The following is a 60,948-nucleotide window of genomic DNA, read 5'->3' on the forward strand; positions in this document are numbered from 1 at the left end:
GACTGGAAGGAATTCAAGAATAAAAAGCAAGTTAAGGTCCAGTCATTCTTGGAACTTGGGAAAATGGAAATCTTGGAAAATACTGCAGGCATTTGAACCTGGGAGTTATGAACTTTCCACAGGTTTTGAATGCTTGTCTTAAGAATCTCTTTTGAGGGAGGTGTTGAAGTTTCCGGATTCCATCATAGCCCCATTTATTAACATTTATTACTTCCCAGCTGGGGCGAATTGGAGAATTTTCAAGTGATAGTTTAGATATAATGGGGCTATTAGAGATGTCTAGTGATTCAAGAAGGTGGTATTATTGATATCTTTTATATTCATCCACACATTCATCCGGGACATGAACTTAGTAATGCACTTCTATTTCTGGCATCAACAAAGGTCTTTATTACCAGGGGCAGCTCAAGGCAATCTGCTGCTCAGGTGAGGTATGGCTTTCAAAATGGAGGACCCCTTTAGAGATCTGGTCAGGGAGAAAGTGAACATGTCTGTGATGGGGAGAGAGAGGAAGATGGGGGTCTTACTGAGAACACTGGTCAGGTCGTTGCCTCAAGATCAAAGAATACAACATATTCCCAGGCTTCTTAATAGAAAGAAAGGAAATCTCTGCAGTCCCTGTGTATACTTTGCAAATATTGTAGTAGGTAAATTATGTAACCTAGGACCTTAATCTTAAAAATACTTACCCATAGTGGGTAAAGTGGACTTTTACAGTGTTAAGTATAAGCATATATTCTGCACCCAAAGACGCTCCTCTTCATCCATCAAAGAGTACACAGCAGAACTAGGACATTTCCCCACAGAACTCTTTGTCTCAGCAAGTTAAGAGTTTGGGTGTGATCTTGGATTATTACCTTACTCTGCGCCCACAAATGAATAAGGTAGTTCAGGCAGTTTTTTATGACCTACCTTAGCTCAGTAAGCTGAGGCCATTATTGAAAATCAATGATTTTGGGTCTGTTTTGCAAGCTCTTGATTTATCTCTTTTAGACGATTGCAATGTTCTTTATTTGGGCTGCTCACAAACTCATTGTTGAACATGGCAGCCAGCTCAGATTGCCACTGCTCAACTTAGTGTTGGCCTTCCTAGGTTTTCTCTTATATCTGCAACTTGATTGATCAGCATTGGCTACCAGTTTTCTTTTTATATTAGATTTAAGACATTATTTCTGATATTTTAAAGGTAATGCAAGATTTGGCACCTCATTATTTTTTGGAAACTATTAAGATTACGCTCTTAGGGTAGACTGTGTTTACAGATTCCTTCTGTGCACCAGGATTGGTTGGTGAAGACCAGGAAGAAAGCTTATTTTCTTGCTGGACCTCTAGAATGCAATTAATTACCACCTGTGCTTAGAATGATTCCTACTGGTGAGTCCTCACTAGTACTAGGCATATTGAGAAGTAATTCAAAACTCTACAAAGATCACTCAAATTTTATACAGAACTCTACCACACTATAACAGCATTCTGCCAAATCCCAGTTAAGGTTCAAAGCAGATTACAGAAAAATAAAACTAGTAAGAAATAAGAAATACTATAATAAATACTTTCTAAACAAATAAAACCTTTTTGAAAAACCTAATAAGAAGACACAGTTCTCAGCTCAATCGGTAAGGAACACCAGATTTGGATGGCTTCATAAGGTAAAGATAGCTGTAGTATTTTTTTATATGTTTCGCTGGGAAAAGAGGGAAAATGCATGAGGTGTGATTCTCTAGCTCCAGATAAGTTAGGAAAAGATGAAACGGAAAATAGGCCAATCAAATATTCTGAGCTTAAAACTTTGAATATTTTAAAACCCAAACTGCAAAGGTCTAAAATACAAATTAATGCATGCGTTGAACGTTACCTACTTGAGTACACAGTTATGGAACACACTGCCGCGCAATGTAAAAATGATTAACGAACTAACCAACTTCCAAAAACTACTGAAGACCCATCTCTTTAATAAAGCATACCACAAAGATCAGCAAACGTGAACACACACCACTCCTTCACATATATTCAGAACTGTCTTATAATATCTGCTTGTTGTATTACTATCATGTTCTATCATTAACATGTTACCCATGATTCTTCTGTAACACTAAATGTCTATTTTCTAATATATCTTCACCATTCATGATGTATTATAAGCCACATTGAGCCTGCAAAAAGGTGGGAAAATGTGGGATACAAATGCAATAAATAAATAAAAATAATCCCCTGGATTCTATATTTCACACCAAGATTTCTGTGCGGAAATTGAAGCACATTCCATAACAATGCACATAACCTGATTGGTTAACAAGCCAATCAGCACTGATAATTGCTAATTAACAAGCAATTATTGACACCAATTGATATTAATTAGAAATTACACACAGAACTGTCTAAGTATATTCTATAATGTGCAGTGCATAAATTCTAAATTGCATAGTTGAAAAGGGGCATGGCCATGGGTGTGGTGGAATGGGCAGATCGTTGACGTTTCTAGAATCTATACACATTTAGAATACTCCCAGTCCGCCCCTAATTTAGGCATTAACATTTACGCCAGGTTTTACTTGGCGTAACTACCTGCAACTAAATTTAGTCATGTGGACTGGCACTTGGCGTATTCTATAAACCACGTGGAAATTTAGGCTTATTCTATAAACTATGTCTAAATTTTTAGGTGTGATATATAGAATCTAATCCAATGTGGGCATAAATCAGAAACCAAAGTAAGGGATAGCCCTATCAAATTTCTTTATTTTGGCTGCCATATTTTGCAAAATGTGTAATCTTGAAAGTCATTGAGCAGAGAAAGAACAATATAAACCATTACAGAAATCTAAATATGATAGAATAGTGGCTTGAACTAAAATAGAAAAATGTTTTTCCACAAATAAAGATATTACAAAGTTGGCAAAGTTTAAGAAAGAATGTTCATACAATAGCATTCACTTGAAATTTCAATAACAATGTCGTATCTAAATACACACTAAGGGCCCTGTTTCTTAAGTAGTGCTAAGGGCACGTTAAAGTTTTTAGATTAGCACGCACTAAACACTAAGTTCCCCTAGGAACATATGGGTGATTCTAGCATTTAGTGCATGCTAATTTTAGCACACACTAAAAATGCTAGTGTGGCTTAGTAAACAGGGCCCTGAGGATCTTAGAGACTCGTTCGACCTTTAAAGTTAAACCATCAAAAAGAGATAACTCTTTGGCAACTGAATCTTTATCATGATTTAGCCAGAATTATTTAGCATTATCCTTATTAAGCTTGAAACCATATACAACACTTTGCTTTCGATCAATCTAATACAATTAATAATCCTTGGCAAAGCAAGTTGTAAATTATCATTGATTTCCATTAAATGAAACATCATCTACGTAAGAATAAAATTTATCACCAAATGTAGAAAAACCAGAGCAAAATGAAGTCAAACATATACATTAAATAATGTAGGAGAGAGTGGGGAACCTTGAGGAACACCACATGGGGATTTCCAATCCGCAGATAGGTCATCTTGCATTTTAATCTTATAATTCCTATTAATCAAACATTCTCTTAACCAAAATTAATAGATTACCTGTGATACCTAAAGAATTTAATTTATACAAAAGAATGTTGTCATTCACTGTATCAAATGTTGCCATAAGATCAAACTATAAAAGTTTCAACCCTGCCTCTGGAGAGAATAGATCTGGTCTCCGTAACCAGTGCCAATAAAACTGACTCGGTCGAATGAAGTATTCTAAATCCAAATTGCAGTGGACTAAGACAATTATAGCTTTCCAAAAAATTGAACAACAATTCCACTACCATAGTTTCAGTCAGTTTAGAAAGTATTGGAATGCTAGTTACAAGTCTGTATCAAGCTGGTTGACTTACATTCAGAGTAGTATTCTTGAGAACAGGTGTCAACACACACAATTCCTCCTAACACACAGTCGGAAAATGTCCGGTCTTTAACTCTTTGAAAGGAAGCAAGCCATTCAACAATTTAATTAGGAAGATGAGCTATTACATACATTGGGAAGCTAGTTAAAAGACAAGAAGAAGAGAATAACCTTTTAAATAAAGATTTAACTTTTAATGAAGTAATATTAGGAAAGGAAGACCATAATCTATCCGTTGAATAAACAGAACTGTTCACATCACTTTGGATAGACAGATCAATTACAGCAGCAAAATCTGGCAATATTAAGATTGTAATTTTACTTATTTTATCAGAAAATTAGCAAGCCAAACTGTCCTGCTTATTTGTGTGAGGTGAACTAGATGGTATCAAGTTCCTAAAAAGTCTGAAAAGTTTCTTGAAAGTGGTGTTCTCTATTTGAGGAACATAAAAAGAACACTTAGCAGACAAAATTGCTAGCTTATAGATGCTAAAGAATCAATACTTGAGGAGAGCACCTTGTGCCACTTCTTCAAAGAATCTAATAGATCTACATAACCAGACTCTAATTGGGGAGTATCAGTCTTCCAAAAAATGGTAGGTTCAATCTTCCCACGCATTAATCTAGTAGTAGAGGAAGACTGTATAGGCAGCATAGAAAGTGAGAGTATAAATTCTGATAGAAAATGGTCAGACCAAGAGATTTGTTTCCAGACAATATTTCTGGCACTTAATTGTGGAAAGGAACCAGAGAAAGTTGTCAGGAAGTCAAGGGTGTGCCCTTTCTCATGAGTTGGTTGCAGTGTGCAAAGGATAAGGACACTGAGTTTAAAATTGACAAAAAGTCTGTAACATCAGGCTCATTTCTCTAAATGAAGATTAATATCCTTTAATATCATCAAAGAATCAAAGCACACAGATTTATGAGATTAAAAAACATATATCAATGAACGCTTGTTGTACATTTTTCCAGTAGCCGGAAGACGATATACTAAAATAAACCCAACTGAACCTTAAAACCTTCCCCCTCCGCTGCCACTATCCCTCATCCTTTTCTTGTTCCCCCATTTTGTTTCATTGTAACCACATTGAAGCATTATTTTTGGCCACATTTCCACAGATTCTATATAGTGCACCTGATCTGTGCCGAAATCCAAGTGTACTCCGTAACAACGTGTGCAATTTAATTGGCTTAACAAGCCAATCAGCATTGTTAATAACATTTAACAAGCAATAATGAGCACTAATTGGCAATAATTAGAGTTTACGTGCACAACTACTAAGGTGCGCTGAAAATGGCTTGCAGTAGTGTAGGCATGGGTTTTGGGCGCATGCAGAATCATTTTTCAGGGCACCTGTAAAAAATGCCTTTTTGAAATTTTTACCAAAAATGGACGTGCGGTAAAATCAAAATTGCCGCTCATCCATTTTGGGTCTGCGACCTTACCATCAGCCATTGCCCTAGCAGTAAAGTCTCACACGATAACTGGGTGGTAATGGCCTATGTGCACCAAATGTCACTTGGTGCGTGTCCAATATCTGCGGCCTTTTTTGGCCATGTGTATCGGCCGCATGGCAAAAATGAAATTACCGCAAGAGCCACGCAGTAGCCATGCGGTATTTCCATTTTGGTGTGTGTTGGGCGCACGTAGATGCTTACACAGCTTAGCAAAAGGGCCCCAGAGTGTATTCTGTAATGCGGTGCACCTAAGCTCTAACATGTGAAAGCAAAAAGGGGCATGGTTATGTCTGGGGAAATGGGCATTCCATGGGCATTCCAAAATTTACACACATACTTATAGAATATGGTCCAGTGCACGTAAATCTGCATGCCGGGATTTACACCATGATTTCATTGGTGTAAATGGACGTGCATAGTTTTAGGCCCTGGGATATCAACTAAGCTTATTTTAACTAAAGCGCCTAAATCTAGGCACCGATTAGAACGCGCTTAGGAGGAAATGTTTTCCATGCGGATTTTTTAAGCGTCATAAATAGAATCCCTCCATTGTGGTATATCAAGAATCTGTAATAAATAAGATAAATACATGCATATATATACAGATCCTTACACAGAAACAGAGGCAGTATAGAAACAGCAATGCATTTCCCCCCTGCATTCTGCTCATAGGTGTAGTCTGAGTAAGTGGATTTGGGGTGGGGGTGGGGGGCAATGTCCTCTCAAACACTACATACCAAATTAGAAAGGGGAAGGCCACATGAGTCCTGGCCTGGCCACATTTTAAATCCCCTCCTGATGTTGGTGCTGCTGCTGCCTCTGCAGCTTCTTGCCCTTCTCTGTTCCCTACTCTCCTGGCCCTCCAGACCAATAGTGGAGTGGAGGAGTGGCCTAGTGGTTAGAGCACCAGCCTTGCAATCCAGAGGTGGCCAGTTCAAATCCCACTGCTGCGCCTTGTGATCTTGGGCAAGTCACTTAACCCTCTATTGCCTCATGTACAAACTTAAATTGTGAGCCCTCCTGGGACAAAGAAATATCCAATGTACCTGAATGTAACTCTCCTTGAGCTACTATTGAAAAAGGTGTGAGCAAAATCTAAATAAACTTCCACTCCTGATGAGGTACCTTTTCTTCTATAGTCCCAAACCCTCTGACCTACACCTCTGTTGCCATATGAGAGTTGGGAGGGGGGAAGGGGAGAGAATAAAGCTTATATCTGGATATTTCCCTGCTCCTCTCCTGGACCACACTAGCGCTATCTGGATAGTGTGGGAGTAGTCTAAATTGATTTTCAGTGGCATTTTCCATTCAATGCCACTGAAAATCAGAGATTGGCCATGATCAGCAACATTTACCTTTGCAGCAGGTGCTGCTACACAGATAAATGCTTTTAAATATTGGACCCATAGTGTCTGCCTTTTATTTTATTGGACACTCATAACATATAGTCTGGATGTAATGCTGATCTGATTGGTTTGGTCCATTTTTAAATGTTTGATTTTATAACTTAACATATAACATACACAGTTCTTCCTGCTGTAAGCTGAAGAGACCACATTGTAGTTTATACACATATTAGCAGATCTTCATATTAAGAATCACTGGGTGTGGCACCCCAATTTACTAAATATTGGTTTACATTTTTATAATCATTGGTTCATTATGTTTACTCTTTATTTTTTGTGCAAAAAACGAATAAAGTGCTTGGATGCTATGGCAGGCTGGTTAACATCTAACAGCTTTAAGCTCAGTCTCAAGATAGGGACTATCTCCCGGAGTCTATATATGAGGCTAGATTCTATATATGGTGCCTAAAAATCAGTACCAATAAACCCCACGTAAATGGTATTCTATAAGCTGCACCTAAAATTTGGTGCAGTTTATAGAATTAATGCTTAAGCGAAGAGGTCACACATAAAATTAGATGCAGCCTTTTGCACCAACGAAAATGTGGTAGAAAAGCCCACACCTAAATTTACACATGGAGCACCATCATTCTATAATTACATGTGTAACTCAGAACCATGCCCCCCAATCCACCCTGAAATACCCATGCCCCTTTTTTGGACCGCATGTAAATTTTAGGCGCAGGTCTGACACCTGACTTTATAGGGGTAAATCCCAATTAAATCTCATTAGTGACAATAATTGCTTGTTTAAAAGCCAGTTATTGATACTAATTGGTTCACTATTCTATTAAATTGTGCGTGCAAATCGGAAATGCACCTAAATTTGCATGCATAATTTTTGGTAACCTTTATAGTATCAAGGGGATGTTGCTCAAAATTGTGCATGCAAATTTGGGTGCATGCCCAATTTACACACACAATTTAATTGAGTAACGAACCCATTAGCGCCAATAATTGAGCACTAATAATGATTAGCATTAATTGGCAACAATTTGGCTTTACATGTGCATCTTTCTAAGTGCTGTTCTATAAAGATGCGTGATTAAATCTTTTAGTGCGCAACTAAAAAGGGGGCATGGCCATAGGAGGAGCATGGGCGGGTAGGGTGCGTTCACTACAGATACATGCACTATTATAGAATTTGGGGGATCTATGCCTCATTTATGCATAAGGATTTACACCAGAGTTCAGTTGGTGTAAATCCTTGCAGTCAAAGTTGTGCGCAGATCCCGACGCTACACGTTATTCTATAAATGGCGCCCAAGTCAGCGTGCAGTTTATAGAATAGCGCTCAGTGTTCATTTATTTCAGCATACAAATTTGGCCATCATTTACAGAATCTAGTCCTATGTGGATATCTAGCATCTCTTCTGCTCCCCAGTCATCATCTTGGATTCAGACATTTCACTTCCATTATGTGACTAGCCTGCTTATTTTCGAAGGAGAAGGGCGGCCATCTTCAGAAACAAACCAGGAGATGGCCGGCCTTCTCCTAAGGCCGGCCAAATCGGTATAATCGAAAGCCGATTTTGGCCGGCTTCAACTGCTTTCCGTCGCAGGGCTGGCCAAAATTCAAGGGGATGTGTCGGCAGTGTACCGAAGGCAGGACGGGAGCATGGTTAAGAGATGGCTGGTTTCGGCCGATAATGGAAAAAAAGAAGGCTGGCTCTGAGGAGCATTTCACTGGCTTCACTTGGTCCATTTATTTTTAGGACCAAGTCTCAAAAAAGTGCCCCAACTGAGCAGATGACCACCGGAGGGAATCGGGGATGACCTCCCCTTACTCCCCAGTGGTCACCAACCCCCTCCCACCCCCCCCCCCCCCAAAAAAAAAAATTAAAAATCATTTTTTTGCCAGCCTGTATGCCAGCCAGCAATGTCATACCCAGCTCCATGACAGCAGTATGCAGGTCCCTGGAGCAGATTTTAGTGGGTGCAGTGCACTTCAGGCAGGTGAACCCAGGTCCATCCCCCCCTACCTGTTACACTTGTGGTGGTAAGTGTTGAGCCCTCCAAACCCCCCAAAACCCACTGTACCCACATGTAGGTGCCCCCCTTCATCCCTAAGGGCTATGGTAGTAGTGTACAGTTGTGGGGAGTGGGTTTTGGGGGGGATTTGGGGGGCTCAGCACCCAAGGTAAGGGAGGTATGCACCTGGGAGCAATTTTTGAAGTCCACTGCAGTGCCCCCTAGGGTGCCCGGTTGGTGTCCTGGCACATCAGGGGGACCAGTGCCCTACAAATGCTGGCCCCTCCCACGACCAAATGCCTTGGATTTGGCCAGGTTTGAGATGGGCGTCCTCGTTTTCCATTATCGGCAAAAACCGATGCCGGCCATCTCAAACTCGGCCATCTCTGACATTTGGCCGGCCCGAACCATATTATCAAAACAAAAGACGGCCGGCCATCATTTTCGATAAAACGATTCGGGACCGCTGTTTGCAGCACCTGCCATATAGATGGCTGGCGCCATTCGATTATGCCCCTCCACATTACAGTCTTTGGGGTGCTAATAGATTATCCATTAACTTTTGAAGAACGGATTGCAGCTTTAACTAAGCTGTCAAATTTTCTTTAAATTAAATATGCTCATTGAGGCCCTTTTTAGCCCTTCCGGACCTTCACATTCTTCTTTTTGCCCTTTGTTTTGAATCATATTGATTATTGTAATGTTTTGTACTGCAAAATAACTGTCCCAAATTACCCAGATACTTATCCAGGTACCAGCATTGAATATTGACCTTATCTGGATAATTTTCAGTGGTCTGCTGGTACTTTGATATCTAGCGTTGGTATCCGGGTACAAGTTGGTGTATTGTACTGACATCAAATTTCCAAGTTTACCTGATTTATTGTATTTATGTTTATATTTGGTCATTTTACTATTGTTACAATGTTAACAGAGTTGTAAGCTTTATGTTAAACTGGATCTGCTCCACACAGCCTTGGGTGAGCCTGTTCATAAAGGCGGTTAATAAATCCAAATAAATAAAAGTACGTGTATAGGTAAGCTTAATTCATGTTACTATTAAATCTGTTTACAATGTCAAACTGTTCAGTTTCTACTGTTATTGTTACGCTGTAAGCCGCCTTGAAGCAAACATGGTTTGGAAAATGCGGGATACAAAAAAACCCAAATAAATAAATGAATAAATAAATAAATAATGTTAAACACCTTGGTTGGTATTTTAAAGCAAAGCCAATAATGGAGTTTCAATATCAAGAGAGATGGTTCATTTTTAAGAGTCAACCTCTTTTACAGCAAAAGGATGGTGGTCCTCACTCTAGTCTGCTTGCCTTTTGGTGTCACATGATTCTTTGTATCACATGTGATACCTCTTTATGGTACCTTCCATCATGTTCAACAAAACACATCCAAAAACATTTGCCCATTGTACTCAAGATAGGTACTCTGGAGACCCCACAATTGCATAGTGTATGACCTTAGGTGGGTCATTGACCTCCTTTGTGCTCATGCTATTTGAAGCACGCGTGAGTGTACCTATTATATTTACAACAATAAATATTATTTTGTTGAGAGAAAGACTAGAATAACAACCTTATCAACACTCTAGTCCTGAAGCCTATATGGATGATCCTCTATGAATAAATCCAACAGTTAATCTAGTAAGATCTTAAAATGGCAGCACTTTATTCCTGTTTATTTCTGTGATGTTGCAGGTGTTATGCATTCAGGTTAATGTCTGAGTCATACATCTGCTATTGTTAAGCAAAGCTCAATACATATTCCAATGTCATTTTTGTTTTCCATTTCTGTTGTTGGAAACTTTCTATCCCCTACACTAACTTCACTGGTTTTGGTTGTGAATCACCCACATCCTAAAGTGCAGAGGCTCAAAGGGATTGGCCCAGATCTCATAAACTGTGGCAATGATTGTGGAGGTAATTCCATAACTGGGCACCAACGTTAGATGCCAAAATTAAGCAGGTAGTGCGCCAAATCTATAAAGGCAGTTAGGACCAGATTCAGTATATGGTGCCCAAATTTGGATGCCAAAATAAATGGGTGCCCAGCACTATTCTATAATAGACGTCCAGGTTGAGTGCTCTTTATAGAATAGCACATGGCGGGAAATCTGTATATGGTGCCTAAGAAATCCACGTAGCACAAGTTTCCACCTAAACGTATTCTATAAGTGGCACCAAGATTTAGGTGTGGTACATAGAATATGGTTAGTTGATATCCCAGTGCCTAAAACACTGCACATCCATTTACACCAAGGAAAATGTGGTGTAAATCCCGGCATGTAGATTTAGGCGCAGAGGGGCATATTCTGTAACAGAATGCATAAATTTTGGAATGCCCATGAAATGCCCATTTCCCTGCCTATAACCACACCCCTTTTTGGCTGTGCACATTAGAATTTAGGTGCTCTGCGTTACAGAATATGCTTTAGCGAGTTGGGCGTGTAAATTCTAATTATTGCCAATTAGTGCTCATTATTGCTTGTTAAGTGCTGTTAAAAACACTGATTGTCTTGCTAAGCCAATTAAGATAATTTATAGAATACGCTTGGATTTTGGCGCAGAACACTAGGCGTGGTTTATAGAATCTGGCGGATAGTGCTGATTTCCGTGCCCAAATTTGGGTGCCAGGACTTACGCCTGCTGAAACCACGTGTAATTCCTGATGCCCAATTTGGATGTACATTTGTGGTATTCTAAAACACTGTATGCAAATTTTTGGAATGCTCCTGTCCACCCCTGCCCCTCCCATGGCCATGCCCCCTTTGAGCTGCATGCTAGGGGATTTGGGCATGCAGTTTTATAGAATAACACATAGCAAAATGCGCAAACAAATCCATTTTTGTCCCAATTAACATCAATAATTGATTACTAGCGCTCAATTACTGACTTTAATTGACTGTTTATTCAATTTGGTTGCAAGCGCTTCTCAGGATCGTGTGCAAATTTGGACAGGTAACTTTGAGCGCCCTTTATAGAATCCAGGGGTTGGTGTGTAATTTCTGTTATAGAATACTAGGGTACATCAACAACAACATGCCTACATTTAGGTGCACCCACTTATACACTTTAGCATATGTGTAAATGTTGGCCACGCCTATGCCCCACCCATGTTCCTTCCTGCTAAGGCAGTTGCACACACATATTACAGAATATCACTGAACATACAGCTTGTACTTATGCACATAAGTGAACACATATATAGGGTCACCTTTAAACTTTGTGCACTTATCTACCAAATATTGTATGGTATGGCCCCTAGCTATATGTTATCTCACGTAGGAACGTGCAGGACGTCAGGACTCACTCAGAACAGAATTCTTCCAGATCAGCTGCAGCAACGCTCCGGCTCGGAGACCGGCGCTGAAGAGGGCTTTGGCTGGCGGGGGTTGGGGACCCCTGCCAGAACAGGTACCTGACGGCGGTGGCAGCAGGGGAGGATTGTCGGCGGGGGGGGGGGGGGTCAAAAGGGGAGGGTCAGCGGCGCCGGGGGAGGGTCAAAAGTGGTGGCGGCGAGGAGGGGGTTAAAATGTACCCCCTCACCTCAGGCTCTGGACCCCGCTCCCACTGAAGTCTGGCTACGTCCCTGGTACGTGGTGAATCAGCCCTACCACCGGGCTCGCTCAGGAGCCTGGGGTAGTTCCTGGTCTGCACACCATCTCTGGACTAGAAAATACCTTTTCATTTTTTAGCACCAGGCATGCCCGGTGGTAATCAGGCAATGCTGTGCACTGCCCGATTACCGCTGGGTTACCACTGGAGCCTCGCTGCCTCGGTAAGGGCTCCAGCAGTAAATGGCCAATCGGCAATTTTTTAATTACCACACAGCCATTTAGTGACCCTTTAAAAAAAGGCCTTTTTACTAGTGGTGGTAACAGGTGGCCTCGGCACGCGGCAATCCCATGTGCCAACGCCACCTTTTACCGTCATTTGGTACAAGGGCCCCTAAATGATGGCAGATAAAGACCAGCATGGTCCATCCATTTTGCCCTGTAAAGTAATCATGGTTGTAGCTTCAGGTTCCACCCCAAGGCCTTTTTCAGGTTTGTAACTAGGGGTGTGTATTGGTGAACACCTGTTCGTTTGGACACTTAAAAATGCATAGTGTGTGCAAACCATGTATATGTATATATACTTACAAATTAGCATTTGTACAATTGATTGTGTGCTTAAAATGTTTTTGCATACCTACAAGATGCGCATAAAAAAAACAGAAAATGCCTGAAAATTGGGCAAAATTCAATTTTATATGAACACAAACCATTTTTATTTTTCATGCACACTCCTAGTTGTAACTACCACTCTGTTCAGGTTTCCCCCTCCCCTTGCCTTTTTTTACGGTTTTAATCACCTTCTGAGCAGGCTATCCCCCTCCCCCCATGCTTTCTTTAGTGTTGTAACCATGCAGGTGACCTACACACAGAGGAGTTTTCTTGCGACATTTCCATTGTGGGGGAGAAAGCATGAAATACTTATTTTCTAAAAATACATTTCTTTCATTGTGTTTCCTCTTTGTCCAGGCTGTCAGATGAAATGCCATAGTGCTATCAGGAAACAGAAAAGGCAAAAAGAGAAGAAGCAAAGGGGGAAAATACTGTGCTGTGTTCCACATCACTGTGGAATGTGTAGGGGACACACATTTTGCACTAGAATCACATTCAGGGGTATACCATTTTTTCTAGGGCAGATTTATGCTAAACTATTGGAGGGACCTTAGTCAGGGTTGGCGTTAGGGAAGCCTTAGGGTTACCATATTTGCAGAGACAAAAAAGAGGACAGAAAAAAGAAAAATGGTTGCTACTTTTGGTAAAGAAATATTTAATCATAACCTTTAGTTAATGAATATACACCAAACAGTGACTTACTTACAAAACTTCAGGATTTGAGGGGCCCTTTTACTAAGCCGTGTAAGCATCTACACGTGCCCAACGCGCACCAAAATGGCATTACCGCCCGGGTAGGCACTCCACAAAAGTGGATGAACACAAAATCCCACGGGGTAAAGATAAAGATTTAAAAAAAGTGGGAAGTGGACCAATGACTCCAGGACGCTGAGACTGTGATGGTATATAAATGAGCAAACTTTATTGTAGACTCGACACAGTACTGTGTTTCGGCCACAGGCCTGCCTCAGGAGTCTTGAGCGATGAGGAAAAATGTTTCCAATACTGGTTGGTCATATCAAAGACCTCCGCGATTGTCAAACCAAAGTGTAGCAGAACGAAACTGCTTAAACCGACTGCCGGTCCAAAGCCACAGCCATAACTGCAATGAAAAAAAAACCCCAAGGAAAAAGACATCTGCGCTAATCAGCTAGCATGCAGCAGTGCTGATGCACTAACTGATATGCACAGACATACCCACTCTTCGCTCCCAGACATGGCTCCTGTGCCAGAAAATAAATGTTATTTTTTAGCGTGTGGGTGGCACACGAATGTGGTAAAATTACTGCAGGATGCCTCAGCTTAGTAAAATGGCCCCTAAGTATAAACATTTACATCAGTTCTATGGCTGGTCTAAGTGGTCATGCCTAAAATATAGGCATGTATTTGCCCTGTTATGCAAATATCCTATACAGGAAAGTAGACACCTACTTTCCTTTATAGAATAGGGTCCACATAAGTGCCTTCTTAGTCCCTAAAAATTGATGCCCATGTATAGAATTATCCTCCGTGTGATTGGATGTGGGACTCATTCAAATCCCACTGCTGCGCCTTGGCCCCGATGCTCAAAAGCAAATGTGGGCGCTAGAGGCCATTAGTGCCGTACTAGTGCCTGCATTTAAATGCTTAGAGTCGACGAGCACGTCAATCAATGAGCTCACTGGTTTTGAGCACAATGAGCATGCAAAAAAGGTCATCCCCTATTCCTTCCCAATGCTCAGCGGGTAGCGCGCCAAGCAAGGGCACTCTTCCTGCAGCAAACCCTATGGCAGCTCAGAGCTGGCATTAGTGTTGTGCTGAGCCACGGGGAAGGGATGACCTCCTGTCAAATTAAAGTCCTGGAGGTCCGGTGGACCCCAAACCCCTGCCCCCAAAAATAAATAAAACCCTGGTAGTCCAGTGGGACCCCTGGTCAGGTCCCCCTCCTCCAAAGACTTGCCTAACCCCGGTGGCCCAGCAGTGGCCCCCCAACCCCCCTACCTTGAAGAAGGAGGAAGGAAGGAGTCCTAGTCCTTACTCCTGCCAGGCGTCATCATCAAAATGGCAGCGCCCTGCCCTGCCCTGCCCTGCCCAGCCCAGTACAGTGCCCTGCCCAGTACAGTGATGTCTTCAAAACCAGACTGGCTTGGTGTGTCCCAAGGACTGGGCTGAGAATTCTCAAACTAGACTAAAGTGAATTGGCCGAGGGGAGATATGATAAAGGTCTATAAAATACTGGGTGGAGTGGAATGGGTAGACATTAATTGCTTGTTTAGTCTTTCCAAAAATACTAGGACTAGGGGGCACACAATGAAGCTACCAAGTAGTAACTTTATAACAAACTGGAGAAAATATTTCTATATTCAATGTGTAATTAAACTCTGGAATTTGTGCCAGTGAATGTGGTAAAAGCATTTAGCTTAGCAGGGTTTATAAAAGGTTTGGCTGTTTCCTAAAAGTCCAAAGCCATTATTACGATGGACTTGGGAAAATCCACAGCTTATTTCTAGAATAAGCAGCATAAAATCTGTTTTGCTGTTCTGGGATCTTGCCAGGTACTTGTGACCTCGATTGGCCACTGTTGAAAACCGGATACTGGGCTTGATGGACGTTCAGCCTGTCCCAGTATGGCAATGCATATATTCTTATGTTCTTAAATGGAAGGGCAAAAATCCTCAGTTAGTTGTTACAAGACTCATGGAAATATACCCCTGTCCTGATTCCCAATGAGACAGAAGCCCCCATATGCAGGAATCTGCTTGTTTCAGGAAAAAATAGGAATCACATTCAGAATATCACCCCACATGCAGGAAGAAATTAAATGTTGTTTTTCCCCAGATGAGTGAAATAATTCAAGAGGATGCTAATTTAGGAAAAATGTGTCTTCCACGTCACCCAAATAGACCTCTGCAACCCCATCCCTAATGGCTTACTATTGTGTAGCATTCTTTCACTGGAGGTAGTAGAAAAGCATGTGGTGTTTTCATAATATGTTGACAGTGAAAGAACTGAACTGTAATCTGAGCTTTCTCTCTGTGGTTTTCTCAGTGGTCTCAACCCTGAAAGCAAAAATCCTCTCTCCAGAAAGGGTTAGAGCTGCTTCAGAGTCACTAGAGAAAGGAAGGGAGAGAGAGTGAAGAGACTTGAGAATGTGGTTAGTCATGCCTCTACTGAGGAAAACAAAACTCCCAAACCATTTCAATAACACTTAATCTCCACTCAGAATAGCCTAATCTCTGTTTTTCTCTTCTTGACCAATGTGTGATGTTTTCTTCTTGTAACAGTCATTTGGTCATTTCAAAGTGAAATCCTCTGAAAATCCTTTCCTTAAGAAACAAAAATGGGATTCTTGAAATGACCACTGAAAATCTTTCCCTCGTCCATTTCTCATCTAAATATCCCCAACGTGTGTCTGAGCCTTGTAGCTAAACATAATCTGCAATACAGAATCAAAAATAACTTATCTGGTGTTATTTGCACAGTATTCTGAGATTCTTATGTTTTGAAGTCATACTGCCCTGGAAATTCATCTGTAGCATTTGTAAGGTATAATTATTTCATGTGATAAATTTGCTGTGTACAAATATTTTTAAATGAGTTTTGTAATAATGATGCAAGATCATAAAATGGTTTGCTGTAAATCCAGGAGTGCCTGGATTTCTGGCCGGCAGGACTGTAATTCTAGGCGCTGAATGTATTTGTACATCAGGGTGAAGTTTGAAAAGACAGCCCGACTAAAAATAACTGGTCAAGTCCCACGTTAGGAGAATGCTTCAGTTGCCCTGATGGCATCCTTTCCCCCTTTACATCTCTTAGTAAATCCAGTACCAAATTGAGTCTACTCCCCATGTTAACCCCTGATTTTAGGGTTCCTTTTACTAAGGTATGCTAACAGATTTAGTGTGCCTTAAACGTTAAGGCACCCATAGGAATATAATGGGTGCCTTATCATATAGTGCATGCTAATCACTAGTGCACGCTAAATCTGTTAGCCCGCCTTAGTAAATGGACCCCTTAGTTAATAAGCTCTTTTTTTTTTAACTTTTATTTATCAATTATCACAAATACATTACAAGTATCCACTTGTGACAAGAAACCCAGAGTAAGAAACAAAATTGGAAATTAGGAAATACAATACTAAAATAAATTTAACTCTTTCTTAGACCACCACATCAGAGGAAGCAGCAGAAAAATGAAGAAAAAGGCACATAACCCACTAATTACTATAAATACCAACAATTAGGGTCCTGTTTACTAAGGTGCGCTAGCATTTCTAGCATGCACTAACACTAGAGACACCCATAGGAATATATAGGTATCTCTAGCATTAGCATGCGCTAAAACCTCTAGCACGCCTATAGCACGGCTTAGTAAACAGGCCTCTTAGGTTGTTACAACATCTCTAGAAAAACTCTTCAGCTTACCAAAGGCCTTAAGTTGTTCTGGCATTAAAAAAAAAAACCATAGTTGACTCCTAAATAGCATACAATACATTTACACGGATAAGCCAGAAGAAATGACGCACCCAGGGCTTTAACTCTCTCAATAAGCTCTTATATGCAAATGTCAGGTGCCTCAAATACAAGATTAGAGCATTAGAGTGTATGATACTAACGACCTCATTCTATAACATGGTGCCTAAATTTACATACCAATTGCACGGGTAAACTTATAGAATGTTAGCACTTATGCAGATAAGTATACATTAAGGGGTAGATTCCACATATGGCACCTAAAAAATCAGCACTGAAAAAAACTCATTCAAGTGAACCTGCTCCGGAGTAGTCCCCACACTCTGGAATGCACTCCCTGAAAGCCTCCGCTTAACACAAGACTATCTCTACTTCAGGAAGCAGGTTAAAGCTTGGCTGTTTTACCAGGCCTTTAATGGAATAATTGCAGAAGGACATGTTTATCCACTCCTACCCTAGCTGAGATAATATTTAACCATCTCTCTGACCTGTGTCGGGCAATATATGTTATATGTAACTTATATTAATAAAGATTATGTATTTCCACCACTGATCTGCTTTGTTGTCTTCCACTTTGGAGTTGGCAGATCATTTGTCTTGCTGTTTTTTTTAGTAGCGATATTAAGTCCATTAATCAAGTAACTACTCAGATAAAGTTAAAAAAGCAAAAAGGCTGTCCTAACTTTAACTTGTTATTTATTCGGGTACCAGTTTGAATATCAGGGATAACCAGATAACTACCCGCAGCCAGGTTATACTCGGATATTCAACACTGATCGGTATCCAAATACCAGTGTTGAATGCCCAAGTATAAAAAACTGTGCAATTTGTGCTTGATGGAGAAAAGTATAGCAATGAGGGTATACAACTGTCTACCTAACCAGGATGGTGAAACATTTCATTAAAAAGTGGTACTAGGTCTAGGGGAAGATAAGTCATGAATGGGAGCAGATTTAAAACAAATTTAAGAAATTGCTTCTTCAGTCAGTGAACAGCTAAGCTGTGGAGTTTGTTGGTGGGGGAGCTAGATTTGAAAGTGGTTTGAACAAGATTCTGCAGGACAGTTCAGTTGTTCTGGCCATCTGTCTTGCATGTTAGAAGGAAAGTCCATCAACTGATTATCTATGGACACCAGATACAGCTCGTCCGTCATGTGTTCCACAGACAGAATGTATGCTGGGAAGAGAGAATGATATTCTTATGACATATTTTGATGTTTAAAATTGCAATTGAAAATCACTTTTCCAAAATGCCCTTTTTTTTGTCAGTTTTGAGCTATGCAATTAACTTCATTCATCAAGGCAAGATGTATTTACTGTAGCTTATTCCTGTGCCAAAACTCACCAAGTCCATGAGTTCTGAAACAGGAATAAGCTACAGTAAATGAATCTTGCCTTGATTAACAAAATTAATCACATAGCTCAAAACTGTCAAAACTGTTTCAAAAGGCTTATCTTACCGACCCAACTTAAATGCCTGAACTCTGCAACACTGCAAAACTAAAGTACGCAATGGACATACCACAACTCTTACGCTTTATAATTCCTTAATGTGACCGCTCCACATGAATCTTATTTTACCACATCATCGCTTTGTATTTGTTCACACCGGAGTCAGCAAACGCCTCTCCGGTATTATGTAAGCCACATTGAGCCTGCAAATAGGTGGGAAAATGTGGCATACAAATGTAACAAAATAACTAAATAAAACATGGGCTAAGTGAGTTTTGGAAAAATGCTCTTCAATTGTATTTTGTAATTTATTATTTGTGATTCTTGTTCTATGCCTATATGCTTATATTGTATAATGCATCAACTTTTGAATTGCATTTGTTTGATGTGTTTATAAGCCACTTTGGACAATCATTTTCAGACTGAAAAGATGGGATATAAACTGAAAATAGAAATAGAAAATTATAGCTCCTTGGCGGCCTTGCCACAAAGGAGAGAGTATGGGAAAAACTGGCTTTTATTATTTAATCCACATAACCCTGATATAAAAGTGCATACCATTACATTTAAGTATGACAAAGAAAAGATGTCCAATGTAGTTGAGGACATTCTTCTGAAGGCACCTGGGCCCCGATGCTCAAAGCTTACTGTGCTTGCAGCATTTGATTTAGACTGGTTGTAGCCAGTCTAGAGTTGACATTATTCAGCGTCTAATGCACAAAGGGGTTCTACATCACTTTTGCCCAGTGGCGATCCTTGGTCGGCTACCACCCGGGGTGGATCGCCACTGCGCATCCCCCCCCACCGGGTACAGCATGACACCCCCCCCCCCCCCCGGCACGTCAACACCCCCCTCCCGAGTGCATTCTTACCTGCTGGGAGCAGCCGCGCAGCTGTCGGTTCCGCTGGTTCCCTGCTCCCTCTGTTCTGGGGCAGAGGGAGCAGGGAACCAGTGGAGCCAACAGCCGCGGGGCTGCTTTCTGCACCCCTCCAGCAGCATGCACCCGGGGTGGACCGCCGCCACCACCCCGCCCTCGGTACGCCACTGCTTTTGCCATTTACGGTAGCAGCTACCGAGAATCCTATGCAAATGTATTACAATGAGCTCATCAGTATTAAAATAAGCATTCCGTGCGATACACAGAAAGGACAGCCTATCTTTAACATTCTGAATGTTCCAGCAGGTCTGGAGCTGTTGTTGCATGAGGGTGACTTCTCAGCGGAGTTGTCTGCTGGCATTTTATAATAATATCTGCACATTTGTGAAATGTGAGTGTATTATATGCATGTATGTCCCACACATAGCAGTAGAGTTAAACAGTAGTTGTGGAACATTTTTTAATAGTATCTGCATGTGTGTCTGAAATGTGCATGTATGATATTTGAGTGTGTCCCACATGTAACAGTAGTGTTAAAAGGTTATTGTGACGTTGCTGGATGAATGCCTATGGCGTGGTTGTCACCTTTTTTTTCCTGGGCATGCGTAGAACATTGACACTTTCTGCAAAACTGCTCTGCCCATCTGCTAGGTACTTTCCCTCCCGAGCTGCTTGCAGAATTTCCATGCGTCTCAATTGTATGTGATTTCCTTTGAGCATCGCTCGCTGTTTCAAAATTGGTCATTTCTACTGTGGATATAGACACACTCAGTATTTAATGATGACTTTTTAGCATCGGGGCCCTAATGTATTCTAAAAGGTTTTAAACAAATCTATCTATCTATCTATCTATCTATCTATCTATCTATCTATCTATCTATCTATCTATCTATCTATCTATCTATCTATCTATCATTGTCTGTAATGCACAATCCACTAACCCAGGCAAAGAGCAGGTATTTCTGTTTGTATCAACATGCAAATAGTGAGCAACAGTGAAGACTTATGTACTTATTTGATCAAAATCATTCCCTTTACAGTTCTTACATAAGCAGCTAATTCTGAGACTCAGAGCAATGAATGAGAGGGAATCTCAGTGACATGTTTCGCCTCAAGGTTGTGCCAAACCAGCAGTATTGCCCTATTTTCTATAGAACATGGAACCAAGGTAAATTTTTTTTCTGGGAATGTAGACAGTCCTTTAAAATAATCTTTCTGCAAAATATTATCTGTTTTTGACACTGACTTTTGTAGTTTTAATTCCAACAACACAGATATTCTTGCAAGAGATTTTGTTCTCCCATATTTCTTCCTCTTTGTGCACATATTTGACAAATTTTAAAACTTGTCAGCCACATGTTAATACCTTTTTCCCCGTTGATCTGCGGTTTCTGTTTTTTTCCACTCTTTAATTTCTACCAAGACAAAGAACGTCAATGCTGAAAGGTGGTCTAAACCTGTAATACTGAAATAACTGTTTACGATAAAATATAAGTAAATGAGGGCATGAATCCTGGAAGTCTTCTGAAATGGTCTGATAGTCTTTTTTAACTCTCCAGATTTTGTATCAGTTTACCATGTTTTTGGAAGCTTTGGTGTGTGGGTGGAGAGAGAGAATTTCATAACAGGGTGTCTATGTGAAACGTAAAAAAAATGCATAGTAGGCAGCTCAGAGGGAAACAACAACACAAAAGTTGTGAAGTGCAGAAAAAAAGTGTAATCGGCCACAGATGGAATCACAATGCGGAAACAAGTTTTAGAGGAAGCAGTGTTTTCTTGAAGACCCTAGTAATAAAAGTACATAGTGAACTTTAAATTGGGGTCTTTGGTGTTCAAACAATCATGAAATTCCTTGAGTCTAATGATGCTGCCTTTTCATAAAATGAAAATATCCGGCCCCGATATTCAGACCGCGGGAGATAGCTGCGCTGTCTCCTGCGGTTAACGTTCAGCCCTGATATTCAATGCCGAACTGGTTCCTGTGACCAGCATTTAATATTCAGGGTTTTTTGGGGGCCAGAATTAAGATAGTTGGCTATGTTGATATTCAGATATAGCCGGTTATCTTTAAACTGGACAAAGATATACCAGGGTTTGACACTGCTGAATACGACCACCAAACCCAGTTTAAAAATGTATCCGCCAGCCATTAACCACGGATATTTAGCAGAAGATAGCCGGTTATCCCCCACTGAATATCTGCAGATAGCCGGTCAAATAGCGCTAATTATCAGGAGGATCATTTATATATCTCTGCCACACCCTCACAGCATCCTGGTAAGTATCTGTCCTGAGGTGCATGTCTTCAAAATGTGCCACATACAAATTGGCAATGTTGGGGGCCATAATGGCCCCCATGGCGGTCCCTTTGATTTGCTGATAAAATTTGACTTGGAAACAAAAAAAGTTCTTCTTGGGGGCAAACCCTGTCTTCAATAAACACTGCTTCCTCTACAACTTGGCTCTGCCTTGTGATTCCATTTGTGGCCAATTACACTTCTTTTCTGGCTATTTTATAAAGGCATCAAATCATATAATGTAGTCAAAATCCCAGTAACATTATAGAACATACAATCACAAAGAACTAGGGGCCTCTTCTACCTAACCACACTAGCGATTCCTGTGCTCTAATGCTGATGAAGCCCGCCCAAAGAGAATGGGCTTTGTCGACATTGCCATGCCGGGGATCACTAATGCAATTTAGTAAAAGAGGCCCTAGAACTCCAGTAGTTTTGCCTTGATTTAGTGTAACATCATATAGGAGAGTACCTTTAACTTTTCAGAAATGGAGATCCCTATTATAATCATCAATCTGAAGTCAGTATTTAGCTGGATAATTTCCAGGTTCTTCCAAAATTATTCAGTGATGTACAAACTTCTACTATACTAACAGGCTTATTTTTGAAAGAGAAGGGCACCCATCTTCTGACACAAATCAGGAGATGGGCGTCCTTCTCTCAGGGTCGCCCAAATCGGCATAATCGAAAGCCGATTTTGGGCGCCCTCAACTGCTTTCCATCATGGGGACGACCAAAGTTCACGGGGGCGTGTCGGCAGTGTAGCGAAGGCGGGACCAGGGCGTGCTTAAGAGATGGGCATCCTCGGCCAATAATGGAAAAAAGAAGGGCGTCCCTGATGAGCACTTGGGCGACTTTACTTGGTCCATTTTTTCTTGCGACCAAGCCTCAAAAAGGTGCCCGAACTGACCAGATGACCACCGGAGGGAATTGGGGATGACATCCCTTTACACCCCCACCATCAAAAAAAACTTTAAAAACATTTTTTTGTCAGCCTCTATGCCTGCCTCAAATGTCATACCCAGCTCCATGACAGCAGTATGCAGGTACCTGGAGCAGTTTTAGTGGGTGCAGTGCACTTCAGGCAGGCGGACCCAGGCCCATCCCCCCCTACCTGTTACACTTGTGGTGGTAAATGTGAGCCCTCCAAAACCCCCCAAAACCCACTGTACCCACATGTAGGTGCCCCCCTTCACCCCTTAGGGCTATGGTAGTGGTGTACAGTTGTGGGGAGTGGGGTTTTTTTTTGGGGGGGGTTGGGGGGCTCAGCACCGAAGGTAAGGGAGCTATGCACCTGGGAGCAATTTCTGAAGTCTACTGCAGTGCCCCCTAGGGTGCCCGGCTGGTGTCCTGGCATGTGAGAGGGGCCAGTGCACTACGAATGCTGGCTCCTCCCTCGACCAAATAGCTTGGATTTGGTCGTTTCTGAGATGGGCGTCCTCGGTTTCCATTATCTCCGAAAACTGGGGACAACCATCTCTAAGGATGACCATCTCTAAGGTCGGCCTAAATGTTGAGATTTGGGCGTCCCCGACCGTATTATCAAAACGAAAGATGGACGCCCATCTTGTTTTGATAATACGGGTTTGCCCGGCCCTTCAATGAGCCATCCTGCGAGGATGGCCCCAGGAAAACTTGAGCGCCCCGTTCGATTATGCCCCGAGAGCTTGATTTTATAATAGGACACCTATGATAAAGTCTAAAAGGCACCTAATTTAAGCCTATTTTATAGCCACATGTGCCTTTATAAAATAGGCTCTCAGATTCAGCCCCAACAGTACACTGTCAATCCACAAATTTACACCTGCACTGTGCACACATATTTTACAAAATAAAACATATGCATCTTAACTCCATCTCCACTCCACCCAAACTCTGCTTTTGGGAACGCCTATGTGTAAAAAGAGGCACACACTTTCCATATATGCAGAGCTGGCGCAACCCAGTATATGTAGTGGAAGTGCCAACCTGGGGGGGGGGGGGGGGGGGGGGGGGGGTACCGAAAACCAGCCCAAGCTGTGCTTACCAGGTTGACCCAGGATACTCTCCTCTCCTCTCCCTCCAACCCATCCCCTTGCAGTCGGATAATCTTTCCCTCCTTGTCCCCCACATCCAGCGTCTCTTTCTTTCTCTATGCCCCCCTCCCCAGCCTTCCCTCAGCTGTGCCCTGCCCTCTTTGAACTTGTTGTTTCCTCAAGGATGGGACACGGCTATAGGAAGGCCTCTGGGGCTGCAGAACAAGCATGCCTACATTGCTGTTGGTGCCCTTGCTGCGACACAGAGGAAGCTTTGATCACCAGCAGCAGAGAAGAGAAGGGAGAGACAAAGAAAGGTTCTGGGGAGAGGGGCAAGGAGAGAGAAAGAGATGCTGGACACGGGGGGGGGGGGGGGACGGGACGGACAAGGAGAGAGGAGTAGGTGCTGGCATCGAGGGGGGTCAAAGAGAGAGGAGTATGTGCTAGTATTGGGGGGGCAAGGAGGGAGGGGTAGGTGCTGGCATGAAGGGGGGAGTTGCTGCACTGGTGGTGGTGGGGGACTGACTTATAGGTTGCAGGGAGGTACCAGAAACCCTAGTACCAGCCCTGCATAGATGTACTTTCAGATGTATATGTGGTTGTGCAATTTTATAAAAGACCTTTTCCATGTGTAAGAGAGGCTTTACCTGAAAAAAGTCTTATAAAATTACTTCCCAGAAGATGTAATTTACTAACAGTGAACATATCAATGATATTAACACCTGCCAGCTTTTAGTAATTGATCCCCAAAGAGCAAAGTAACAGCGGAGACAAAAAAGATGATACCAAAGAAACTTCTACTGGACTCAAAAATGTTCACAACAAAAGTTTATTGAATAACATTAGCATAAAGACCAGTAGACATCGCAAATAATAGGATCCTGCAGTAATAATGTAAATATGATCCTGCATTCTTACAGGAATGCAAATAGTAAAATAAACTCAAAATATAAACAAGATGTTTATTCTTGTACAATTTGAGTTGGATTATTGGAGAAAACTTTTCTTCACCCAACGTATAATTAAACTCTGGAATTCGTTGCCGGAGAAAGTGGTGAAGGCGGTTAGCTTAGCAGAGTTTAAAAAGGGGTTGGACGGTTTCCTAAAGGACAAGTCCATAAACCGCTACTAAATGGACTTGGGAAAAATCCACAATTCCAGGAATGGCATGTGTGGAGTTTTTGTACATTTGGGGGGCTTGCCAGGTGCCCTTGACCTGGATTGGCCGCTGTCGTGGACAGGATGCTGGGTTCGATGGACCCTTGGTCTTTCCCAGTGTGGCATTACTTATATGTACATTTTTTAAACTTTTTTTATTTTTCACTTATTGGTTTCTAAGACACACTAGGTTGTTTATGTGCATATATGACTTATTTACTAGTTAAAGTTTGCTGTAAACTTTTTTGAGTCCAGTAGAAGTTTCTTTGGCATCATCTTTTTTGTCTCCTTCGCTGTTACTTTGCTCTTTGTGTTTCCAAGTGCGGAGGCTAGTTTTCTTCTGTGTTTGTCGCAAGTAATTGACCCCCTACATAAATGCCCCTCTCAGCATCACATTGGACCCTGTGACATGTACAGATAATTTGGTGGAGGGCACACAGGCACATACAACATCTTCCCTGCAGAAAGCAGGCTAAAAACTGACTAAAATATGGTGAATCTTATAAAAGCTTTTATTAAAATATTAACATATAATCAAGTTGGCAAATGCCTACTTATTACTTCAAAGGTACCAGTACAGTTAATATTGTATGGCGAACTATAATTCCTTCAAAAAGGTGAATCTTTAAGATGTAACTTGTTTTAACTGCAAACTGAATTACCTAAAAGTAATCTTTTTAATATTGTTGCCCATTGGGTAAACTGTCTTTTAATAAATATACCGCCCTCAGCTAAGCAGCATAGGAAACAGAAAGACTAAAAGCATTGGCCCGTATAGCAAAAATAACAACAATAATCACGATACATTCATAACAATTATGGTATGATATATTTGTAACAATGCTTGTAATAATGCTTCTGTGAGGTTGGTGCTCGACGTATTCAAACAGGAAAGCGACAATAAAATAAAAGCATTTTGTTATTTTTTGTTCTTCTTATTTTCTTTCCTCACATCAGCTGCTCTTACTTTGTGTTCAGTGGCTGTGTCCAGTTTGGTCAGTCGCCATGGTAAAAAAGCTGAGTAAGCACCATAAGGGGACAGGAAGGCTAATACCCGACGGACTTCGGTATTATAATAGATGAAAAAGAAATATTCCTTGTGAATGATGCATAATGGTGCTTGCATTTAACTTGCACAATATTGTGACCACTAAAGTGGCTCTCGGCAAACCCCGTTCACCTTTCACCTACAAAGGATCCTGCAGTCAAATGTACATTTTGCCAAGTACGACAATACTGCAGTGCAAACATATATAGCTTGTGTCTCCAATCTTAATATATTCTGGAACTGGGCTTCAAAATAAAAAAGATATGATAGACAGTATTAACAATGAAATACAGAATTGCAAGTCACGCTGCAAAGCTCACCGAGGACCCCCAGCCCCTGACATCACAACAATAGAAACCCGGAGAAAGGGGCGGGATATGCAAATCGCTCACAGGGGATTGGTTGATCCCTTTATCCTGCGCAGGGCCAGTGCGCAAAACCTTTGGCTTGTGCTGGGAATTGAGGTATAAATGTAGGGGAGACGAAGGATTGAGAGCACGGTGCTCTGACAGCAGCTCTCGGGCCGTACATTGGGGAGGGGGACTGATTTCCCTGAAAACCCATCGCAGCCGCATATTTTGCATAAGGCTATTGCTTTCCAACTTCAGCTACAGTGCTAGCTAAGTTTGGAAAGGAGGGGAAAAAAATAGAAGACGCGTTCTTTCGTGTTTGCTGCAAGGTTGTTTACTAAAGTTTGGAGTGCACCAAATTTAACGATAAACAGCCGCTCGGTGAAGAATAAACGGAGGAGCAAATGGCGAGAACGGCAGATCAAAAGAATAAGGAAGGATGCTGGGGTATGTACTCTTTAATCATTTGTATCAAATATCACGTAAACAATAGTGGAGCTATCTAGTGTGTTCCATGTATATTGTGGTGCAGTACGTAAGGCACGTAATATATATGTTGACCATTTCTGAGAAAAGGTGACTAAAGTCTCCTTCCCCCCAAAAAAAAAAAATTTTTTATGAATTCTATTAGACCAATTTGCCAATTTGTAATACAACAGACTAAACCCCTTTTATGTAAAAAAAGTTACAAAAGTTCAAACATGTAACATTTGCAGACTGCTTGTGGACCCATGACATGGAAAAATTGGTCATTCTCAACATTTTGCTTCTGCTCACCTTTTCCCAGAGATGGTTACATATGGTTACAGTATATCCTTCACATATTAAGGTACGTTTTCACTTGCACAGCATATAATTGAGATTGCGTCCAACCAAATCTTGGTTTCCATGTTTCTTGAGCTCTCCTACAGAGTTTTATTTGGACAAATTATGTGTAGGTGAACATTTTCCTGTGCCCTCTTTACAACTGCCTTGAGACTTTATACATAGAGATAAGATGGAAAAAGCCTTTAGTATATCAGGCCTTAAGTGTCTCTTCCACTTCCCTTGCAGGATCTTGTACCAGTTACCTCAAGTCTGCTAAGTTTCTTCTCTACCTCGGCCATTCTCTGTCCACCTGGGTGAGTGAAAACACACTGTATTCTGGAAATTGTAATGTGACACATATCAGAGAGTGGAAGATCAGTGTTTGATTTGTGGGGGGGGGGGGGGGGGGGGGGTGTTCTGATTAATAGAGCATTGCCTTACATTCTTCCAAATTGAATATCTACATAATACATCATGGTACTTTGATTATACTGAGAGCTGACTGCCATGGTTCCAGCTTGTTAGAGAAGATTTATACAAACCATGGGTAAATCAGTTCCAATATAGTTATAACATACCATACATGCTATATATTACCACAACTATGCATTATTGCAAAATTGTTTATTATGTATTGCAAAATATATTAAAAACTGTCAAATCTGACATCACATTGTTACAATGCTGTACATGAACACCCAAATTACCAAAACAAATAGCACTCATGTAAATTACACATTTTAAACATTATGGCACCCACACCATACTGGTCCCAGGGATTAGTAAAAGTCTAATCAAACAATGATGTGCTTATCCTAATCATGTTCCAACAGTCTGTCTTGAAAAATCCAGATTAGAGAAGATTTGAGACATTTCCAGTTTTGTGACCTCTGTCTCTAAAGATTCTGAGATTCTGGTAAGACTACAAATCCCAGAAATCTTAGGGAGAGTCGTTAAAAAACAGGAAAGAACTAGCTCTAAACTGTTCCTGACAGTTCAGAGTTATCAGCGGCACTGTTAAAATATATAAAAAGAAGGTGAATATTTTTATAATGAGTTATGAGTGAAAGGCAATAAGGAGATATATAGCTGAAACTGTAAAGATTTTACAAGACTGCATTCGGTTCCTATCTGGGTTAGTGAGTATTTGTACATTTGTCTAAGGATCTCAATAAAAAGTAGTACATAGGAGCCAATTTTTCAAAATAATTGGGAGTTCTAAATCCAATAGAAATGACCCCTCTCTGGATACAGTCAAAGTGTTTGCTCAATATTGGGGGTGCTCAAGCACTCACAGCACCCACAGAGCTGGCTCCTATGCAAACAGGGACAGATTTAAGATTATGACATCCTTAGGGCCCTTTGTACAAAGGTGCGCTAATGTGTTTCGTGCATGCTAACTATGTAGAAGCCCATAGGAATATTATAGGCATCTACACAGTGTGTGCTAATTTTTAGTGCATGCTAAAAACTCTAGTGCTCCTTTGTAAAAGACCCCCTTAGTTAGGATGGGGTTGGAGGATCCCAGGAATGCCCTTTGAGATTGGAGTGTGAGACCAGGGAGTTAGTTTTTGGGTGCCTTTAAAATTTGATACCCTGGTATGTACCGAAGTTGCCTGTTCCTAAATCCAGCCCTGAGCACAGGTGATGAAAAACAAAACAAAATCTTAAGAAGTTTGATTTCATTCACTGTGAAAGGTCTGCCAGCATCACCATATTTGCAGAGTGAGCACATAGTAACGATAATAACATAGTAGATGACGACAGAGAAAGACCTGTATGGTCCATCCAGTCTGCCCAAAAGGATAAACTCATATGTGCTACTTTATGTGTATACCTGACTTTGATTTGTATCTGCATTTTCAGGGCATAGACTGTAGAAGTCTGCCCAGCACTAGCCCCGCCTCCCCACCGGCTCTGCCACCCAATCTCCGATAAGCTTCTGAGGATCCATTCCTTCTGAACAGGATTCCTTTATGTTTATCCCATGCATTTTTGAATTCCATTACCGTTTTCATCTCCACTACCTCCCATGGGAGGGCATTCCAAGCATCCACCACTCTCTCCATGAAAAAATACTTCCTGACATTTTTCTGCCCCCCTTCAATCTCGTTTCATGTCCTCTAGTTCTACCGCCTTCCCATAAATCCACGTTGGAAAGTGGAAGTGTGAAGTTGGTGGGAGCTGACCTAGGACTCACTCTTCTTGCATATTTGTAAAGGTTCTTTTGATCTTCCGAATAGTGTTTTAGGACAATTTGATACAGTTCAGGTTTTACCCCATTGTATGCACTGATTTATATTTCCAGTTTCTGTTAGATAAATCAATAGGCAAATGAGAACTAGCAGACAATTTATGCACTGGAGTAAAAACAGGACTGGATCAGTTTATCCTAAAAAAATGGACACATTTGACAGCCTTACTCTATACAGAACAGCGGCTGAATGAGAAAGAGACTTTTGCCTTTGCTTATTTGTAAACAGAAGGCTAAGTCTATTAATGTGTGCTAACATCTTTATGTGTACCAGTGTGCATTAATTTTATTTAATGTTATTTAATGCAAGCCTCATTATTGCTAATAGGATCTGTTTACTAACAAGTGCATAACTGGTATTAACATATTGATACCCTGGCCCTTAACTTCTTAGCATGTCAGCAATGAATTAAACAGAAGCATTCTAAGAATCTGCTAACATGCTGAACTTAATAAATAAAAGCTATTTGATATAGCTTATCACATGCATCTAGAGACTATGTTCAGCTGAGCTTTTGTTCAGTCCTTGTTTTAACACTTACATCCAAGCACATTATGGGGTATGCAGACTCTGGCCTAAAATCTTCCTCCTGGCACCAGGTTACATGTACTTATGTAGCCACTTTATGTGGATATATTTTGCAGTACTTCATTGGACAGGTTTCAACACTTTCTGTACAGACCAGCATTAAAAGGTTTGCATGATGATGCATTGAGGACCAGAGCAACAGTTCCCAAACTTGCCCTGGTGACCTCTACGGGTTGTCATTTCAAGGATATTCACAATGGATATGCATGAAATTAAATGTGGATATACAGAACTCCCAGTATGTGCTGATGAGGTAAGCCATGCACATTCATTTTGGTTATCCTGAAAAACCAATTGGAATCTCTGAACAAGGGTCGTACAAACTAACTCCCTGCAAGCATTACAATAATGTTGCCTGACAACTGTGCCAAAGGGACAAGTATAACCTAGCGTGGTTTTGCTTTTTTACATATTTGGAGTCTTAGAGAGATTGGAATTCCAAGTCCGTAGCTGCATTAGGGGTAAAACCAAGAGCGGCCAATCTGTTTTTTTTTTTAAATGAGAAAGAGCTTATTAGCAACCCAACAGCCATTAAGTGGGTTTCTGCTATTCATAAATTTCTGCAGTTAAAACAGCAAGTGATACTATGAAAGGTTTGAAATAATACTGTTTTGAATATTTATAGTGAGCATTTTCAAGGCAAATTTGATTTAAAAATCAAATTCAAATTGATATAATCACTAGTTAGGAAGCAGATAGAGTGAATTTCATGTAAATCAAATTTATTTACATCATGATTTAAATCACTCATCATGAATTCTGCACTGAGAAAAACTGTTACTGTGTGCTAAAAATGAATGATATGTACCTGCAGAGCCTCTCTGTATTAACTGTTGAGGGCATATCCACTGTCTTTCTATGCAATTAATACAGAGACAAATACACTTACCTCATAATTCTATCAATTTGTATACACATTTTGGCTTTTAGCATGCAAAATTGCATGCACGGGTTATACAATACTGGCATTTATACACATTAGGTAATTGGTGCTAACAACCAGTAGTTGGCATTGATTTACAGTTACAAGTGTAACTTTACTTCTGGAAGCCGACAGGCCGATGCTGAGAAGTACACGCGGGCACTGGAGGCCATTAGCACCAGACTAGTTCCTACGTTTACTGGCACACAATGCTCATAAGACCCTACCACAGGAAACAATGATCTCACTGGACAATGCAAATCGCATGCAAATGTAGGCAGACGAGGCCATTTCCTATCCCCCTCCCCTGAAGCTCAGATAACAGCACAGTCAACAAGTACACCCTTACTGCCAAAAACCTAAGACCAGCTCTGAGCTGGCATTAGGGTTTTTGAAGAAACGATTCAAAGCGAGGAGAGAGTGCTGGGAGTGGGCTAAAAGCTGCTGTGACTTCTTCCCACATCGAAGAAGGTTGGGATTCAAAAAGACCACACTTTGTTCTGGGTCTAAAAAAGTACAACTGTCTATCAGAGGAAGGTTCAATAAAAATTGCCCGCATAAGGCAAGTACCTCGGGCTGGAATTCTGTATGTTTTTTCTTTATTGTGTCTGGCAATGCCAGGGAGTACCTGAGCCTTAAAACCCCCAAAAAGGGCATCCTTACTTTTTAAGAATTTCAGAAAAGCGTTAGCGGATTTAAAAAGAAATGTTACTTCCTCCTTCTCTCTTTGACGTTTCTGCTCCCCTAACTGGGCATGAATACAAGAGCTTTGTTACACGCAGCTCTTGTGCGCGTGCACCAGGCACCATCCTCCCCTTAACTTCCAAACAACTTCCTAATGTTCAGCGCTAACGGCGTGCCTATATTTTTATCTCATTAGCATTGAGCATTAGGGAGTTATTCTGGCGCTATTTCTCTGGTGCTGTTCAGTACAGCGCTGGAGTTTTGAGCATTGTGGCATTAGAGAGCAAAGCTATAGTGCATATCTGCAAGGGGGCGTGCATGTGGGAGGGGCATGGGCAGGTCAGGGGCATTTCAAACGCATGCTAAGATTCTAGAATACTGTCATTTATTTGCATAACTGTAACATTTAGCAGTGATCGTTTACACCAGCCATTGACATGGCATAATCCGCTGCTCCCAATCATTGGCGTATAAATACCAACTTTAATATTCTGTAACGGCAGTTACACGTATCGCTGATATAGAATTTGCGTTTAGCATGCAGCATCCTAGCACAAATTTCAGTGACCTTTTCTAAATTATCCCTTTACTGTGCAACATCAGCACTTAGGAGCCCTGTTAATAAGCGGCAGTAAGCCTAACGCTGGCTTACCGCTCGGCAATCCGGAACTACTGCCGGCCCAGCACAGGTGCCAGCGGTAGTTCCACCTCCAGCGTGCGGCATTTCCGATTCTAGCTGAAATATTTGAGAAATATTTCTGCAAGGGGTTGTCGCTAGGTTAGCATGGGAGCCTGTATTGCCACCTCAGTGGGTGGTACTATGAAAGATGTGAAATTATACTGTTTTGTATATTTATAATGTGCATTTTCAAGGCAAATTTGATTTAAAAATCAAATTGATACAATCACTAGTTAGGAAGCAGGTAGAGTGCATTTCATTTAAGTCAAACCTATGTGGCTTACGTGGTACCATAAAGGCGAACACCTTTACGGTACTATGTAAGCCACATTGAGCCTGCAAATAGGTGGGAAAATGTGGGCTACAACTGTAACAAATAAATAAATAAAATGATTTAAATCACTGATCACAGGTGGAGGCAGTAAGTGCTCTCACCCCGCATGACCACTCGGTAAGTTCAATCTTACCTCACGGCCATTTCTTTTTTCAGCGTTTTTACCTGCTGCAGTAAAAAGGGCCGCAGTGCACGGCAAATATGGCCCCCACCAAGGGGTAAAATGGCCGATTTTTCTATTTTCACTGTTCATGGCCATGGGCTAATTTTTCCCAGTGGTGCGTGCCCATTAGTGCATAAGCCCCTACTGCCACCCATTATGTAGACGGTAAGGGCTCACGCTCTAAGCACATGTTAATTGGTTAGCATACAGCAATGGAGCTGTGCTAACCGATTAGCACAGAACACGCCCACTCTCCACCCCCAGCGGGCGCACATCCAAAAATTACCGTGGGACGCCTCAGCACGCCCTGTGGTAAGCCCTTTTTTGCTGCGATAAGCTTACATTAGTGCTTAGCGCAGCTTATTAACACGACCTTTTAGCCAGGTAGACTTGGGAGAGCTTCTTATCCCTGGAAATTAGCTATGAAAAATATCTAATTTTTGAATCAGCTGGGTACTTGATTCCCGGAGAGACTTCTGTTGGAGACAGGATGTTGGACTCGATGGATCTCGGTATAACTTAGCATGGCTCTTCTTATGTTCTTACTTTCTGGAGCATTGATTATTAATATCCAATGACAAAAAATTATGTTATCAGTCACGAGTGGAATAAGTGCTGTCAAAATTGCACAGATGCAGGCTTCTTCAGACTGAAGGTGCTATGTGTAAATGACATGGACTGGTTCACAGTCTCAGGAACTCTGAAATTTGCTCTGTGGCTGTTGCCTATGGATAAGGCAAAGAGCACACATGACCTTCCCTTTAAGGGGCCAGAAACAGGTTGAAAGCAGTTAAGCAGGGGCTCCACTGCTGCCAGTAGACTTCAATAACAAAAATAAGTGAAATATTTTCAAAGTACGTCAATATTTTTGGTGGATATTTAAAAATGTTTTATTCAGTAAGATGCTGTTGTGAACCCAGATAGTTTAGACGAGTTTCTAAGTCCCCTTTTGTTCTATTTTTTTCAGGATATAATTGTTGTGGTTTATCTTACTACAGATTTTTTTTATTATTATTATATCAATCAAAATGGATGCTGTTGGATTCCATCTGTATTTATTGGTATACTTACTGGGATGGAACTGTTTTGTAAGATTTTTAACTGTAAACCACCCAAACAGTTTCTTATCGCATCCAGAGTATAATTTTTTGCCTAGAAAGGTGTTTAGTCTAGTCTGTCCTACTGAACATTCAAACCCAGTGGCGTTCCTGGGTCAGCTGCCACGACGCCCCCCCCCCCCCCCCCCCCCCCCCGGGTGCATTCTTGGCTGCTGGAGGGTGCAGAGAGCAGCCGCGCGCCTGTCACCTCCACTGGCTCCCTGCTCCCTCTGCCCCGGAACAGGAAGTCCTTGTGAACTTGGGCAAGTCACTTAACCCTCCATTGCCCCAGGTACAAAAACTTAGATTGTGAGCCCTCTGGGGACAGAGAAAGTACCTGTATATAATGTGTACAACACTGCATATGTCTAGTAGCACTATAGAAATGATTAGTGGTAGTAGTAGTATTCTAAGGGCCAGATGCACTAAATTAATGATTCATTAACATGGGTTTTAAACTGGTTCTAGCCAGTATAATGTGCAAGTAGCAGTGGCGTAGGAAGGGGGGGGGGCGGTGGGGCGGTCCGCCCTGGGTGCTCGCCGGTGGGGGGTGTCGGCTCCGCTGGTTCCCTGCTCCCTCTGCCCCGGAACAGGTTACTTCCTGTTCCGGGGCAGAGAGAGCAGGGAACCAGCGGAGCCGACGCAGCTCCCAGCAACATGCACGCGGGGCGGTTCGGCCCTCGCCACTTTCCCATGTAAGTATGCGCTCCGGGGGAGGGTGCGCCCCGGAGGGGGGAGGGTGCGACGTGCTGCACCCGGGGGGGGGGGGGGGGGGGCGCGCAGCTGCGACCCGCCCCGGGTGTCAGCTGCCCTCACTACGGCACTGGCAAGTATTATTATTATTATTAACATTTGTATAGCGCTACCAGACGCACGCAGCGCTGAACACCTGACATAGAGAGACAGTCCCTGCTCAATAGAGCTTACAATCTAAAAATAATACAGACAGACAAGACAATTAAGGGCGAGGGGAAGTACCAGGACATGCACAAAAAGGCATTTTCCTATCACGGTAGCAGCTAACAAAAACGGAATGCAGATGAGCAAATTAGTATTATAATGTGTATAAATCGTATTGTAATGAGATGCACTACCGTTTTCCGATTGTCTAACTGTGGAAAATCTAACGGGAGGTCTGTACATTTCGTTGGGGCGGCACAGGATTTATTCGCCTCTAAAAACTTCTATAAATTTAACCAAAAAAAAAAAAAAATCGGGAAAAAAAACATCCAAGTGCTTGTCAGGGCCGTCCTTCTAAAGTGCCTAACATGGACGTCCTTCACAAAAAAAAAAGACGTCCCTGACAAGCACTTGGACGTTTTTTCCCCCAGATATTTTTGTGATGGGTGTCCTTCTAGTGCCGAGGACGTCCAAATCAAAAAACTATTTGGACGTCTCTTTCAATTATGCCCCTCCTCCAGGTCCCTCTCAGCCAATCACAGCTCGTTTAGCTGACACCAGTGACAGCTAAACGCGCTGTGATTGGCTGAGAAAGACGTGGAGAAGGGGCATCGGACGTGCTGCTAACACCCCGGGGCAGACAGAAAGGAGCAAGGCGGCCGGAGCAGAAGCTGCCGATAGCTGCCAGTGAAGGACGTCCTTGGCATGCGCAGAGCAGCCAGCATGACGCTTGGCTGCTTTGCGCATGCTCAGCTGGCCGACTGGCTTGGAAGGAAATCTCATGCAAATGAGCTAGCAGCGACCAGCTCATTTGCATGTGATTTCCTTGATGCATTCCCGTTGCTTACCGATTCACTAAGGAATCGGTAAGGGAAGGGCTTTAGTGATGGTTTTAGTGCATCTACCCCTACGTTGACTGGTACTGATGTATCTAATGTAAATCTCTTTTCCAACTAGTCACGAGATTATCTGATACTTCCCATCTCATTCAATTAGATGGTGCTATAACTCCTACAGCAATTAGCAGCTTATTTTCAGGATAAACTCTTAAAAGCTAGAGCCTTATTCTCAAATTTAACACAGACTGAAAGATATGAGGTTACAACTAGTTCTTTTGAAATAGTGGCTGATAGGAATAAGATGGATTTTCTGCCTATTGACGGGACGTTATTTAAATCACTGTTCCATAAATGTTCTAAATCACACTGTATATTGGATCCTTTTCCACCTTCTTTGATGAATACGCCTCCTTTGTTGTTTCATTGGATTCAATATTTAATTACGTTAAGTCTCTTTCCAGAAAGATTAAGAGAAATTATAATAGCACCCATTATGAAGGATTTGAAGGAGTCTAGTGGTTCAATTTTTAACTACAGATCGATCACATCAGTACTTGTTTTTTCATTAAATTGATGGAGGGCTTAGTTTGTAATCAACTCAATTCATACTTGATGCAACATGATGTTCTCCATTTTACCCAATCAGGCTTTCGAAAATGGTATAGTACAGAAACAGTTATTGTGTCCATTTATGACACTGTTCGGCATGTACTATGTCAAAATGGTAAGGATTTAATCCTTTAATTCGATCTATCATCAGGCCGAACTTAATCATATAGATATTGATGGTAATGTATTGAAGTGGTTTGGAAGATTTTGGGTTTCTAGGTCATATAAAGTAAAACATAATGGAAAGTTATCAGATAGTTGGAGAAATCTTTGTGGAGTCCCGCAGGGATCTCCTTTGTCACCTACACTGTTTAATGCCTTCTTACATTTTTTAGGTTTGGAATTTACTAGAAAGGGTTACATCACTTACAGTTATGCCAGTGATATTACAGTGTTAATTCAGATTTACTCATCTATAAATTCAGTGTCATCATTCAAAGATGTTTAACAGTAATTAGGTCCTGGATGTTATGCTATCAACTCAAGTTAAACACCGATATAACCAAATTTTTACTTTTTGATAACAATTCTGACCCTTTAGTGGACCACATAATGGTGAACCAAACTAGGTATTTACTTTCTTCTGTTATAAAGAACAGCTTCTGTTATAAATGGCACGTAACCGGCTATCCGGCAATATTCAGCGGGAGATCTTTGGTTAGCATTTAGCGGATAACTTGTTATATTGTGCGATATAACTGGCTATCCGCTAATATTCAGCGCATCACCAGTTACGTTTGGCAGCCAAATTAGGCTGCCGAAATAGCAGGTGTATCTTTGACAATTTTAAACGTAACCATCCAGCGCTGAATATCAGCTTGGCCAGTTGTGTTTAAACTGGCCAAAAATAAACCAGATATTCAATGCTGGTCATCGGAAATAGCCAGATATTAAATATTTAGGCTCAGCACCAACTGTAGGAGGCAACCTGGCTAACTCCCACAGTCTGAATATCGGGCCCATCACCTGATATTAACTTTTTATTTATTTAACCTTTTATTGCTATACATTCAGATGGACTAACAGAGAGCAACAAAACTGCTTTATCCATCCAGGAAACCGAAGCCTGGGGGAAACAGAGCTGTACTTCCTTAGCATTCATTGTACTGGCTTATCTAGCTAAAAACCGCAGTGCTGCATTTTATGCTTGTTAGGAAATAGGTCATTCTTCTGACCTTAGTGTATTTCAGTCATTTGCTGTCTCTTGACTTGAGTTAGAAATCTGTAGATTGTCTTTTGACCCAGGTCAAATCTGAGAAGCTAAACTAGTTTTTCCTCATTGCATGTGTGGAACAGAAGAACATGGTTATCCATCAGGGCTGATCTGAGTCAGGGAGAGTATAAAGAACACACACTAAATTGTCTTTACATGCAAATATTAATGCATAAGATGCTTATTTTAGACACACCATTCACGGAGACTGAAATAATGATGACAAAACTGTGCTCTAAAAGTTCAAATATTTATTACTCCTAAGTTTCGACATGGGCTATGTTTCAGCCACTAGGCCTGCTTCAGGAGTCGCTGAACAACATCAAAAGCTTCCAGCACCAGCTGGCTCCTGTCAAGAAATGTACTGATATAAATGCAGTGGCTTGAGCAGTGCAAAGATTTCTATCAAAAATCTCACTCAACACTTTCAACGCTGCTGGACACTTAATAAAAGGACCCCTTTATTTTTCTAAAATAGGTGTTCATACAGACATAACCAATGCATAAGCATCCATTTCTCTATGAATTTCACAACAGGCTCTACATCAGGAGATCCTGTTCTAAAATACTAGCGGAACTTGAAACATCCCATCCTGGATTTCTCAAGTCCAATTTGAATGTACTTTCTAAAACACCACCCTATGGGCTCCTTTTACAAAGCCACGCTAGCGATTCTGGTGCCACAAATGTGACAAAGCCCATTCAATTCCTGTGGGCTTTGTCACATTTGTCACGTTGGAATCACTAACGCAGCTGTGTAAAAGGAGCCCTATGTGTGTATGCTCTGTGTATGTCCTAGATAAGGGCAGTATATAAATGGTAATAAATCAAATGAAATTCTATATATGGCGCCTTAAAAATCGGCACCATAAAACCACGTGGTTTGTGTGATTTTTATAAAGCACACCTAAAGTTAGGCATAGTTTATAGAATACACTCATGCACCGTTCTTGCGACTAAAGTTTAGGTGCACCCATTTAGGCCACCTAAAACCAGGCCTAAATACCTTCGCCTAAGTTAGACGCAGATCAGGTGTATTTTCTAATAGTGCACATAGTTTTTTTGAAACGCCCATAACCCACCCATTCCATGCCAATGGCCACACCCCTTTTCCAACTGTTCGCATTAGAATTTACGTGCACTGCGTTGTAGAATACGTCTAGAAAGTTGTGATCATAAATTCTAATTATGGTCTAGCTCCTGTTTATTTTACTCAGTGTTTTGTTTTGTCAAATACTATTGGTGTTTCCAGATTTATCAATTTATTCTTCTTTCCATCAATGAAGGGTAAAGTAAGAAAGAAATGCATAGACTCTTCTTTCTTATCAGGCAGCTAAATCTCCTTTGATAACTCAGGAGTTGAATTATGCACTTTTTAGACGATTCCTTAAGACTTTTTTTTATTTAGGATCCATGGAAGAAGGTGAATGTATTAAGTTTGCTGATTAATTTTTTGTTGCTGTATTTCTCTTTGTATGTAATCCGCATTGAACTGCAAGGTTTTGCGGGCTATAAGAACAAAGTGTTATGTTATTAAAGCCAATTAGTGCCACTAATTGGTTGTTAAATACCAATTATCTGTGCTGATTGGTTTGTTAATTAAGATGTGCGCACAATTTGGCCGTGTGGCCAAAGTATGCGTACAACTTAAGGTGCCCTTTATAGAATTTGGGTAATATTTTTATAAAACATGTGTTTAAATCATGACTTCACCCATGTTCCAACCTAACTCCTGCCCTGAACATCCCTAAAAATACATTCCAACATGTAAAGTATGACCTAATTTTATACGAGCCTATTTATGTGCCCAAAACAGCATTTCAGGCACAAAAAGGGTTTAAAAAATTGCATTTAAAGTTGATGTATGTGCATTAAAACATTTCTCTGTGTTTTAATCAAATTTTATGTACATTAATTTCAGAAGAAAATAGGCTAAAACATTCCAAATTTGACCTGAAAATGAACCAAACATTAGAGTTCTGAGTATGTAACAGCAAGAAATATTTACAGCAAGTTGTCCACATCAACAGATTTCTGCACAGAAGAGCTTACATTCTAGAGCCTTGGGGACCCTTTTACTAAGCCGCTTAGGCACCTGTGAGCGCCCAATATGTGTCAATTTGGAGTTACCGTCCGGCTACTGCATGGCCTGGGTGGTAATTTCGTTTTTTTACTTGCGTCCACTATGTGCAACAGAAAATAATTTTTATTTTCCGGCTTGTGGTGGAAACCAGCTGGTAATCATCACTCTACACGCGTAGACCATTACCACCCAGTTAACGCTTGAGACCTTACTGCTAAGTCAATGGGTGGCGGTAAGGTCAGACCCAAAATGGACACGTGCATAACTCTTTGTTCAGGGATTTATGCCATGTTTTCGTTGGTGTAATTGGAGGCATGTAGTTTTAGGCACTGTAATATCAACTAAGAGTGTTCTATATACTGCACCTAAATCTAGGTATATATGTTTATAGAATACGCTTAGGCAGAAACGTTTACCATGCAGATTTTTTAGGCGACTTATATAGAATCTGGCCCTTAACGTCTTTCTTCTAAAAAATTGTTTGTTAGTTATCTTAAAGAGGTTTTGAATGTGTCAGAACTTTTAGTAGAGTTCGCTGAGGCGGAGGAAGACTGAGATCCCACAACAAAATAACAGAAAAACAAAAAGAGTGGGAAATAGACCAGGCTGACCAGAGACTAACGAGGAGACTTCAATTGATGTAGACAGTTTATTGGTGAAGACTCGACACAGCACCTTGTTTCGGCAGTTAGCTTTCTTCAGGAGTCAAATTAAATGACAATAAAATATAATGAAATAAATTAAGCATAAACATTAACAAAAATACATATTAAAAATATTAGATAACACAAATATATATTTATAAAATTGCATTTAAAATTAAAAAAAATTACAGAAAACTGAATAAGAAACAGCCAAACTAATTTTAGTGAATGGGCTGTGTCAGCAGCTGCTAGCGTAGCTTTGTAAGGGGGGGGGGGGTTAATCATCAACAAATAGCAAAAGAGTCCACAAAATTCACCAAAAACTATAACTACGAGTGGACTTAGAATAAGATTCACTAAAGTGACTTAAGATATATGGCAGGAGGAATATCTCAGAAGTCACATTGTCACTTTAGTGACTTATTCTTAGTTGACTCATAGTGATAGTTTTTTGTATGTATGTGTGCACATATGCATGTAAATGCCAGCATTCTGGCCACACGCTATTCTATAAAATGGTGCCTAAGTGTGGTGGTGTTCAGTTTGAAGCTGGGTATACACATGTGCAGAATCTTGGCAGGGCACACAATTACATATGTAAATCATGAATACTATAATTTACACACATTTTTCAGCACGCTAGGTGTAAGTATTTACATCAGCTGTATGGCCGGCGTAAGTGATTGTGCCTAAAAGATATGTATGTATTTGCCCTGCTACATTAGTATTCTGTAATGGAAAGTAGGCACCTTCTTTCTTGTATTGAATAGGTTAAAAATAAGTACCCCTTTGTGGAGTTGCCCTCTCTTGTCCATTGGGGGAGTGGAGGAGGTGTGGAGGCATATTTTCAAAGCACTTAGACTTGTCCTTGGGGCACACCTAGTCCCATCGGGTTTTCAGGATATCCACAGTGAACATGCTTGAGATAGATTTGCATGCACTGCCTCAGTTAAATGCAAATCAAACTCATGAATGTTCATAGTGGATATCCGTAAAACCCAATGGGACTAGGTGTGCCACAAGAACTGGGTTGGGAACAGCTGAGCTGATGTTTGTAATCTAGTCAGTAGTAAGAAATTGTGGTTATACGGGAAGGCAATATGTTGCATGGGGTCGACAAACCTAGATATGGCATGTGGGACATGTATTGCCCTTTTGATGTATTAAGCACTTGATAATGGTGGCCTTTGTACAGATAATTTGATTAGTTTGCCAAGTTAATAATCAATTAGAATTAATCACTGATGCAGTGTAGTCAAATGCAAACACTTAAGATGTTTTTGCTTCTGGCTGCAGGGTGATCGAATGTGGCACTTCGCAGTGTCGGTCTTTCTGGTGGAACTGTACGGGAACAGCCTACTGTTAACTGCAGTCTATGGGCTGGTGGTTGCAGGATCAGTTCTTCTTCTGGGGGCCATCATTGGAGACTGGGTGGATAAGAATTCAAGGCTTAAAGGTAAACAAATGGAACAGAAATCTTCGCTTGTTGCTGTGACAGAAACACATTCTTGCCCTTCTACATTATGAGTATTTTAATGTGCCTTTATTTTCATCCTGAATTAGTGGCACAGACTTCACTGATTGTCCAGAATGCCTCTGTCATCGTGTGCGGCATTATCCTGATGGTGGTTTTTCTGTTCAAGTCACAGCTTGTATTGATGTACCATGGGTGGCTTCTTGTGAGTATTCAAGCTGGCTTTTGATTATTTATTTATTACTAGGTTTATAGCCCACACTTCCATAGTGTGCAAAGCAGATGCCAGTGTAAATGTAAATAAGTGTACCCAGCCTAGCACAGTCTTCATAAACATTCTTAGTTTTACTCAGTAGCATGTTTTCCCAGACCATCAGAGCACATGGTTCATTGTTTCCTGGTCACTGCAGATGTTTTTCTAGATCAGATATTTTAAAGGTTCTGATACATTTTGTTGGATTAACATAATGTTTTTGTAAACAAATGCTATTTTTCAGTAGAATTGCTTTTCATGCTTTCCATCGCCATGTGAAACAAATGTAGGCCAGTTCTCCAAAGCCTTCCATGTTTCCTGAAACTAAAGCTCCCTAAATTAATCCAAGTACCTGCTGTGTAGTTCTGTTGTGATATTGATCTGACAATGTATGGCATACTTAAGTAAGACTATGGGGTTCATTTCCAAAGCACTTAGACTTACAAAGTTCCATAGGTTACTATCAGGCTCATTTTCGAAAGAGAAGGACGCCCATCTTTTGACACAAATCGGAAGATGAGCGTCCTTCTCACAGGGTCGCCTAAATCGGTATAATCGAAAGCTGATTTTGGGCGTCTCCAACTGCTTTCCATCGCAGGGATGACCAATGTTAATGGGGGCGTGTCAGAGGCATAGCGAAGGCGGGACTTGGGCGTGCCTAACACATGGATGTCCTCGACCCATAATGAAAAAAAAGGGCGTCCCTGATGAGCACTTGGACGACTTTACCTGGTCCTGTTTTTCTTTCGACCAAGGCACAAAAAGGTGCCCGAACTGACCAGATGACCACCAGAGAGAATCGGGGATGACCTCCCCTTACTCCCCCAGTGGTCACTAACCCCCTCCCACCCTCAAAAAATATCTTTAAAAATATTTTGTGCCAGCCTCTATGCCAGCCTCAAATGTCCTACTCAGGTCCATCACAGCAGTATGCAGGTCCCTGAAGCAGTTTTAGTGGGTGCAGTGCACTTCAGGCAGGCGGACCCAGGCCCATCTCCCACTTGTGGTGGTAAATGTGAGCCCCCCTTCACCTGTAAGGGCTATGGTAGTGGTGTACAGTTGTGGGTAGGGGGGTTTGGGGGGACTCAGCACACAAGGTAAGGGAGCTATGTATCTGGGAGCAATTTATGAAGTCCACTGCAGTGCCCCCTAGGGTGCCCGGTTGGTGTCCTGGTATGTGAGAGGGACCAGTGCACTACGAATGCTGGCTCCTCCCATGACCAAAGGGCTTGCATTTGGTCATTTCTGAGATGAGTGTCCTTGGTTTCCATTATCGCCGAAAATCAGAAACGACCAAGTCCATGGACGACCTAAATTTCAGGATTTGGGCGTCCCCGACTGTATTATTGAAACGAAAGATGGACGTCCATCTTGTTTCGATAATGCGGGTTTCCCCACCTTTCCATTGGGACGTTTTGTGAGGACGTCCTCAACAAAACTTGGGCATCCCTTTCGATTATGCCCCTCCATGGGGCACATTTTCAATGAAACTTTGTAAGTCTGTGCTTTGAAAGTTACCCCCATGATGGACAATCCCTACCTCTTGGAACTCACAGCCTTTTCAAGACAAGCTAAGAAGAAACACAAAAAAACTGAGGAAAGGGAAACCTTAATGGATAAAGTTGATGGAGTGGGTATGACCATAGAAAGAGATTGATTAGATAGGGCAGTTTTCGGCTTTTGCAAATCTAGCAGCCTTACCGACAAGAAATTCAGACAAAGACATTAAGGATGAGGCTTACAAGTAAAAATAAGAAATTTATAGCAGGTGAGTTAGAGGTGAGATTAATAGAGTTAGGGCAGCATAAATTGAAGGAAACTGCAAGATGTGAGGCTTCCTTGGATGTTATATGAAAATAGCAAAAGATACCAAGGGAAGATTAACTCTGCCCCAAGAAGTTCCAATCTGTGTAGATGAAATATTGATGTAAGAGATGTGATTAAAGAAGAGTGCCAGGTCTACTGGCTTGAGGTGAGACCAGACTCTTTGCCAAAGGCCACCTTAGTAATCTTTGATTTTATGTCTCTTTTCTTATGTTAGCTTTAGGTGTGTCATGGGCTAATAAAGCATAACTCCTATGACCCTTTTTTCCGATGTAAATTTCTGAACTTCCACGTATTACTCCGATTAGGTCTTGAGTTGCAACCCTAAATTTTATCAATAGCAGACAACAATCAGTGGAAAAAGGTTTCACAATTTTAATTGTTTTGTGTGGTTCAGCTATTAAATCAGAGCAACTTTCTGGGGATAGTTGTAAGGCTGTAAGCTGCCAATTCCAGTGAATAATTTACATGTTCTGCACTTTCTTTAAAACATACAATCAACTTGAAGTTAAGAAGTCAATTTAAAAAGAATGTGCCATCTTAGTGCATGATAGAAACATGAACATGTGACACGAGTTAGCATAAATGAAACAAAGTTCATGCATGATAATAATGTTTTATTATCTTCTTTGACTCTATAGACAGTTTGTTACATCCTGGTGATCACAATCGCAAACATTGCAAACCTGGCGAGCACAGCAATGTCCATCACCATTCAGAGAGACTGGATCATTGTGGTAGCAGGGGACGACAGAAGCAGATTGGCAGGTACAAATTGTCTTTTGAATGCTGAGGATCTCACTTTAGTGGGTTACAAGTCACCACAAAAAAAACTAGTCAGCAGATTCTTCTACTGTTCTCCAGGAAGTACTAAGAACAATAGATTTAAAATGTTTGTTCTTGCTGCTTCAGAGCTATAATTGCTAGGTAATGACTGTTGTAAAATCCTAATTGAAGTATGACTGTGTATCCATAAAAATTCTGAGTTCATGTGTTAAGACAGCAATTGACAGGGGCCCAGAAAGTTAATGAATTTATGTTTGTGCCTCTCATTTCTGTATGAGCTTTGCTTGACATAGACTGAAAATTAGTTGGCGAGGCAGCAACTTTGTTCTCTTGCAGTGAGAACCTGAAGAAATGTCAGTCTCCATTGATATAAATAATACACAAAAAAGCCAAACATTTTTTGGGTGGAAGATCCAGAACACCAGGTTCAAAGCAGGCAGAATCAGGCATAACCTTAGAAAATATTCCTTAATAGAAAGAGGGTGGTGGATGCATGGAACTACCTCCCAGTAGAGATGACAGAGGCATTAGCTAAGCACAGAAAATGAGAGCCATCTTTTGGCTGGAGCCAGGCCTGGGCCTAGGTGGACCTTCAGCTTCACATGTCTCTCAGTTATCTTTGAGGTTCCTAGTACAACAATCATGATCAACAATTCTATAAAAGCTCATAATTGGACATCATACTTTTAAAGTTCTTTTGCAGGTAAAATATGTATAGATGGTTCTTTTGTGTTTGTCTCGCTGTCTGTACTATTGCTGTACTTTGACTGCAGCTGCTGTATGCTGCCCCCTTGAAGCTGCTGCCCCAGGTGACTGCCTAGTCTTATCTAATGGTTAGGCTGGCCATGGCTGCAGTAGTCCTGCTGCTATCTGACCTACATGATTGTTCTCACGCAGAGAGCCAGCACCGGGACAAGAGAAGCAGCCGCACTGTAGGAGGAAAAACATCTAGCTCCTCCTGTTGCTGCAGCCCTGCCCAGAGCTAGTTCTGCCCTTTCCTACATCTGGTCGAGGAGCTGGTATACATGCTTGAGCCTAGACTGCTAAAAGAAACTCACATAAATTATAGTATTGATAGTTTACACATATAACTATATTCCCTGCCCAGACTCCACCCTTGTGTGTACACTCGCCTTCAAAATACACACCATTTTATTAAGGTGCCATTTTATAGAATAGCACTTTACCTCCTGATTCTATAAAGGTCGTCAAAAATTGCATGCACAGATTTAGGCGCGCTTCCAATCTATGCTCAGTTTAATAGAATAACGAGCCAATTAGTGCCATTAATTGGCTTTTTAACAAGCAATTATTGGCACTAATCAGATTTAATTGAGAATTACGTGCGTAAATTTAGGCACAGGAATTTGCACCACATTTTCGTTGGTGCAAATAGTGGTGCCTAAATTTACACACGATCTCTCCATTTAAGCATTAATTCTATAAACCGCACAGAACTTTAGGCACAGCTTATAGAATTCCACTTAAGCGGGTTTTGGTCAGCGCCGATTTTGTAGGCACCATGTATAGAATCTAGCCCATAATATGGTGTTACTCCTTCATTCTTATCCCTTCGGCCCCACAGAGAACCAACTCAAGCTCCTCCTCCTCCATCTGCCACTGGTGCTATGTTGGTCAACCAGTCTTTAGTTGTAGTAAGAGCATTTGTACTAGCCTAAAGATGGCCCTGCAAAAGATCCTTGGTTGAAAAGAAGTAAAGGAAATGCCAGAGTCAACTCTGGTTCTTGGTATTGCTAAAGGAAACAATTGGATAGATTAGGTGGGACTTGTGGATTTTGTTTGCCACTTAGGTTTAGATTTATAGGACGTAATAGGTATTATTAGAAAATAAACCCCATTGACAAGAATGGGACTTGTTAAATAATATGCGTTAATGTGTGATGATGTACATCAACACATCAGTGCATGTTAGGAAATCTAGCTCATAGACTCTTCTTTGATAACTCACTTTCCGAGAGATACCTCCTTCTCTAGGCTGTGTGGCCTTGGAAACATGCTGATTATGCAGCAGTACCATGCCTATTTTCTAATATCTGTTTCTGTAAAGCAGTGTTTGTTTTTTGTTTTAAAGTACTATTGCTAAACTAAATTACTATTATTAAACTGAATCCTTGATAAAACAAAATTCTATTATTCCCAAAATGAGAAAAAACAAGTGGGTTAATGTGAAAGATAAGTTCCTTCTACTGACAGTTTTTTAGGGATTGTGTTTCCTGAAACAAAAGGGGAATGAGCATTTAGGTAAACTAGGGTGACAGTTTCTAGGGAGCAGCAAGGAGCAGCTTCACTCATAGACTCATAGAACTATTAGCAGATATATTTACCCTCATAGAGGGTGGGCAAATTGCATACAGGCCATTTACCTGAATAAATGACTTTTGGAAATACGTTAACATTAACATACATAATACAGTGTTTTGTATATATTTTGTGGACGATTGTTGTTGAAAAGATGGTATTAGAGTAATCATAAATGATGAGTTTATCAAAATCTTATGGGGGAAGGCTGAGGGGACTAGGCTGTTAACCTAAAATACCCTTCTACTGACCCTGAAACAAAAGGTGGTCAAAGGGAAAAGAGCTGGATTGGTATTATAAGGCAGGAGAGGTCTATTCGAATACAATGATCAGTTCTCACTGTAGGCAGTGCTTCTGTAGGAGAATATTATGAGCTGTTTTTATTTGTGCTGTAATATGTTGGTAATAAAATAAAATATAAACTCTAATTTTAGTGTAACCCTGGTCCTACTTACACAGTCTGGAGGGAGCTAGCTAAGTTCTTCAGGTTGTGCACCCAGACCAGGAATCACAAAACAGACCAGGGCTAGTATCCAGCGCCGCCGAGAGACTGAACTGAGCCCTGGGTAGGGCCGCCGCTGCCCTCCCCCCAAATTGTCATCCGCTGCCACCCCGCCTCTGATAACTGCTGCTGCCACACACACCCCTCCCCCCGATAGCTGCCACAACAGGATTGAAATACCTTGGCTGGCAGGGATCCCGAGGCCTGAGAGAAAAAGCAGTTGCTCAGCAGTGAGCAGAAGAGCAGCGCTGGAGGAAGCACCGGGTCCTCCCCAGCCTCCAAGGGGGGCCTGGTGCAGGAGTTTTCTCTCTCCTGCTCCTGTCGGGATGCAATTACTTGGGTCCCGTTAGGAGCAGGAGAGAGAGACTCCGGCACCGGACCCCCCCCCCCCCTCTCGGCAGCCCTATGGTATCTCAGTAGACGGAAGGGTATTCCTCCACTTTGGGCTTCACAGCATAGTCCGCTACTTATATAATACCAGCAAGCATAGTAGATGATCTCAAAACTATCTTTTACTGTAGCAACTCAAAACAAATAACGGTCATTGAAACAAATCTATTATTTGCAGTTCAGGTGTATGAAGAGGCCAAATCACATCCAGTAATTTTAAACAAGTCTTCCCCATCCTGGGCCAATGCTCCTGGGTACTGTTAGCCAAACCCATTAAGGAGTGAGGCTTCTTCGTTCCCACTCCACTGTGAAGACGCCCAATGCCACTTATTAATCTAATGGCCATATTTTTTATTAGTTGTAAATGCTTCAACTGCTTAATTGAAATTTGAGAATAAAGTGAATTCAGTAATCCAGCTGTAGTAGCAGGACCGCGTGAGCTATAGTTCTAAAATCTTCTTTCACTAATGAGGATCTTATTGTCCGTAGCTGTCGGAACCTGAAAACAAATCTTCTACTAAGGGCATTTATCTGTTTTTTTTTCAAATGATAAAGTGGAATCTAAAATTAAACGTAGCACTCTTTAATGGTCTTCAATTTTTAATTCTTCCCCTGAAAATAATGTGACTGTTGTATTTGGAAGTTTAACTGTATCTCCAAACCAAAGTATTTTTGTTTTCTGTTTATTAAACTAAGAGATGGCTCGTAGCCCAATTATTTATGAAAGAAATGTAATATTATATAGACTTTAAAGTACTATCAAAACTCTGCAGAAGATTACCCAAAAGAAATATATTGTCTGCATAAGATAATATAAAAATTTCATCATCCAGAAAACAGTCACCCAGGGTACTCAAATATACATTAAACAGAGGGAGAGAGAGTGGAGTGCCCTGTGGAACCCCACAGCCAGGGTTCCAACTAGAAGACCTTCCACCCCTCACCTTAACATTGTAAGACCTATTCTTTAAAAATTGTTCAAACCATCCAAGCACTCTTCCAGAAATATCCAATTCATTTAATTTAAGAAGAACTGAATGATCAACAGCGTCAGATGCCAACGATATGTCAAACTGAAACAAAAAAGCTTGTTTGCCTGTACTGAGAATGTGTCTTATTTTTGTAGTGCAGTGTTTCTGTACTATGTTGTTGTCTAAAATCATGTGAAATATGTTAAATATCTAAAAGAAAATTTGAAATTGTTCATTCACTAAAAACTCTAAGGGCCCTGTGTAGTAAGCCATGCTGTAGGCGCGCTAGCATTTTTAGCACACGCTAATGCTAGAGACACCCAAATATTCCTGTGGGCATCTCTAGCGTTAGCGCACACTAATTTTTAGTGCATGCTGAAAACACTAGCGCACCTTAAGTACATAAGTACATAAGTACATAAGTAGTGCCATACTGGGAAAGACCAAAGGTCCATCTAGCCCAGCATCCTGTCACCGACAGTGGCCAATCCAGGTCAAGGGCACCTGGCACGCTCCCCAAACGTAAAAACATTCCAGACAAGTTATACCTAAAAATGCGGAATTTTTCCAAGTCCATTTAATAGCGGTCTATGGACTTGTCCTTTAGGAATCTATCTAACCCCTTTTTAAACTCCGTCAAGCTAACCGCCCGTACCACGTTCTCCGGCAACGAATTCCAGAGTCTAATTACACGTTGGGTGAAGAAAAATTTTCTCCGATTCGTTTTAAATTTACCACACTGTAGCTTCAACTCATGCCCTCTAGTCCTAGTATTTTTGGATAGCGTGAACAGTCGCTTCACATCCACCCGATCCATTCCACTCATTATTTTATACACTTCTATCATATCTCCCCTCAGCCGTCTCTTCTCCAAGCTGAAAAGCCCTAGCCTTCTCAGCCTCTCTTCATAGGAAAGTCGTCCCATCCCCACTATCATTTTCGTCGCCCTTCGCTGTACCTTAGTAAACAGGGCCCTTAGAGTTTAGCCATCCAGGGAATACGTGCCACAAAATTGTCTCTACTTTGAAGCAATATACCTTTATTTAAATAACATAAATAAACTATGTATTTATATATAAGAGCCATGGAAGCTGAAAATCTCATATGGTATTACCTTCTTTTGCTCTAAAGTACTTAATTTCTGTCGTAAAATTATTTTTCCTCCTAGATATGAATGCTACAGTGCGAAGAATTGATCAGCTGACAAACATTTTAGCACCAATGGCTGTTGGCCAGATAATGACCTTTGGCTCTCCAGTGATTGGCTGCGGATTCATTGCTGGCTGGAACCTGCTGTCAATGTGTGTGGAGTACCTGCTGCTCTGGAAGGTTTACCAGAAGACCCCAGCTCTCGCTTTCAAAGCAGGTCAGAAAGTGGAAGAGCAAGAACTGAAAGAACTGAACGTGCAGAAAGGTATTATGAATATTGAAATACTCTGTTAAAAAAAATTGGTTGTGATTGAAACCTACCTCAGATCACTTATTTTGATGTCCTGTTATCATATTTTCATTTCCTGCATGATGCTGTGTAGGATATTGCACTAATAGTTTGTAAATTGTACAAGTCTTGATTCTTAAACTCAGTATTTTGAAAGTAGATCAGATGTCATGGGCAGACCTTGGATTATTCATGAGGATCTTGTTGGTGTGATAGGCTTGAACCAGGAAATAGAGGAATGGCTAGTTTGCCATTTGGTCTAGGATAATATATGTTGAAATCTTGGTTTTTAAAAGAGCAAACAAAATATTGAAAATAATAACAATTGCTGTGAAGTTATAGTTCAGTTACAAGTAAAGGGCTAAACATTGCTTCCTAGTGTGCTCATCATTTATTAATTGGAAAGTTCACTCTTCATGTTCTTCTTTATAGTTTGGATAATCTATATGTTGTAAATCCAACCACCATTATGTTATCCTCAGGGCTTTATTATCAGCCCCCTGATTTTATAAAGGTTACAAAAAATTGCACATGCAAATTTAGGCACGTACCCGATTTGCAAGTGCAATTTGATAGAATGAACCAATTAGTACCAATAATTGGCTTTTTAACAAGCAATGGCACTAATGAGATTTAATTGGGACCAAGTATGTAAAGTTAGGTGCAAGATCCGTGACTAAAATTTATGTGCAGTCCAAAAAAGGGGCATAGAAATGGGAGGGTCATAGGCATTTTGGGGTGGAACGGGGGCGTAGTTTCGAGTTACACAAATAATTACAGAATAATAGTACTCCACATGTAAATTTAGGCACAAGCATTTGCACCATGTTTTCATTGGTACAAATGGCCACACCTAAATTTACCCATGGCTCTCCACTGAAGCGTGTGTTCTGTAAAACACACCAGACTTTAGGTGTGGTGTACAGAATACTGTCTAAGCGGGTATTCAGCAACAATTTTTTAGGGCCTGTATACAGAATTACATTACATAAAATTCTTTTTTGCCGCCACAGCCCAGTAAGCTCAGTGCGGCTAACAAGAACAGAAAAACAGGCAAATTCTGCAAACGGACAATGCAAAGCTAGTTTAAAGCAGACAAAACTACCCTAAAAATCTTTAACAATTAGCTAAAAACAGTATAATTTTGAACTTTATGTAGATAGAGGAATAGAATTCTAAATAGCAGGTGCTTGATAGTAGAGACTAGCCAAAAAAGTGGTCTTCTACTTTAAACCATTAGACTAGGATAACGTAATTGAAAATTATCACGAAGACCCCTACTCTTTTTAGCCATTTGTACACAAGTGGACAAATAAGCAGGTCTTAAAAACCAATATATATACCTTAAAATGCACACACACCTCTAATTGCAACCAGTGAAGGTCCAACATCAATGGTGTAACTCTATCGCTTATCTTACCCCAAATGTCTTAAAGGTTGATATATCTAGAAAGGTGCTTCAGTTTTGTTAGAAGCCTATCAGTGCTGATTGCCTGTGCATTTATGTAATATTTGCTAGACATGTCCAAAGTGAACGAGTTGGCTGGCATTTTCTGGCACGTATTCTTAAGATACATGGTTGTAAAGAGTATGACTCAGAGCCATAGTGTAAATAATGAGGACATGAGCACCTGTCTTTCAGCAGGACCAGAAATACCGAGGAAGCAAGTTAAATATGAAACCATTAATAATTATGTATATTTTTCCCAGTCAAGAAATTAATTTTGAGCTAAGGTCTTTTGTTACAAAATACAGGCATTTTTAACAACTTGCCACAATGTGGTTTGATGGAATGAGAAAAAAAGAGGGAAAGACGCTTCTATTTTCACTGTAAAGGCTTGCAAGGACTCGCTGAATATAAGCAAAATGTTTTCTGGTAACTTTAGTAGCTGTAGTATATTAAAATTTAAATGGTTTGCTTTTATCAACAGACATGGAAACCTATCTTAATAATAAGGATAAACCCGCTGAGGTTTCCCAGTTGATGAGCGAGAAATCCTTAGCGATGGCAGAGGTCCAGAAGGAGCCTGGCTGTTGTGATCACATAACTGAGCCTTTCCGCACATTCCGAGATGGATGGGTTGCATACTACAATCAATCAGTGTTTCTGGCTGGCATGGCTCTGGCATTCCTCTATATGACTGTCCTGGGCTTTGATTGCATCACCACTGGATATGCATACACTCAGGGTCTGAGTGGTTCAATGCTAAGCTTTCTGATGGGAGCTTCGGCTATTACAGGAATTCTGGGAACTGTGGCCTTCACCTGGCTCCGCCGCAAGTGTGGTCTGGTTCGCACAGGCTTCATCTCAGGAATGGCCCAACTTGTTAGTCTGTTCTTATGTGTGGTCTCTGTCTTCATGCCTGGAAGTCCTTTGGATCTGACTGTTTCTCCATTTGCTGATATTAGCTCCCGATTCTTTGAAAGAGAGCCAATGCCAACTATTTCTCCCCATGTTGTGACCGATGCTTACTCAACAACTGGAATGCCAAGTTTGATAAATGGGTCTACTTCTGCTGGCAGTGACACAGAAATGCTTTCCGAGTCTGTGCCTTTAATCTCTGTTAGTCTTCTATTTGCTGGAGTTATTGCAGCTAGAGTTGGTAAGTGTCATCTTCCCAGAGGCAGAGCTGTCATTCAGCATACTTAAACAAGAAAAACAAGACTATGCTGAATTGGAATTAGCAAAGGTACAGACAAGGGCAATGAAAATGATAAAGGGGATGGGACGATTTCCCTATGAGGAAAGACTGAAGCAGCTAGGGCTCTTCAGCTTGAAGAAAAGACAGCTGGGTGGAGATATGATAGAGGTCTATAAAATACGTAGTGAAGTGGAATGGATAGATGTGAATCGCTTGTTTGCTCTTTCCAAAAATATTAGGACTAGTGACTACGCAATGAAGCTACAAAGTAGTAAATTTAAAACAAATTGGAGAAAATATTTCTTCACTCAACGTGTAATTAAACTCTGGAATGCGTTGCCAGAGAATGTGGTAAAAGCAATTAGCTTAGAGGGGTTTATAAAGGTTTGGATATCTTCCTAAAAGTAGAATCCATAAGCCATTATTAAGATGGGTTTGGGAGAATCCACTGCTTATTTTTAGGATACACTGTCAAAATCCTAGTGGCAGTGCTCTACCGCAAATGTATATGTATACCCCCGACTAAATGGTAGAACTAAAGTCAACTGGTAATCAAATTATTATGATAAGGGGAGTCTCATACAGTCACCGAGGCAAATAGATTCTCATCAATTTGATGTGCCTAATCACCATGACAATTATAATCATAGACGGCCCCCTGCTTATAGTGTCCTTTTTACTTCTTTTGTGTCAAACTTTACATGTCAACTTATTCAAAAATATGACCAATGTCCTGAGAGTACATTGGTCATATTTTTGAATAAGTTGACATGTAAAGTTTGACACAAAAGAAGTAAAAAGGACACTATAAGCATTAAAAAAATAATATATAAAAATTGGTACGGATGGCAGGGGGCCGTTTATGATTATAATTGTCACGGTGATTAGGCACATTAAATTGATGAGAATCTATTTGCCTCGGTGAGTGTATGAGACTCCCCCTTATCATAGTAATTTGATGACCAGTTGACTTTAGTTTTACCATTTAGTCGGGGGTATACATATTTTTAAAATAAGCAGCATAAAATGTACTGTTTTGGGATCTTGCCAGGTACTTGTGACCTGGATTGGCCACTGTTGGAAACAGGATATGGGCCTTCGGTGTGTCAAAGTATGGCAACCCTTATGTTCTTACTAGTAAGAAAGGCCCGTTTCTGAGGCCAATGAAACGGGCGCTAGCAAGGCGCTTTCGTTCCGATCCCCCTCCCCTTGTTGCTGGACTTACCTAACTCCGTGCATCAGGGTGGTCTTGGGCGCCCCGTCCCACCCTGGCCGGCGCCCCGCCCCGCGACGTAGAGAGTGGCTGGCTGGCTCCCTCGCTGCCTGTGACCTACAGCCTGCCTGGCTCACTCCCTCCGTTCGTCCTCGTGTAGTAGATCGATGTATGCCCCGCCCTCGCGTCAAACGTGATGACGTTAAGGGCGGAGCGATGCGATTGGTCAAGTGTCATAGCTCCGCCCTCGACGTCATCATGTTTGACGCGAGAGCGGGGCAAACAGTAATGGGGCTAAATTCCGATCTCTGGCACCTCACAAACCGGAAGTTGCAGCTTCATTAGAACGTTGAGGTAGCAAATTTTGTGCGGAAGGGGCGTGGCTGTGGGTGGGTCTATCAGTGAGAGTGAGTGGTTCGTGACTGACAGTGAGTGGTGAGTGGTGACAGCCTAAGTGCAGGGCTCCAGGGTTTCCCTGCCACAGAGTGAGCTTCAGAATGTTTGAGGTGAGAATTATTAATATAGATGCTCTCCTCAAGAGACTGAGATATCACTGTCTCAACTAAAGATGCCTGGAGTAGAACCCCTATATTTCCTACACTTCATGATTCTTACAAGCAGAGCATGTGGCAGACCACATTTAGTCCTGAGCATGCACCTGAATATGTGCAGCAGAGAGGCCAAAACCATTAGCCCAGAGTAATTATTAACAGACAAGGACACAGCCGTCAACCTCAGCTACTGTGTAGCCTGTTATGTTATTTGACTCCTTCACAATCAGTCACCCAAGGCAGGTTTATTTCTCCTCTCATAATTAATATACAGATATTAGATCTGGTTAATTTCTTGATAGGGTAAAGCAGTGTTCAGACTTGAACTGTGAAGTACAGTTTCATAGCCTATGTGGTCAGGCAGAATTAAGTAGGAAAATATTCTTTCCTTGTATACACTTAGATAATGTTAATTTGATTTTAGTGATTTCTTGTAGTTCTCCCACTGCATGTCTTAATAGAGTAACATAGTAAGTGGTGGTAGATAAAGTCTTGTACCAGGCCAGAGTTGTACCTGCCGCTCTATGGAAGTAACACTCCTCTATGCTCTAGTAGTCTAGAAAGAATTAGAGATGTAGTTGTAAAATGTAGTTTGTAATGTTTGTTTAATTTTATGAATATCTTATAGGAAAAGAGAGAATTCTTTAGATTTGCTGAATATTATATTTTCAATTTTTCAGCTGTCAGTTGAAAGAGATATATCCCTTAAATATCTTCACTGTGCTTTATAAATGTGAGACCTTTTGACTCTGTATAGGTTGTGATTTAGGGGTGATGTTTGTTCAGTTTAGAAGTTAAGTCATAGCACATTTTTGCTGCTGTGACTGTGGAACAGCCCTGGAAGACATTATGAAAAGGTTCATAGGGTACATTTCTTTATCCAGACAGTTATATACAGAGACACTTGGGTTGACTCAGAAGTTGATTGTCCCCTTTCAGTTGTGTAACCCTTGCATAAAATTTACATCCAATCACAAAATAAAATTAAAAGGCAAGGTTATTTTTCTCTGCTGTTGGGGGCTTTGTTTAAGGTCATTCAGAATCCAGCAGCCCTCTTTCCTTTCTTCTGTGTGTCAGGGAGGTGCAGCTTCTCAGTAAGGGTTGGAGGGTTTTGGTGTGCTAGTAGGGAGGGCACCAAACCCCAAACCACACCAAACATGACTTTTTATTCAAGTACCTGTAATCCTCTTTCTCCTTCCTTCCTTTCCTCCCTCCTTCTCTCCTCCATGGCATCCGGCATTCCTGACACGGCCAGTCTGCTCCCAGTCCTCCCAACTGGAAATGCTCAGCCCCTCCTGGTAACGCGAACCCTGCCTCCCGGACCCAACGTAGGTAGGCCCCCTCCCTGGGCCTACCTTACAGACCTGATAGTCTAGTGGTGAGCTGGTGTAGGAGCGATCCTCTTAAGTTCCTGCCCATGCAGTCTCTGTAGTTAAAATGGCTGCCGCAAGTTTCAGCTGTAAGGTAGACCCGGGGAAGGGGCCTACGGTGGGTCTGGGAAGGAAGTGTTCTTGTTGTAAGGAGGGACTGAGCATTTCTAGCTGGGGAGAGGGTGGGGGCAGAGCTGGCCGCAGCAGGACACCTCGGGAATGGGAGGGGACAGTAGTGCCACTTATCAGGTGGGGTGGGGACTCGAATATAAACCGAGACCCTCATTTTTTAGCCATGTATATTCAAGTATATACAGTATATGTATGTATTTGTGCATATACATGCTTAAATGCCAAAATTCTGCCTAAGCGCCATTTTGTAAATACACATATTTTACACAGAGCATATTTGACAAATGGGTGTACATATAGGCAGAGCATGGGTGGGACTCACATGCATAGCTTATAGACTTCTGTAAGTTACGTGAGTATTTCTGGCATTTAGGCACAAGCATTTACACGAGCTGTATGGTGCCTAAATTATGCCCATGTATCTCACATGTTATGCTACAATTCTGTACAGGAAATTAGGTGCCTACTTTCCTTCACAGTCAGAGAGTCAGGCACCCTCTAATGCAGGCCTTGACAAATTTTCACTGAGTATGGGAGCTAGCTCCAAAACTTAGGAGCCAAAGGCAGAAACCTCTTTCATTTCACCTCCATCCCATAAGCCCCTCTGAGATCAGTAGCAGCTCTTTTAGAAACTAATTTACTAAGGCTCTTTTCCCATTCTGTGACTGAAAATCTGTAAGTCAGTCTTTTAAAGTTCCACTGCATATCCTTTCCATAAACCAGCAGTCCCCCTTCTGGAAGCATGTATCAGCAGTGTTAACATCATCTATTTGATAGATGAAGCAAAGAGATAATTGCATATTTATTTTGCATATTACCATGGCATGGGTCCCCACCTCTGTCTCTTATACTCTCCCCATCTCCAGCCTTCACCCAGTCTCTCTCTCATACTCCCTCTTCCCAAAACTTCACCCAGTCTCTCTCTCATGCTCCCTCCCCCCATGCTTTCACTTAATCTCTTTTATACCCCTCAGCCTTCACCCAGTCTCTCTTTCATGCTCCCTCTCCCCAAGCTTCACCAGTCTTTCTTCATGCCCCCCCCCCACACGCTTTCACTTAATCTCTTTTATAACCCCCCCCAGCCTTCACCCAGTCTCTCTCTCATACTCCCTTCCATGCCTTCACTCACTCTCTCCCATAACCCCTCCCCGGCTTTCACTCAGTCTCTCTTTCTCTCATATCCTCCTCCCCCAGCTATCACCCAGTCTCTCTTATACCCTCCTTCTTCCCCAGCTTTCACTCAGTCTGTCTCTCGGAACTTGCGATTTAATTCCTCTCACCTTGCTACCTGCAAAGAAACAGCATGGTTCCAACTTTGTTGCTGCAATTTGACTCGCTATAAGCTTGAGCCACACACTGCAGGAACTTCAAGCCAATGTCATGGTTTCAAATCCTGTGAGACTTGAAACCATGAGACTACATGAACTTCCTACACTGTGCGGCTCAAGCTTTTAGTGCGCCGAATTGCAGTGGCGAAGAAGGAAGCCTGTTTTGTATGGCAGCATAAAAGAATAAAATATTTGGGGACAATTTTTAATTCTTTTTATTTATTTTGGGGACAAAGCTGAACTCCTTACACCGGACTACCTCACTTATTCAGACACGCGCAACGCGTGATGCACCGCCACTTCATTTCCCATACCGGAATGAACTTTCTATACTTGACTATTTAATTACCCTATAATTTATTCTATCATCCATGAACATTAATGCAACACCACTTTGTAAGATATCCTATCTTGTACATGCTATACTACTTTGTATTTCTCAGATCCGGAAGTGGCGACTGTCACTACGGCATTATGTAAGCCACATTGAGCCTGCAAATAGGTGGGAAAATGTGGGATACAAGTGCAACAAATAAAGAAAGAAAGAAAGAAAGCTCAGGCACCAGGATGAATTTTCTAGGCGCCATGGTGACCTGGCACTTGGGATTTGTCAACTCCTGCTTTAGTATTGGGGTTGGCAACCTGTGGCCCACCATTGAGTTTTAAGCGGCCCATGAGACCATGGGAAGTATACACAGAAAACGTCATTAACTGGAGCTGTGACGATTTTAAATATTATTTTTCACAACTATTAAGACTAGCCATTCTAGCAGTTTCTTTCTATTGTTTTAGTTAAATTTGTTACTTATTTATCACAGAAGGTCTGTGGAGCTCTGTGCATTTCTGATTCTGGCATTATGTAGTGTTGTGACCCCCTAGTGGTAATACTGACAATCATGTGATCCTCAGTGTATGAAAGTTGCTCTCCCCCGCTCTAGTTCCTATGGACTCCTTTTACTAAGCTGGCTTACCGCTTGCTATAACAGAAGTACCGCCAGGCTACCGCAGCAGCCCGGCAGTACTTCTCACCCCTACTGCACCATCATTTCCGGCACTACAAAAATGTATTTATTTTTGTAGCGCTGGACTGTACCCGGCGGTAATCGGGCAGTGCTGTGCGCTGCCCAGTTACCATCGGGTTAGCATGGGAGCCCCTACCGTCACCTCAATGGGTGGCAGTAAGGGCCCCCCCCCCCCCACGAAATGGCACCGCGGCAAATGCTTTACTTGCCACCTGGCCATTTCCTGCAGGAAAGCGAGACCTTCTCTTTTACCAACTGTGGTAAAAGGGGGCCTCGGCGCGGCCAGCACTGGCCCTCTTTTGCCACAGTTTAGTAAAAGGGAACCTATATTAGGTACAGTCTTGATTGCAAATTTGTTTTAGTTAGTACAAACATAGGATCCTGAACCAGAGCACAAAAGAGCAAGCTCGTGTTTCACCATGGTCTTCCTTTGCTATAGTTAATTTGACAGGCACTGGTGGAAGATCTGTGCCATTAGCATCTCTTCTTTCACTCTAAATGAGAGTGTTGGGTCTGAGGGAAAAATAATACCAAATTTTAGTACAAAATTGTTTATGGAAACCCCCTAGCTTTTCCTAAAACAAAATAGAAGACATTATTAAGCATGTCTGATTTCCAAGCCAAAATGAAAGTTAATCATGCCATTCCTTTTTTCTCTCCCTCTTCACAGGTCTTTGGTCTTTTGATTTAACTGTGACACAGTTAATCCAAGAAAATGTCATTGAGTCCGAGCGAGGCGTTATAAGCGGGGTCCAGAACTCCATGAATTACCTCCTTGACCTGCTTCACTTTATCATGGTCATCCTGGCCCCCAACCCTGAGTCTTTCGGCATACTAGTGCTCATCTCAGTCTTGTTTGTTGCCTTGGGTCACGTGATGTACTTTCGATATGCCTACAAGAGCCTGGGCAAGCAAATCTTTAACTGCTGTTCTCCACATCCCAAAACAGTGGCAAGTGAATCGCAACACTCTGACTCATCCAGTGCTTAAGGACCCTTGGCGCTACTGTCCCTATGATTGGTTGAATATAAAAAGCACATGTGGTATCTATAATCCTTTCAACTATTTTACACCATTTAAAGGTTTAAATGTGAGTGTTTCTCTATACGTTTGTGCAGTCGCAGTTGAATGCTATACCTAAAAACAGTGAAAATGAGGGAAGAACTCACAATAATGTTTAAGTAATTGAGGGCCCTGTTTACTAAGCCGCGCTATAGGTGCACTATTGTTTTTAGTGCGCGCTAATGCTAGAGACATCCATAGAAATGTATGGGTGTCTCTAGCGTTAGCATGCGCTAAAAACGATAGTGCACCCTAGTAAGCAGGGCCCTAAAACATCTAAAGGTCAAGTTATACATAGTAGCATAGCAGCTAGCTTTTGAAAAATGATTCGAGGTGCTCAATTCATTACAAATGATCCTCTCTGGACATAGTCAAGTTTTTCTTAGTTTTGGTGCTGCTCAATCATCCACTGTGCCCACAGAACTAACACCCAGGCATAGCAGCAGAGGAAAAAGGAATATATATTATTAGTGTGAGTTCTGTCAGCCAGCAGTTAGAAAAGTGTCCCATTTGCCAGTGTGTGGCCTAGTTGGCGCAGTACCTGTACATGACTAATCAAAAGTCTCCATGATTGCTAGATGTGTGTAGCAGAATCCATTCTCTTCAGTATTAATACATTGCACTTTATCTGTAGTATGATGGGTTTGTACCTTGTACCTTGTACCTTGCTCATATGATGGTTCATACCTTAATTATTTGGAAGATATTTTGCATTGTTAGCAGAATAGTATCTGTTGACCATGGAGAACTGAATGGAATTGTCTGACTTATGTGCATGTCAGAACATGGCTTTTGTGAACTGTTGGTGTATCTATGTATTTTAAATGCAGCGCTCATAAATACAAGGTATCTTTCCCATTATTGATAAGCTAGAAAATTAGATGAACTAGTTAAAGTAGTTTTTTATATCTAAGCAGTACCCTGCACAGTTACAGTCTTCAAGCATTCTGTTGGGATGTCATGGATTACTCCCAGTTTTCTGTTTCTGACTCATCTGAAATCCATGGGATCAGAATAAAGAGTTGCACGGGGACAGAAATCTAACCCGTCCCTGCAGAAATCTTACCCGTCCCCACTGGAATCTTACCTGCCCTCACCTGTCCCCACAAGAATTTAACCCGTCCCTACCCATCCCCTAAAAAAATAATTTGCAGTTGGCTCTCTCATTCTCTGGATTCGAGCCGCAGCACTGCAAGTAAGAAAGAAATGGAAGTTGGAACACTCTGGTGCGCACATGTAAGGTTCATCTCTGATTCGCTGGCACTGAGTAATTTTAGACAGCCAGTTTACATGTGTGAATTGGTATTGGATTCAC

The 60,948-nt window shown here is 41.4% G+C and overlaps 1 protein-coding gene across 1 annotated transcript; it reads left to right on the forward strand.

Annotated features, from left to right (window-relative positions):
• The first annotated feature begins 26,672 nt into the window (after window positions 1–26,672).
• Window positions 26,673–59,824, forward strand: LOC115474684 (solute carrier family 40 member 1-like). The gene is made up of 8 exons (XM_030210288.1): window positions 26,673–26,986; window positions 27,593–27,660; window positions 41,653–41,812; window positions 41,920–42,035; window positions 44,549–44,675; window positions 50,044–50,289; window positions 52,245–52,916; window positions 59,242–59,824. Exons 1-8 carry the CDS (start codon window positions 26,944–26,946, stop codon window positions 59,559–59,561), a joined length of 1,752 nt encoding a protein of 583 aa, XP_030066148.1. The 5' UTR covers window positions 26,673–26,943; the 3' UTR covers window positions 59,562–59,824.
• The last annotated feature ends 1,124 nt before the right edge of the window (window positions 59,825–60,948 follow it).

The sequence above is a fragment of the Microcaecilia unicolor genome, chromosome 7 (assembly GCF_901765095.1).
Source record: "Microcaecilia unicolor chromosome 7, aMicUni1.1, whole genome shotgun sequence".
Classification (NCBI taxonomy): Eukaryota; Metazoa; Chordata; class Amphibia; order Gymnophiona; family Siphonopidae; genus Microcaecilia; species Microcaecilia unicolor.

What these genes read in the sequence shown, in the direction of transcription:
- LOC115474684 (XM_030210288.1), top strand. Translation starts at nt 26,944, where the DNA reads ATGGCGAGAACGGCAGATCAAAAGAATAAGGAAGGATGCTGGG. An exon ending in TAAGAATTCAAGGCTTAAAG is followed by an intron (nt 41,813 to 41,919) that starts GTAAACAAATGG and finishes ATCCTGAATTAG; the next exon opens with TGGCACAGACTTCACTGATT. An exon ending in CGACAGAAGCAGATTGGCAG is followed by an intron (nt 44,676 to 50,043) that starts GTACAAATTGTC and finishes TTTTCCTCCTAG; the next exon opens with ATATGAATGCTACAGTGCGA.